This window comes from Phascolarctos cinereus, unplaced genomic scaffold (genome assembly GCF_003287225.1).
Source record: "Phascolarctos cinereus isolate Bilbo 61053 unplaced genomic scaffold, phaCin_HiC Scaffold_4;HRSCAF=312, whole genome shotgun sequence".
Classification (NCBI taxonomy): domain Eukaryota; kingdom Metazoa; phylum Chordata; class Mammalia; order Diprotodontia; family Phascolarctidae; genus Phascolarctos; species Phascolarctos cinereus.
Window position 1 is genome coordinate 661811036 of NW_027555847.1, and position 70895 is coordinate 661881930.

Genomic DNA, 70895 nt, shown 5'->3' on the forward strand with positions numbered 1-70895 from the left:
AGGGAAAGGATAAATAAGGTGATAATAATAATAGCTAGATTTATGTAGCTCCTACTATGTGAGAGATACTGTGCTAAGCTTTTTACAGATAACACGGCATTTTACCCTCACCACAACCCTGGGAGGTAGGTGCTATTATGATCTCCATTTTACAGTTGAGGAAACTGAGGTAAAGTGACTTGCCCAAGATCACCCAGCTAATAAGTGACTGAGGCCCAATTTAAATTCGGGTCTTCTTGATTCCAGGCCCAGTGTTCTATTCACTGCCCCACCTGGGGCTTCAGGTACCCCACAGGTAGGAAAGGGACTTGCCTAAGATCAGAGAGTCAAGAGCCATGATGGAACCTGGATGCTCTGTCCCTATAGCATCTGCCCCCAAACCATGGTCCTTGGATAGGTTTATTCCTGGCCCTTCAAACTCCTTGCTTTCATCTTTGGTACAAAAGAAGGGTGCTGTGGGATAATGGTACTGGATTAGTGGCTGGGTCAGTTCTTACTTCTTCACTCTAATTTCCATCTCTCTGCTGGTGGGAATGGGATTTTTAGGAATGCAGTTATCTGGGCTTGGGCTTTTCCTAACAACAGGGATTGAGGAGCTGGCACACCAGGTGGGAGAAGGATAAAGTGGGAACCCTTTTCACTAAAGCTGTGAGCTTTATGACTGGGTCAAGGACATTAGGGAGTTAATGAATAATCGAAGTTCAGGGAGCTAGGGTGGAGAAGATCCATGTGGCCTTTAGTGTGCTTATAGATGCTGGAGAACTAATTGGAGGAGTCTGGTTGGTTCTGGGGATATGCCTTCCTGGATGAACAATATGGATGTGGGGAGGAAGAGCTCACCCCGAGCAAGGCTCCCTCTTTCTCCTCTTCCCTTTCCACAGGAGACAAGAAGAGCCAACATTTGGAGATAGTGGCCACATTTCTGGATTTGAAATTAAAATCTGGCTCTGGTGTAAGAAAAAAATTCCTAACAATCAGAGCTATAGTGAGGTAGAATGAACGGCACCTAGAATCGGAGACTGGGTATCAGGTGTGCTACAAAGTGAATTCTGGCTTCAGTATGGGTTGAACCAAGATAGCACCTTCAAATTCCAAGATTGTTGGGTTCTGTCACTCCCTGAATGACTTGGATGAGGTCATTCCTCTCTCTGAGTCTCAGTTTCTTCCTTTGTAAAATGAGGGGTTAGGAGAGGAAGGTGGGACTACATGACAGCTAGGTGGTGCAGCAGACAGAGCACTGGGCCTGAAGCTATGTGACTCTGGGCAAGTCACTTAATCTCTGTGTGCCTTGAGTTTCCTCAGCTATAAAATGGGGATCACAATAGCGCTTACTTTCTAAGACTGTTGTGAGGACAAAATGACATATAATATTTGGCAAGCGCTTGGTAAATAGTAGGTGCTAAAATATATATAGATATAGATATAGATATAGATATAGATAGATAGATAGATAGATAGATAGATAGATAGATAGATAGATAGATAGATAGATAGATATCTGTTCCCCTTGCCTTTCCACTATACATTCCTAGGTTCCTCCAGCATTTGGATGCCTATGTTCTAGGTTTTCCCAAACTTCACATGCCCCCACTGCCAGTGTCTTCCTCTCCTCTGGGAGGTGAAGGGTGGAGCCTACTCTAGGGGAGGCTCCACAGAGCTGGGGCAGGCTGGATCCAAAGAGATAAGCACCATTTAGGTTGGCCCAGAGCCCCAGCAATTGGGAATTGAGAAGTGAGTGGGGAAGAGTGGAGGAAGGCCGAGTTAAGATGAACTGAAATCTGATCAAGCTCGGAGGAGATGAGTGTTGCAAGAGGGAGCCCCCATGGGCAAGTGTTGGCATTATTTTCCCATACGCAGGTGGGGACAGTACACATTGAACCAGCCTGAATTATCTACAGGTTGGCCTTTCCCACTACTTTCCAGAGGATGGCATTTGCTTATTGACAGGAATGTGTCCATGTGGTAGAGGGGTCGAAGACCTCAGATGGACTCTTGTACAGTGTCCTCGAGACTGAACCCTGCACCTTGCCTCCCTGGCTCCTGCTTTGGTCCCTCACTGGTCCATTCCTGCCCTTGGGCATGAGGTCTTTCAGTTGTCCCCCCCCCTCCCCTTCCCCAAGACCCTTTCCTCCTATTCATTAATTCCTAATATTGGAAAATCCCTGCAAAAGTCTGACCTTCATCCCTCTCTTCCTGATTCTGATTCTAGTCCTACCAGTGAGTAGCCAAGGACCCCAGGGACAATCAGAAAACATAAGTTCAAATCTCAGCATTTCCTATGTGATTTTGGGCAAATCCCTTCCTGTCTCTTGGCTTCAGTTTATCCAATCTATAAAATGAGTGGGGTGTAAATTCTCTCTACCAGTTTAAGGTTGGAACCATAGCCAGCGACTGCATGGTTCCTCCACATTGAATTTTCTGGCGTCCCAATTTATAACTGTCACACTCATGGCAGCCATAGCTCAGGGGCAGTAGGATTAGCCATGGAGGGATTGAAACCCAGAGAAGACAAAGGAAGAATGGAGGAGGGGCTCTTTGGGAGTTGGTTTTTTTTCCCTGCTGTTTCTCTTCCCCAGAGTAAACTCTCCTCCCTCATTCCCTCACCCCTCTCCCCGAATTCTTGAAGGTCGCGAGAGTGTTCCTGGTGATACAAGGAACCCTGGGCTTAGGAATCAGATCTGATTTGCCAAAGGACTTCAAGCAAGTGCCTTCATCGCTCTGGGTCCCAGTTTTCCAATATGCTAAATGATCTCTAAGTGCCCCCCACCCCCGGCTCTAATGGTCAGCTGGAGCTCTGAGTTCGCTTTCCCCTGAAAGGCACCATGTTGCAATACCTGGAGAGGGGAGCTGGAGGTCAGACCTGTTTTCTCCTAATCTTGCCATTCTGCTGCCAGCCTGAATCAGTGCCAAGAAAGGGGTGGGGCCTACCGGGAAACTAAGCCAGAATTTCCCTGGAAAAGGGGGGCAGGGGGGTTGGGATGGTGAGTGGTGCATAGGGGGCAGGGCTGGGGTTTTTGGTTCTGGGAACTGGGACCCACCTGGGTGGTTGCTGTGTGGCCCCGGGGAAATGAATTACTCTGTCTGAGCATTACGTATTGCCCACTACCTGCTCCAAGGGTTGAAGAAGTTTGTACCAAACAGGTGCAATGAGGATGGAAATATTGGGGAGGGAGGAGCTGCTGCGTGCTCCAATTAATTCCATGCTATTCCATTCAACAGCCATGTATTAAGCATCTTCTATGAGGCAAGCACTAGGCTAGTCGCCCAGGATACAAAAACTATACAGTCCCTGACCTCAGGGAGCTTACACTTGTGGGATAGGGGGTGAGTAGAGAACAACATGTAAACAGATACATAAATGCAAAATGTGCATTTATTTATCTCTGAGCTGGGAGGCTCAGGATAGGACTTGGGTGGAAACCATTTGAGTTGAGCCTTGAAGGAAACAAGTTACCATGAACTGCAAGCAAGGCTTCCCCCTATCTCCCAGCCCCCCATCTCCATCCCAAGTGAAAACAAGACCTGGGGTTGTGGAGGGAGACTTGGGGACACAAGGCATCTGTCCCAGCATCTTAACGTAGCCACAGGGAATAGAGTCATCGGCTCTAGGTGACTCCAGGGCATGGAATCTCAGAAGGCTGACATGTGTCCGGCATGCCAGGGACCCTCTTCCTTCTCTTCTCCCTTACAATATTTTTTTCCATTCCAGGGGCCTTGAAGAGAATTTTTGCTGGTGATTGGGTAGAGGTAAATGACTAGGTAGTGCAGTGGATAGAGCACCGGCCCTGGAGTCAGGAGGATGTAAGTTCAAATTCAGCCTCAGGCACCTACTGGCTGTGTGACCCTGGGCAAGTCACTTAACCCTGATTGCGGGTGGGGGGGGGCTCCAGAGAGAGGAGACCAAGCAGGAAAGTCAACAAGGAAATGAAGCTGTAGAGAAGGTGGTGTGGCACCAGCAGCACTTTTTTGCTGCCTCTTTTAACCTAGAATTAGATTATGATTCAGAATCCCAGCCACGCCCTAAGTAAGTATTCTTGAGGTTACAACCTGAAGGATCCTTAGGGATCATTTTATCTAAATTCCTAATTTTAAAGTCTCCTTACTTTAGAGGAGGGGTAAATGAAGGCCCAAGATGGCTGTGACTTAACCAAGGCTAAGTGCAGTAGTAAGAGTCAAAGCCCTGACGTGAATGGGGTTCTCAGGCTTGTGTCTGGCCTCATTCCACTGCAGCAAGGCCACTGGGAATATACAGTGGGGAAAAGCTGGGTTAGCAGTGCTGTCCTAGGTCCAGATTTAACTGACTCTGTGCTACTGGGCCAGTAATTTCCTTCCTTTCCTTGGCTGTTCCTTTTCTGATCTGTAAAATAGGCCTACTAATAGAGTCAGATGGATGTATTAATACAGACTTGTAGACTTCTTAACACACTTGTGTGGGCTCATTAATGTAGATGTGTAGGGATATTAAGACAGATGTATGGGATTATTAAGGCAGATGTTCAGGCCAGTTCAAACCCTGCCCTCCACGCAGGGCCCTTGAACCCCTCAGAAGAGTTAAAACCCAGACAAATGAAGAAGGAAACAAAGAGTTCCGGCCCTCCCCTTGGTTCGACCGGGACTATCCCAGATTGAGAAATCTCCAGGCCCGCCCCTGCCAGGGGAGGGCTTGGGGGGGCAGTCTCTGAGCCCCAGGATAAGAAGCCACCTCCAGGGTTCTGCTCATGCTTTCCCCTCTCCCTCTTCCCCAGCTTATCCTGTCTGTCCTGCTTTCTCGATTCCAGTCCAGAGCCATGGGACCACTAGCTGTCCTGCTGGCTCTGAGCTGGGTGACCCTGGCTCAAGGGGATCCATTGTAAGTAGTGGGGAACCCTCCTCCCAATTTCCTCCCCTGGGGTGGCCCTAGGGAACCTGAGAGATAGTTGTGAAATTGAGGAATGCTATTGGAGTGGGGAACCGGCAACCTGAAGGCCACATTCGACCCTCTAAGTCCTCCAGTGCCTGCCCTTTGACTGAATCCAAACTTCATTGTTCTGTGGAATTTGGATTCAGTCAAAGGGTTGCATTTGAGGACCTAGAGGGCCACAGGCTCCCCATCCTTAGATTAGAGGTTCTTTACCTTTTTTGTCATGGACTCATTTGGAATTAACGTGAAGCCTATAGATCCCTTCTCAGAATAATGTTTTTAAGTGCAAAGATTAAATACATTGGATTATAAAGAAAACCAATTATATTGCAATGTAGTTGTCAAGATACTTTAAAAAATAAGTTCAGGGAATCCAGGTTAAGAATTCCTGGGCCTTAAAGGATGGAAGACATGTAACATCTATGGAATTTGGGCAACCATGGACATGATGACTGAGCCTAGAATTCTAGAGACAGTTGGAGGGTCCAGGAGACATCTGTGGGACCCAGATGTCTATGGGATTTGGGGATATCCATAGGATGCAGGTTATATCTGTAGGAGTTGGGGGGATACCTGTGGGATCCAGGTATTATTTGCCCTGGGTCAGAAAGAAGTAAAGAGATCTGGGTGACATTTCTGGCCAAGCTCAGTTGCCAGCTAAGGAATCTAGATAGTCTTGGATATGGAATATGGGTAGAATCAGGTTTTGGTGCAGCTGGCTCTGGGGAAGAGGAAGGGGCTGAGAGGGTGGCATCCGACTGTACCAGGATCCCAGGGACAGAGGACAGAGCAGAGTAGTACCAAGAACATAGATCTTAGAGCCAAATGTTAATGAGGTCTCCGCAGCTTTCTGTAGGAGAGCTTTCAGCTACTGCCTTCTTGGGTGGGACTGCCTCAGCTCTGAAGGGGTAGGGGCCCAGTGGGTGCTGGCTGTCTAGGACTAGCAGTGACTTCTTCTTTCACCTACCCAACCCCCATCAGCTACATCCTGCTCACTCCCAATGTCTTGAGACTGGAAAGTGAGGAGCAGCTGGTCCTGGAGGCCCATGGGGCGGCAGGTGACGTGCCTGTTGAGGTCTCCATCCACGACTTCCCTCAAAAGAAGCAAGTCCTTTATTTGGAGAAGACCACACTTAACAATGCCAATAATTACCTGAGCACCATCACTATTAAGGTGGGTATGGGGCTCCCTATGAGCAATCTTGACCCTCTGGTCAGTCTGTCCAGCTATCTTATTCCTGTATATGAAGTCTATATAAAGTCTGCTCTGACTGCCCCAGACATCACCCACTATCAGAATGATAAAATTTCCAAGTTAGAAGGGGTCTTACAGATCATCTAGGCCAAGCCCCTCCTTACAGGGCAGCTAGGTGTTATAGTGGATAGAGTCCTGGACTTGCAGTCAGGAAGACCTGACTGCTGTGTGATCACTGGGCAAGGCACTTCATCTCAGTTTCTTCACCTGTAAAATGGAAATAATATTAATACCAGCCTCGTGAGGCTGTTGTGAGTTCCAGTGAGATACCATGCAAAAAGGCTTTGCAAACCTTAAAGTGCAATACTAAGCAGTTTTACAGATGAGGAAACTGAGGCCAAAGAATGCTCTGCTCAAGTGCATGCAGGTATTAAGGGGTCAGAGATGAAACTTTAGTCTAAACTTTTGATATAAAGTTCAGCTACTGTTTCTGCTATACCATTCTCTCCCCCCGGACTCCCAGTGCTTTTCAACCCCAGTCAGAATGCCTTTAAGCCAGCGATGCCAAGCTCATCCAGTCTGCAGATGCCACAAAGCTAAGAGGGACAGCTAATACATTGGATGGCACTTAGGCTCTGAAGATCTCTTGGCAGGCTGGATTATTGGACCGAGTCCAACGGAAAGGAAATTTATTAGGAATAAATGTGAAGTCTTGCGCTTGGGTTAAAAAAAACAAAACAAACAAAAACCCCCAGTTCAGCATGAAAGAGGCATGGCTAGCAAGCAGTTTCTCTCCAAAAGATCTCAGAGATGGAAGGGGCCTCCTCCCTCTACCTGAACCAGAGTCCCTTCTCCACCCCAGCTGACAAATGGTCATTCATTCAGAGCCTTGTCTTAGATCTCCAGTGAGGGGGAGCCCACCTCCTGCCAAGGAAGCCCAATATTTTGGGATAGAGGGCCAGGCCTGGAGGCTGAAGACCCAGCTTCCTCAGTTCAAATCTGGCCCCGGACACTTAACTAGCTTTGTGACCCTAGGCAAGTCACTTCACCCTAAACCAGCTCTGAGTATTTATACCTTGGGTTTTGGGGCTTGGTTTATTGGGGGGTTTTTTTGGTTGTCAGGACTTAAGAAAGTGGGATAGCTAGGTGGTTCAGTGGACAGAGTCAGACATGACTGAAACAACTGAACAACAGTTTTCATTATCCTGTTTGCCTTTTTCTGAATGTTCTCCAGCTTCTTAAAGTCTTTCTAAAACGTGGGGCTCAGAACTTAAATACAATATGCCACATGTGGTCTCTAACCAGGGCAGAGGAGAGCAGGGCAGACCCCTCCCTGATCTTGGACACTCAACTTCTCAGTACAGCCAAAGGTTACTTTTCTAGCTGCCATAATCACACTGTTTACTCAGACTTTGCTTTCGGTCCACTAAAGCTCCCAGATTTTTCCGGGCAAACTCGGTTACCCTGTGCAAGTGGAAGACTCTACATTTGAATTTAATTGGTCTAGACCAGGGGTTCGGAACCTGTGGCCTCAAGGCCATATGTAGTTCTCTGGGTCCTCAAGTGCATCCCTTTGACTGAATCCAAACTTTGTTCTGTGAGGTTCGGATTTGGTCAGAAGCCTCACTTGAGGACCTAGAGGGCCACGTGAGGCCATGAGGCCTCAGGTTCCCCACCCCTGGTGTAGATGGGTGGTTTCTTCAGTATGGGCAACTTAGGTGAGAAAACTTCCTCTATCAGCTTGTTCCTTCTACTCACTTGTAACTTAAAGAGTTTTAAAGAATTTTAAATTATATTTAATTTTAAAAGAAATTTAGAGAATTAAAGATTTGCCAAAAGTTATGAAGAGGTTAAGGGACTTGGAGGTAAGTGTTTGACAATCCCCCGAAATATAAGTAGGACACACTTCTAAGTTTAATCTGAATTATTAATATATTCTCCATCACTTTTAAGTTTTTGCGTCGTTGAGTCATTTCAGTCACATCTGACTCTTTGTGACTCCATTTGGGGTTTTCTTGGCAAAGATACTGGAGTGGTTTGCCATTTCCTTCTCCAGCCCATTTTACAGATGAGGCAAGAAACTGAGGCAAATAGGGTTGAGTGACTTGCCCAGGGTCACACAGTTAAGTAAGTGTCTGAAGCTGGATTTGAACTCAGGAAGATGAGTCTTCCTAACCTCAGGCCTGGTGCTCTATCCACTGAACCACTTAGCTGCCCCCACTTTCTTAAGTTCTGACAACCAAAAGAAAAACAAAACAAAATCCAATAAACCAAGCCCTGAAACACAAGGTATAAATACTAGGAGCTGGCTTCAGCACACACCTGGATTTGCCCCAAGTCACACAGCTAATATGTCTCAGAGACAGAATTTGAATCTAGACCTTCCTGACTTTTCTCTGCTGTCTATAGCACAATATCTATCTAAGACTTTACATTTATTCCTGTTAGACTTCATCTAATTAGAGTTAGCCCAGTGTTTGTGCCAGTCGAGATCTTCTTGATTTCTGACTGTGTCATTCAGAGTCAATATTCAATCTGGAAAGTATCCCGAGGAAGGCATTCAGGGCAATGAAGAAGAGCCTGGTACTCAGGCCACATCCACTGATGCCCAGGAACTGGAGATTTTTTTAGCCTAGAGAAGAAAAGACAGGGTGTAAAAAATGACTGTCTTCAAGGGCTTGTTATCTAGAAGAGGGCTTATGCTTTTTCAGCTTGGCCTCAGGAGACATAAGGGCAAAACACTTTCACCTATTTGGACCTCAGTTTCTCTATCTGTAATAGGTTACACTAGATGACTTCTAAGGTCATCTCCATCTCTAGACTTACAGTCCTATGGTTAATGATACTTGTTCTATCTATATTACATAGAGATGTTGTCAGGGAAAATGCCCTGTAAATTCAGTTCAGTTCAATAGACACATTGTGCTGTAAATTCTAAAGTCCTATAGAAAAGAGCTATAATCATACTTATATTAATGATTATTAATGACAATCGTTAATACTCATCTCAGCCATAATAATTTATTTCTGCCCCATGGGCTTCCCACAACTCTGGTGATCTGAACCTCTCCCCAGCAGACACCCAAGCAGAGATGGATCTGCTCCTTTCCAGGCCCCCCCCCAGTATGGTTGAGCCTGGGGCTACGAACTCAGGAGATCTCAGGAAAGATCTGTGGCCTGGAGTTCCTTCCCAGATCCAGAAGGGAGGCTGATATCCCTGCAAATTTCAAGAATCAGGGAGGAGAGGGCTCATGCTTTTTCAGCTTTCTCCTGGAGGAGAAAGAGCTTGAGCTGAGCTCAGAGAGTGTCCTGGGGTGGAGGTGGGAGGGATGGGGGGGTGGAGGGGTGGGGGTTGGGGGATGAAACTAGGGAAGAGGGTATGCAGGCTGGTGGATGGATCACTAAGGGCTACTGCCCCAACCCCACTCCCTTCCAGATCCCAGCCCAGAACTTCCAGAATAAGAAAGATCACAAGTTCGTCAGTATTGTGGCCAAGTTTGCCCAGGAAAAACTAGAGAAAGTGGTGCTGGTGACTCTTCACAGTGGCTACCTATTTATTCAGACAGACAAAACCATCTACACACCTGGTTCCACAGGTGAGCTCCCACCTAGTTAGGCTCAGGTGGGAACACCTGAGCTAGAGCTCAGGCTCTGGCTGTGGGCTCCCAGACAGGTGATGCTGGTATGTGGTAGGGGTGGAAGGGAGGTGGGGAGGGGAAAACAGACAGACCACAGACAGCCAGGCTCATGAGGCTCTCTTCCCTTCCCCTTCCCAGTTCTGTACCGGATTTTCACCGTGGGCCACAAGCTTCAGCCTCTGGCCAAAACTCTGACTGTCAACATCGAGGTAATGGGGCCCAGGACACATACACACACACACACACACACACACACACACGTACACAAACACAGCCCTTCATGGGCACCCAGGCACACATAGACATAGACATAGACATGTGCGTATGTATGTATGTATACAGAGGCACACATATGCAAACACAGCCCTTCATGGACACACCCAGGCACACATAGACACAGATACACATACATGTATATATGTATACACACATATATGTGTATATATACACACCCATAAGACATCCCTGCCACAGTTCTTGGACAGCCACAGACACATGGGCACACACAGACTTATTCACACCTAGGTGGAGAGGGGGTCTGGAGCTCAGGGCTGAAGGGGTCAGCTGGATCCCCTCTTAACCTAAACTCTTTGCCCACAGACTCCTGATGGTATCATCATCAAGAAGGACTCACGGTCCTCTCAGAACAGCAATGGCATACTGAGCTTGTCCTGGAGTATTCCTGAACTTGTCAGGTAGGTGACCTGACCCAAGTCCTGCGGGTGGTATGTGTGTGCTGGGGGCCCAATTTACACTCTCAACCTTCATCCTTGCTTGAACTCAGCTCTTTGAGTGTGTGTGTGTGTGTGTGTGTGTGTGTGTGTGTGTGTGTGTGTTCCTTTCTTGGGGGACAAGCCCCAGAGGGAAGCCTTTTAGGGGGACATGGGTACCTTTTGTCCTGGTGAATCTCTCTGGGCCCTGATTTGGGTCTGTTCCATTTCCACCCGACCTACTCCTGAGATGCTTCAGTTTGGGGGGGGGGGGCGGGGAGAGGGATTAAAAAAATCCTGGACACAGACTCAGGGCATCTAGGTTGGAGTCCTGACTATGCTACTAACTTGCTTTGTGACTTTGGAGAAGTCACTAGATCTGTCTAGGCCTCTGTTCCTTCATATTAAAATGAAGGAGTTTGTACTAGATTTCTGAAGTCCCCTCCAGACCCTAAGATCATCTTCCAACAGTGGGGGCCCCCTACGGCAGACCACCCTCACCTCCCAGGCCAGGCTGCTCTCAGTCTTATCTCTGTCTCCTTCCCCTTTCCAGCCTGGGCCAGTGGAAAATCATCACTTATTATGATGACTCTCCCCATAAAAACTTCTCTGCTGACTTTGAAGTGAAGGAGTATGGTAAGGAGGGTGGGGGTGTTAAAGATGGAGATATGATTTCCCACCAGTACGCCTCCCCTTCAGTGTCCCCCAGGAAAGTTCCTCAGGTCCTTCTGGATGTCCCCCAGTTTTAACCCTCAGTATTCCTATCAGGTTAAGACCAGTCAGAATGCCTTCCTATTGCCTCCCAGCTCCCCAGACCAGACTTCTTAAAGCATCCCCTTCACTGTCTTTTTCCTCAGGTCTCTCAAATCTTCCCCAATGTTCACCCCCAGCCCCCATTTCTCCCTGGTCTTAAATCCTTCAGAATTCCACCCCCTTCTCATTGTCTTATCCCTGACACAGACCTTTCAGAGGGTCTCCTTCAGTGCATCCCATGACCCCTAAGAATTTTCCCCAATCTCCCCTATCTCAGACTTGGATCTTTCAGAATGAATGAATGAAAATAAGCATTTTTAAAGCACCTACTAAGTATCAAACACTGAACTAATCATTGGGAATGCAAACAGAAGAACAAGTCAGTCCGTGCCCTCAGGGAGCTCTCATTCTAATGGGGTTAGGGGAAGACAAATACGGGTAGGAAGGCTCTGTTGCAGAGCAAGATAGAAAGGCCCCCTGGTCTCTGGGTACAACAGCAAAATGACTCCCAGACTCTTCCTTCCAAACTCAGCCCTCTTAGAATATCACCTTATATTTCTCCACTCAGACTCTTACCCCTGAGAATGCCCCCCATGATCTTCCCACTTAGACCCAGACCCTTCAGAATGTCTTTCTCCAAGGATCTATGGTCCTTATAATGCTCCCAGTGTCCCACTGCCCCCCAGACAGAGCCTTCAGAACATACTTCAATATATGCTCATTTAGACCTAGACCCCTCAGAACATCCCCAGTGCCTCCTTCTATGCCCAGACCCCCAAGAATGGCCCCAGTGTCTCCTCCCAGACCCAGAGCCTTCAGAATAGCTCCCAGTGTCTCTCCACCTGGACTCAGACAACTCAGAGCATGGTTTCTTTATCCAGTGCTGCCAAGCTTTGAGGTAAAGCTGCACCCAGAGGAAAAATTCTTCTACATCGACAATCATGAAGGTCTGAGAGTCTCTATCACAGCCAGGTAAGGGCTTATGTAGGATTTAGGGATTGAGGGAAAGGGGCAATGAGGTATGCCAAAAGAAGACTTGGGGGAGGGGGGATGTGGTTGGCCATGCTAGGAGAAGGACTGCGTGCTCAGCATGTAGCACAGCAGAATGCAGTTTGACAAATATTGATTAAGCACCTACTTTGTGCAAGGCTCTGGGCTGTGGAATGGCAAAGTTTCTGTCCTGAAGGAGCTCAGTGATCTCTGGTGAGAATATGACATGTGAACAAATAATTATAATAGGGGTTGCAAGAGAGACCAGAAAAGAAAGACAACATTTGTAGAGGGAGTTTGGGAAGAGTGGGGAAGGGAGCCAGGGAAGGCTTTAGGTAAGAGGAAGTACCTGAGATGAGCCTTGAAGGAAAGGAAAATCCTCAACCACACAAAATGTAAGGCAAGATTGGGAGGAGGACCTATGTGGTTTGTCCAGAACTAGAGTGCATGAAGAGCAAGCAGCTGGTGATGGGGTTGGAAAGGTTGGTTGGAGCCAGGTTGTGGAACAGCCTTGAGTCACAGTGTAAGGTGTCTATTCTGTATGTAGCACAGACCCTCTTGGAGGTATTTGAGGAGGGGAGTGTCACGGTCATAGCAGTGCATTAAGAAGATGACCCAGGTATTGGTATGAAGAAAGGGAAGGGGAGAGACTAGAGACAGAGTGACTCCTTAATTATTATGATCCAGATGAAAAGAGGGCGGTGGCAATGGGAGGGGATAGGAGGAGTGGGATGTGAGAGATGTGCGGTAGAATAAGACTTGACAGATGATTGGTTGTGGTAGAGGAGGAAGAGGAAGAGCCAAAAGTGACTCCCAAGGTTCTAGCTTGGGTGAGCTACCATCCGTAGAAATAAGGAAGGTGGGTAAAGGAGCTGGTTCAGGGAAAGATGATGAGTTTAGTTTGAGACATGCTGAGTTTGAGGTCGGTGGGACAGCCTGGTAGAGATATCCTGCAAGAAGTTGGTAATATGGGACCAGAGCTCAGGGGACAGAGGTCGGGAATGGAGAAAATGATTCGGGAGTCACCTACATAAACCTTCACAAGGAAGAGAGGAGGACTTCAGATGGAACCCTGCACTGGGGAATACTTGTGTTAAATAGGCAAGAGGAGGATTGAAGAGACAATGAAACAGACAACAAAGGAATGGTCAGAGAGGTAGGAAGAGAAGCATGTGAATGCTAAGTTATGGAAACCAGGGCACAGGAGGATCTTGGGAGGGCTCAGGATAATTCTGGGTTATCAGGGTTCATCCGCCAGATACCAGGTGGTACTTTCTGAGTCAGAAGGAAGATGGGGAATCCTGCCTAGAAGCAGTGGGAAGGATGAAGTGATCAAAACCCTTCCCCTTTCCCTGTGCAGGTTCCTGTATGGAAGGATGGTGGATGGCACTGCCTTTGCCATCTTCGGAGTCCTGGATGAAGGAACTAAGCGGAGCATCCCTGAATCCCTCACCCGAGTTATAGTATGTGATCTGCCAAACCCAGGTCCTCATCCCTTTACTGTGTTCTTTCACCCACACTGAGCCACAGTTCCATCACTGAACTGCCAACCCCTTCGTTGAGTTTTGATTTCCTTTCTGGGCTCCAGTTCCTCTAAGCACCCCATATTCTCCTTGATCACCCCATCCTCTCTATACTATGCCCCTCTCTGAATTATGATCTAACCAGTGTCACCTATACCCGCACAGAACCAGCATCCCTTTCATTGGTCTTCTGTTCTCTTCATGGAGCCCTCACCTCTTCACCCTGTCCCCTTTACCCTCCTTGTGCCCAAGCCTGCCTCCTTTTGAGTTTCTCTGCTCTTCATTAAGCCTGAGCATTTCTCACTGGGCTATACCACACACAGATTGAAGATGGCAGTGGAGAGGTTACTCTAACCCGAGATGCTCTGGTCAAACAGTTCCCAGGCCAAAACCTGGTGGGAAAGTCCTTGTATGTGTCAGTCACAGTTATCCTGGAGTCTGGTGAGTGAGGGGGAGATTGCGTGTATGTGTGTGTGTGTGTGTGTGTGTGTGTGTGTGTGTGTGTGTGTGTGTGTGTGGACTCTAGGCCCCCTCCTTCTTTCCTTCTGGTCTCACCTCTCCTTTTCCTCTGCAGGGAGTGACATGGTTGAGGCTGAATACACTGGGATCCCTATTGTGACATCTCCTTACCAAATTCACTTCACCAAGACTCCTAAGCACTTCAAACCAGCCATGCCTTTTGATCTCACGGTGAGACCACTAGAATGCACAGGCCCTCCTTCTCTATAGGGAACGTTTTTTCATTTCCCTCCTAGGTCACCTGTCCCAGGGTGGGGAGGAAGTACTTCCTTCAGGTCTAGCCTCACTGCCTTCCACTGCAGTTATAGTCAGAGCTACTTTTCTTGGACTAGAGGAGGGGATGGCCCAGAGGGCCCAGATGACCCCAGAGGGTCATTCACAATTATTCTCTGTTCTGTAACCTTTCTAGGTTTTTGTGACTAATCCAGATGGATCCCCAGCCTCTCACATTCCGGTGGTGGTCCCAAACTTTGATGTCCGGTCTATGACTCAAGAAGATGGTCTGGTCAAGTTGAGAATCAACACACCCAATAACCGTGGTCCTTTGAACATCAGAGTAAGTGATCTTGAGAACTCACATAGTGCTCGGATTCGGTCTTCGGCACTGTGGGGGTTCTGTCATTTGGATAATCAGAGTGTCTCCTTGACATAGTCACAGTTTTGTTGTTTAAACAGTTGAAGTTTTTTATCTTTTGCCTGAAATAATAGGCTTCTGTTACTTGTCTAATGGGAGTTTTCTCATATGGAAACAAGGTTTGTGGTTTGGAGACAAGAGGGGTCTATACATGTTTTTTTCAAAATTTTTATGGATGTCGTTTGTTTTTACATCTTCTACATTGGCCACTGCATCCCTCTCCCCACTCCCTCTCAAAGAGCCAGCTTTCAGAATAAGGAATTTTAAAAAAGAAAAAAAAGGAAAACCTTCAGCAAAGCTAACCAACATAGTTAAAAAAAAAAGTCAATGTTACGTGCAGTGTTCTGCACCCCTGGTAATTCACTGCTGCAAAGAAGCAGGGAGAAGTGTCTTCTCATATCTCTCTTGGTCATTATAATTTCACAGCACTCATTTTCAATTGTTTTGTTGTTATGTCCATTTAGGTTGTTATAGTCATTGTAGATATTTTACTGATTCTGATTATTTCTCTTCGCATCAGATGTCTTCCCAAGCTTTTCTCTATTCATCCTATTCATCCTTTCTTATAGCCCAGCAATATTCTATTAGGTTTGTGTGTCACAATTTATTTATAGGCTTTGAATAGTTGCATTCATAGTTATGATTGTAAACTGTGCTTCCTATTCTTTTACAATTATTGTTCTGGGGTTTTTTTGCCCTGTCCCCTCTTTAAGAGTCTGTTTTGCATCTGACTATTGATTATCTTAATGTAGCCTCTCTCTTATTATCCATTCCCTCCATTACCTTTCTTTTAATCTCATTCACTTCTACTTTTTCTCTGTTGTGTAGGATGTTGTATAAGAAAAGGTCTGGGGTGGTGGGATATACTTCAAAATGGTAAGAGAAGAGGAAAGTCTGTGTAGAAGAGACATACATACACAGAGACAGAGGCAGAGAGAGACACAGAGAAAGCCAGAGAAGGGGTGGGGAGAGAGGGGAGGAGAAAAGCGAAAGGGGAAGAAAAAGAGAAAGGGAGGGGAGAAGACACAGAAAGAGACAGAGAGAGAAATACAGAGACTTTGAATCAATATGCTTTGAAATCCAGTTCTTTACTACCTTGATAAATGCTGCTATAAATACTTTGGTGTATTTTGGTTTTTCTTTTTGTCATTGACTTCCTTGGTGTATAGTCCTAGCAATGGGATCTCTGGGTCAAAGGCCACGGACATTTAAGTCACTTTCTGCACAATTCCAAAGTACTTTCCAGAATGATCATACTGTCACAGTTCCATTAATGCATTGGTATATCCATCTTTCCATAACCCTTCCAATATTGACCATTTCTATTTGTAGTCATCTTTACCACTTTGCTGGGTGGAAGGTGAAAACTCGGAGGATTTTGATTTTTCATTTCTTATTATTAGTGATTTGAACCATTCTGTCATATGGCTGCTAATAGTTTGCAGAAAACTCTGTGTTCATATCCTTTGACAATTTCTCTTTTGGGGAATGGCTTTCAGTCTGACATATTTCTGTAAGTTGTCTATATAGGTTTTCAACGTCTACCTATTTTACAGGTGGAGAAACCCAGACCATTATAACCTTCCTGTTGCTACTTTGTCTTAGTGGTAAATAAGGAATACTGCATAGTCCTTTCTCTCCCTCCCTCCCTACTCCCTCCCACTCCTCCAGTAATGCTACTGGCAGTTTTCCAGACAGCAAAAGCTGATTCCTCTCCTTCCACACCCCCCACCTCTCTCTCTCTCTTTCCCTCCACCTCTCTCCATCTCTTTTTCTCTCTCTTCACCTGTCTCCCTCTTTCTCTCTCTTTTTCCTTCTTTCTCCCTCCATCTTTCCCCTGTTTCTGTCTCTCTCCCCTCCTCTTTCTGCCTATCTCTGTGCCTCTGTATCTCTCTCTCTCTCTCCTCTCTCTCTCTCTCTCTCTCTCTCTCTCTGCCTCTGTCTTTTCCCATTCTCCCTTCCCTTTCTCTTTTTCTTCCCCTTTCACTCTTCTCTCTCCCTCTCTCCCCACCCCTTCTCTGGCTTTCTCTGTATGTGTTTCTGACTCTGCCTCTGTGTATGTATGTCTGGACAAGTCCCAGTCTTCTGTGGGCTTCCTGGATGGTGCTGACCAGAAGTTATCCTGTCCTTTCTCCTTACTATAAGTGATCTGGTGCTGAGAAAATTCATTTGCACATGCAAAGCAAATATGTGCTGTGGACTAAAGTTTTACTTCTTTCCTACCCTTAGGTGAGGACAGACAAGGAAGGACTCTCTGTGGATCGCCAGGCATCCCAGCAAATGGTAGCTCAACCCTACCAGACCGTAGCCGGCTCCAACAATTACCTGCACCTGTCGGTGCCCTCAGTGGAACTCAAGGTTGGAGATAACCTGAACGTCAACTTCCACTTGAGAACAGACGGGCCCAACGTGAACCAGCAAATCAATTACTTCACCTATGTGGTATATCCCCAGTGCAATTCTTGATCCCTCTCTTCTTTTTCCTCTCCCCATCTCCCAAGTCCCCCTTGCTCTGATTCTTCTTGCTTCCCCCATCTCTACCCTCCAAACCCTCAGATCCTTTCCCCTCCTTCCAGCTTCCGTCTCCATGATCCCTCTTGAGACCCCTTCATCCCTAATGAAAGGTGGTGTGGTATAATTGATTGGGGGCTGAGCTTGAAGTCAGGAAGTCCTGGATTCAAATCCCATCTCTTACACTTAGTTGCTTTGTAAACTTTGAATTACTATATAAAGTTACTATTATTATTATTATTGTTGTTGTTGTTGTTGTTGTTTTGTTGTTGTTGTTGTTTTTATATCCCTGTTTGTCCACCAGATCCTTCTTTCCTTGGTCCCCTTCTCCCATTCTATTTGTCCAGACTCTCCTCTTTTAATCACTCTCTCTTCCTAGTTCTCATTGGGTCCTTCTCCCTCAATCTCCTTTGATTTCCCTCTCCCACATTCTCTTCCCTCTATGTTCCCCACCCTTGTTCCCTTTTGCTCCTCCCAAAACTCCCCAGTCTCCTGTCCCTGTGAAAGGTCAGCTGGCCCTACCCCTCTATAATCTGTGTCCTCCCCAGATCATGAACAAGGGGCTGGTGTTGAAGGCTGGGCGTCAGCCGCGGCAGCAGGGCCAGGATGTGGTGGTGCTCTCACTACCCCTCACACCTGACTACATCCCCTCCTTCCGAGTGGTGGCCTATTACCATCTGACTCTTAATGGCCAGAAGGAGTTGGTGGCTGACTCTGTATGGGTGGATGTCAAGGACACTTGCATGGGCAAGGTGAGCCTCTTCCCCTTACCCTTATGCTAGCCTTGGCTTCTTAGCATTGTGTCTATCTTTGTTTCTATTCAAGAGTTCTAGAGCTGGTGATTTTCCCATCTCTAGAGGTATTTAAGGAATAACTAAATGACCTCTTACTGAGGACTTTATAGAGATCATTCTTGATCAGGTATGGGCTTCTTCCATAAAATAAGGGCATTTTATGGGTGGTCTCTAAGTTCCTCCCAGCTTGGGTAGCCGTGGTTGAATTAGATGGTTTCTGAAATGCCTTCCAAATGTGAGATTCTGTGATTCTTCCTCTGTGAGCCTCTATCTCTCTCTGTCTGTCTCTCTGTCTCTCTGTCTCTCTCTCTCTCTCTGTCCCCTTCTCTGCATCTGTGTGTGTCTTTACCTCTCTCAATACATCTCTGTGCTTTTTGCTGCCTATCTGTGTCTTATATATGTGTCATTTCTTTTGTTTCTTTTTCTGTCTTATTTGTGCTTCTGTTTTTTCTGTCTCAATTCGGTTCAATAAACATTGATTTAGTACTTACTGGACTTGGAGTTAGAGGGCCTCTTTTCAAATTCTGATTCTTTTCCTTACAACCTTTTTGCCCTTAGGCAAGTCAATGAACCCCACTAGGCCTCAGTTTTCTCAGCTAAAAAATGAATGGGTTAGACTAAATGGTTTCGGGGGCTCCTTATATCTTTACACTTTTGCTCTTACTATCCTACTATGTGTCAGGCCCTGTTCTGAAAGCAGGAAATAAGAACTAAAATAGAATATTGTTCTTGCTTTCAAAGAGTTCCTTTTCTACATGGAGGGTAGAATTCCTGCACAGATAGGTATAATAAAAGGTGGGTGTAAGTGGGGCAAAGGAGAGATTGGTCAAAGCACTATAGGAACATTTGAAGAAAATGTGCCTTTCCATGTTTTTCTTTCTCAAAGTCTCTTTTTCTGTCTCTTTATGTCAGTCTCCTTCTCTGTTTTTGCCTCTACTTCTTCGTCTGTCTTTTTCTCATCTCTGTCTATCCAATCTTGACTCTCTTTGTTTTTCATCTTTGTCCTCATCTGTCCCCCAGTCTCTCCATTTGTTTTCTCTGTTTTTCTCTCTCCTGCTACATGCGTCTTAGCTCTATTCTTGTCTGTTTATCCTTTTGTTCTCTCTCTACATCTTTCCCTCTTTCAATAGTGATGTCTGCCTTGGTTTCTACTCAAAAGTTGAATGGGCCACCTCTAGAACTTGGTGAACTCCCCATCTCCAGAGGTCTCGGAGGACCAGACTGTTGTTACTCCACCTCCTCCTCGGTTCTCTGCTAAAAGGGAGGGAACTGGACATGTCCATTTCCAAACCTCCAAGCATGACTGAATTTCCTCTCTGCCTCTTAGCTGGTGGTGAAAGGAGCGGGAAATGCAGAGAGAACACACCTGCCTGGAAAACAGGCCACCCTGAAGATTGAGGGTGACGCTGGAGCCCTCGTGGGGCTCGTGGCTGTGGACAAAGGGGTGTTTGTTCTGAATAAGAAGAACAAACTGACCCAGAGCAAGGTGGGTCTGGGACTGTGGCAGAAACATCCCCTCACTGACGCCCTCCATCTCCAACTGAACCCCCCTCCATCGCCCTCCCTGAACCTATTCCATCTTCCTCACTGAATCCCCTCCATCCCTCCAAGTTCCCTTCATCCCCCTCACTAAGCCTACTTGGTACAGTAGATAGAACACTAGGCCTGGAATGAGAAAGACCCCAAGTTAAAATCTGGCTTCATATACTTCCTAGCTATTTGACCCTGGGCAAGTCACTTAACTTTTGTTTGCCTCAGCTTCTTCAGCTATAAAATGGGGATAATAGTAGCATCTACCTCCTAGAGTTGTGAGAATCAATTGGAATATTTGTAAAGTGCTTAGTTAGAAGAGTACCTGGCCCACAGTAGATGCCATATAAATGCTACAATTATTATTATTATTATTGTTATTGTTATTGTTATTACTATTATCATCCTCTCTGAACCCACTCCATCCCTCACAGAGCTTCCTTCCCCCACTCACTGAATCTTTTCCCCTCTTATTGACTTGCCATGCCCCTCAGTGATTCCCAGCCCCTCACTCAGCTCCTGCCTGGACTTCTCTGTGCCTCCAGGTCTGGGACACAGTGGAGAAAGGAGATATTGGCTGCACTCCAGGCAGTGGACAGGACTATGCTGGAGTGTTCACAGATGCCGGGCTTGCTCTACAGACCAACAAGAAACTTCAGACAGCCCAGCGGTCTGGTGAGGCTTAGGGGAGGAAGGAGGGCTTGAGAGAGTCAAAGATGTGGACAAGATGTCCATAGGGCTCGTCCGGGAGGGCAGTCACACAGAAAGGTCCTTTCAGGACCTGATACTGCCTGGTGAGAGATGAGGATCCAACCAAACCCACACAGATTATCATGTATTCTCCCTCTTGTCTTATCTGTCCTCCACTTGCAGACCCCGAGTGCCCGAAGCTAGCCAAGCGTCGTCGGCGCCGCTCTGTCCAGCTCATGGAGATAAGGAATGACAAAGGTGAGGGAATAGGGCCCATCAGGCCAACATTGCCAGCAGGAAGACCCCTCCTGGGCCCCACACTAGTCCTCAATGGAAGGGAAACTCAGACCGGATCTTGCCTGGTTTCTGGGATGGCCCTAAAAGACACTGAGGGTACTGGGGTGGGCCTCTTGCAGCTGGCCAGTATAAGGATAAAGACTTGAGGACTTGCTGTGAGGATGGCATGCAACTGAACCCCATGGGCTACTCGTGCGAAAGGAGGGCAAAGTACGTTTTAGAGAAAGAGGAATGTGTCAAAGCCTTCCTGGACTGCTGTAACTACATCACCAAGGTTCGTCTGGAGAAACATAGAGACAACGTCCTCAACCTGTCCCGAAGTAAGTGTCCCTATGCCTGGGGAGGGCCACATGGAAGTGATTCTGGGAATTATAAGAACAACTGTTAGAGATATAGGGTTAAGGGACATGGGCTCTTGGAGGAGATAGAGCTTCGGTCTAAGGGAAGACGTGGCCCCAGGGCCCCAGATTGAGGGGGAGACAGCCCCAGGGGAGGGCCAGGTCCAGGCTCCCAGCCTGAGTGGGGAGGTTTGGGTAGGCAATAGGTCAGGGGCCCAGGGTGAAGAAGAGGCTGCTGCTCTGACCCCATCACCCCTCCTGTCCCGCCTCCCCAGGTGAACTAGATGAGGATTTTATGCCAGAGGAAGACATCATCTCCAGAAGCCAGTTCCCAGAGAGCTGGATGTGGACTGTGGAGCCACTAGTAGAGAAGCCTGACAAGTATGGGTAAGGCTGAGACCCCCTGTGATGATCCTGGCCTCCAGCCCCCTTTCCACAATCCCCAAATAGTCATTCTGATCTCATTTCATCTCCTTCTGGTGAGATGATGCCAACGTCCTTCCCTCAGTCTTAAGGCCTCCAGCCTGCCACGGAGACAGGCACCCCCTCCCCCAAGTCCTTCTCTCTCACTTCTCCCTCTTTTCCTCCCTCCCAGAATCTCTACAAAGTCCTACACTGTGTTCCTCAAAGACTCCATCACAACCTGGGAGGTTCTGGCCATCAGTTTGTCAAACACCAAAGGTGAGGCTAGGACTGAGAGAGAAAAGATGATAGCGGGATTCGGGGGTGGGGGAGGGAGAGAAAGGGATGTGGAGCAAGGGCTGGAGACAGCAGCATCCTTCTCTCTGCTTTGATACGTGAGAGGCCCTCCCCTCCCAAGCCCCTTACCCCTGCCTCTGGTGGAGAGGGAGGTGCCACATACAATTTTCTCTTTGGGGAAAAGGAGCTGGATTTAAAGTTAAAAAGCCTAAATTTGAATCCTGACTTCCCATTTTATGACTCTGGGTAAGTTCCTTCCACTCTCTGGATCTTCATTTCCTCATCTGTCCAATGAAGGTCCCATCAATCCTCCACTGTTAGAGCATAGGTTTAATTCAGTGCTTAATAAGCACCTAATGTGTACGAGTTTAATCATCATCTCCAGGACGATGAGCCCCACAACTATAGATATAGCCTCAGTCTCTCCTCTGAGTCCGCGGCTCCCATCACCTATCAGTGATTCCTGGATATCCCGGAAATACGTCAAACTAAATATGTCCAACACTAAGCCTGTTATCTTCCCTCTACACCTAGCCCTCTTCTAAGCCTTCCTATTTCGGTGGAAGCCACCATCCTCCGAGCGTCTCAGGTTCCTAATCCCAGCATTATCCTGGAATCTTCACTCTCTTACCTGATCACTTCCTAAATCTTGTTATTTTTCACCTTCCTGGCTCTCATATCTGACCCCTTCTCTCCACTCATACAGCTGCCATTTTAGTTCTGATCCTCATCACCTGTCACTTAGTTCATTGCATCAGCGTCTTCATGGGGCTCCCTGCCTCTAGTCTCTCCCTACATACCATTGCTACCAAAGGGATAGTCCTTAAGCACACATCTCCCTGTGTGACTTCCCTTCCTCAACCCACTCCAGTGGGTTCCTTTTACTTTGAGGATAAAATACAACTTCTGCGGTTTAGTTGTTAAAATCTTATGTCCTCAATTTATCTTTCCAAACCCATTGGATATTACTTGCCTTCCTGCACAATGCAATCCAACCCAGCTGCTTACTTATGCTACATTGCCCATTTCTCTATTTTTGTGCTAGCTGACCTCTGGCCTAAAATTTGCTTCCTTCTCACCTCTACCTCCTGGAGTCCTTTTCTTCCTTCAAGATGCAGTTCAAACACTGTCTCCTGCAGGAAGCCTTTCCTGATCCCTCAAATGCTAATGCCTCCTTCCCAAACTACCTTGTATCTAACTACACTGAAAAAAACGTTTATTATTCACTTTATATTTATTCTGTATATATATATATATATGAATATACATATACATTGTCATGGAGAAGACATATATATAAATACTTTATACATATAAGCATACATATGAATATATACATACACACACATTATATATACACACACACACACACACACACAACACACACACATATACTATGTGTATTCAGTCATTTCAGTTATGTCTGACTCTTCATGACCCGATTTGAGGTTTTCTTGGCAAAGATATTGGGGTGGTTTGCCATTTCGTTCTCCAGCTCATTTTTACAAATGAGGAAACTGAGGCAAACAGGGTTAGGTGACTTGCTGAAGGTCACAGTTAGTAAGTGTCCAAGGCCAGATTTGAATTCAGGAAGATGAGTCTTTCTGACTCCAAGTGTGACCCTCTATCTACCTAGTGGTCTCACACATATATGATATATGTGCGTATATATATATGTATACACACACATTAATACATACAAATATGCATTCATGCATACATACACCCTTATATTACAATACAAAGTCCTTGGGAATAGGGATTGTATGTGTAAGTATGTGTGTGTCTCTATATATGCATATACACATACATATACACACACATGAGTGCATGTATGCGAGTGTACAAACACATGTGTATATAAATGTATACATATATAGTTAATGTGTAACTATACATGTATAGTGTGTACAACATATAATGCAACACATTATGTATATACATATAATGTATATACATATAATGAATGTGTATATGTATGCATATCTATAATACATACATATGTACATACAACTATAAAATCCTTGGGGTTAGGGATTGTACATGTATGTACATACATACACGTGTGTATGTACATATGTGGGCACACATATATGTGTACAAATACACATGTATATAAATGTATGCATATAGTAAATGTGAACATACTATAGATTCATAATACTTATATGGTAAGTGTGTATAGTATATATACATACAATGCATGTGTGTATATACATATAATAAAAGTGTAGACATGTGCATATCTGTACATGCACACATATATACATACGACAAAGTCCTTGGGAATAGGGATTGTTTCATTCTTGGCACTTGTATCCCCAGTGCCCAACACAATGCTTGGCCTATAGCAGGTGCTTAATAAATACTTATTGATGATGGATGGATTGATTCAAGGACTTAGGGTGAGCTATCGGCTGAGGTGACACTGGCATCCAGGCCTTTGACTCTTGGACCAGGGCTCCCCCACCTCCAGCTGCCTGTTTATTCTCTGCTCCTGTTCCCTGCTTGGGCAGGGATCTGTGTGGCTGACCCATATGAGATCACCGTGATGCAAGACTTTTTCATCGACCTTCGTCTGCCCTACTCTGTGGTACGCAACGAACAGGTGGAGATTCGAGCTATTCTCTACAACTATGGGGAGAACCCATTCAAGGTGAGGGGCCCTGGATCACCCTGCCCAGACTCCCCCTGCCCAGGCTCGCTGCTCACCCTGTCCCCACCCCGGACCCCACCGCTGCCTATTCTCTTCTCCCAAGTTGGAGGGAGAAGAATGTGAGCTTCTTCCATGGATGACTCATTCAATGAGACTTCACGGAGCCCTGCCCACTGCTTTCCCTACCCCATCATTTCCTAACAAAGTGTGCCAGACTTTTCAGGGAGGGGAAGGTGTAGGGGTGGAGATAGGAGGAAAAAACACATACAACATCACCGAATAGCAACAAAGGACTGAGAATATCAGAGGGATTTGGGGAAAACAGAATAGATACTGAGGACTGGTTGAAAGAACTGGGGGTGCTTAACCTAGGAAAGAAAAGCCTTAGGGAGGAGCCGATCACTAGCTACCTCCAAGAATCTGAAGGACAGTTGCTTGGAAGGCTTGGACTTATTCTAGTTGATCCCATAGGCAAAACTAGGATTGATGATAACAATTCAGTCATTTTTTAGTAGTGTCCAACTCTTTATGACCCCATTTGGGGTTTTCTTGGCAAAGACACTGGAGTGGTTTGCCATTTCCTTCTTCAGCTCATTTTACACATGAAGAAACTGAGGCAAACAGGATTAAGTGACTTGCACAAGGTCACATAGCTAGCAAGTGTCTGAGGCAAGATATGAACTTAAGTTTTCCTGACTGTGTCCAGGGCTCTATTCTATGTGTCACATGGTCCTGAATGGAACTTGCAAAGGTGTGGATTTGGGCTTGATGTAAGGTCAAACGTCCTAGCATTTAGAGTTGCTCCCAAGTGGAATCTTAATGGGGAGTAAGTTTTCCCTCAGTCAGTCAGTGCCAGCTTAATAAATGGAAAGCTGTTGAGGTTTAGGGGTGCTGGGACCCCAAAATCACTACATGCGGGTCCTGCCCAAATGAATTAGACCCAAGCTTTCTTTCAGCCAAAGACAAGGTTTATTGGAACATCAGTGGAGTGAGTGCGATTTAAAGAATCCACTACATCGGCCCAACTCTTAAGGCATCTAATCATCTGTATTGTATTGTAAGGCAAGCGGGCCAAATTTTAAGAATCTGAGCACCTTAATGGAGACAAGATGGGCCTTATATACAGAAAGTCTGTGGGAGGAATCTAAGAGTGGTCAAGTAGTCTGGGGTGACTGGAGGAGGGGTCTAAGGAGGTCCTGGATGGGAGTGGCCAGTAAGCTGGGGTGAACAGAGCTCCAGGGACCTGGACCACGTGGCCAAGGGAGAATGGAGTCTAGATAGGATTAAAGGTGGGAAGTGGCCTGGAGCAATCCAGAGGTAAAGGAACAGAACTGGAAGACTGGACATAGCACAAAGAAAGGCCAGTTAAGTGGATTACAACCTCAGGCAAACCCCAGAGATTTGGGGAGTCCAGGGTTTTTCCTTTATGGAATCCAGATCGCAAAGATATGGTCTTTTCCTTTTAGGGGTTTAGATCCCAACCCCGTCAAAGTCTATTTCATAAATAAATATTTATTAAGTACCTACTATGTGTCTGCCATTGTGGTAAATGCTTCCTGGAGGTCTTTAAGCAAAGGCTTCAGCAAAAATAGCAGGGACAATATGGTGGGGATGATTGTTTAGGTATAGGTTTGGTAGTTGAACTAGGCAGCCTCTGAGCTTCTTTCCAATGCTTAGTTTCTCTGATTCTTTGACCCTGAAGCATTGAATGTCAGAGATAGAAGGAATCTTAGCAATCCTCTATATCTCCTCATTTCACTAAGGAAGAACATGCCTAGGCAGCAGAAGTGGTTTGTCCAAGGTCACACAGGTGGGAAGTAAGCCAGGATTTGAAACCAGGTTCAGAAAACGTTGGGAGCCATGGAGGGTTCTTGAGCAGTGGAGGGGACAGGAAGAAGATCACGTTTTGGAGGGGGTTGTGTCATTCGGAGGCGCCTCTCCCCACCTCACCAGGTACGCGTGGAGCTGCTCCACAACCCTGTCATCTGCAGCGCCGCCACCTCCAAGAAGCGCTACCAGCAGATAGTGAAGATCCCAGCCAAATCTTCTTTAGCTGTGCCCTTTGTCATTGTGCCCCTGAAAATCGGCAACCATGATATAGAAGTCAAGGCTGCTGTCTATAACCAACTTATCAGCGATGGTGTCAAAAAGAAACTGAAGGTCGTGGTAAGTTGTGGGGGAGTTGGCCTTGTCCCCCCTCACCTGCCCACTCCCCTGGAGCCTGCATTAGATGAGCCCCTCTGTTGGAGAAAGCCTTGGGGGACAACACCTCAAGAATCTTAGCTGCTCAAACTGGAGGATCCTATAGCCAAGGGAATTCTACCCTCTCAGGACTTCAGGATCCAAAAACCTCTGATGCTTAGACACTAAGACTCTAGAACCTTAGATTGTGAGAATTTTAGAGTCCAAAAACCTTCAAGTACAAGAACTGTAGGACCCTAGAATCCACTACCCACCCACCCCAAATCCTCTAGAACCAGACTCAATTGTCCTCAGAATGGGAGAGAAAACCCATTCTGGGGATGACAGCTATCTCCTCCCTACTATCCCCTACAAAGCCGGAAGGGATGAAAGTGTCAAAGGCTGTGACCACTCGAACCCTGGACCCAGTGAAACTTGGCCACAGTGAGTTGGGGTATGGGAAGGCAGGTGGGGAAGCCTGAGTGGGACTGCAGGGGGGAGGAGGGTAAGGGAACTGGAGAGAGGACCCTCCATGATCATCCCACCTTCTACCTCCTCGGTCAGATGGGGAACAGAGGGAAGACATTCCTGCAGCAGACATCAATGACATTGTTCCAGGCACAGAGTCAGAAACTAGTATACAATTTCAAGGTAACAGTGTCCAGGGATTCCTCACCTCCCACCTGGGGGAGATATTTCCCTGGCCTCTCTTCCTTTCTTCCTCCCTCCTTCCCTCCCTCCCTTCCCTCTTTCCTTCCTCCCTCCCTCCCTTCCTTCCTCCTTCCTTTCCTCTCATCCTTCCTCCTTCCCTCCTTTCCCTTCTTCCTTCTTCCCTTCCTTCCTTTCTCCCTCCTTTCCCTTTTTCCTTCCTCCTTCTCTTCCTCTCTTCCTTCCTCCCTCCCTCCTTTCCCTTCTTCCTTCCTCCCTTCCTTCCTTTCTTCCTTCTAACTCATGGCTTTAGACATTGGGTTTGGGGGTAAAGGAGAAAGGAGCTCCAGTGGCCAAGGGCCCATCCTTGACGGAGCTTCTGACAGGGCTCAATCCTGTCCGTAGGAACACCTGTGGCCCAGATGGTTGAGGATGCCATAGATGGTAACAAGCTGAAGCACCTGATCGTGACGCCATCAGGCTGTGGAGAGCAGAACATGATTGGAATGACTCCCACTGTTATCGCCGTCCACTATCTTGATGCCACAGATCAGTGGGAAAGGTTTGGGGTGGAAAAGCGGTTGGAAGCCTTAGAGCTTATCAAGAAGGGTGAGGTCCCTTGACTCCCTAATGTGTCCCTAGCCTCTTCCAGAGCTTATTTCCATGATCCCATGGTCCCTTTCTGACCAAACCATACCCACTTGCCCTCCCCACAGGGTATGCTCAACAGCTGGCCTTTAAGAAGTCAGACCACTCCTATGCTGCCTTTAAAAATCGACAATCCAGCACGTGGTAAGCCTGGGATGGACCCCAGGGAAGTGTCTTCCCTCTCTCAGCCCACTGTGGCATTGAAATACAGGTGGGGAGATGCAAGCCCAACTGCTAAAGGTAAGGAGAGCTAGCTAGCATTGTCCAATATAGACAGCACAAGATTTAGAAATTCATAGGCTGTCGAGTGGAAAGGGCCCAAGAGTCCATCCCTCTCATGTTACAAAGAAAGACGCTGAGGCTAGAGGAGGGGAGTGACATAAGGGATTAATAATAACAGCCATATATAATAGCATATAATATAACAGCAATTATAATAATAGCTTTATATGGAACACTTTATATGGACAAAGCATTTGCCTATATCTTTGGGAATTAAATAGTATAACTCTTCATATCTCCATTTTACAAATAAAGAAATTGAGGTCCAGAGAGGTCAAGTGACTTACCCAAGGTTGCAGAGATGGTTTTTGAACCCAGATCCTCCAACCCCAAATCCAGTGAACTTTTCAGTACCTTTATTGTGCCTAAGATTGAAAGCATAGATCTCAACTGAATGTTAGGGCTGGGAGAGTTCTTAGAACAGAATGTCAGAGTTGAAGGGATTTTAGAACACAGGACGTCAGATCTGGGAGGGCTCTTAGGACACAGAATGTCAGAGCTGAGAGAGGCCTTAAATGACAGAATGTCAGAGATACAAGTGTCCTTAGGACATCAAATGTCAGAGCTGGAAGAGACCTTAGAACAGAGAATATTAGAGATGATGGCAGGGACTTTAGAACATAGAATGATAGAATTGAAAGTGCTCTTTGAGATCATCTTTTCCAATGCTTTCATCTTACAGATGAAGAAACTGAGGCTGAGAGGTCACATGATGTGTTCAAAGCCACACAGCCAATAGCAGAACTGGGACCTTAGTCCAGGTCTTTTGACTCCATGTCCAATGTTCTTTCTAGTATACCCTGATGACTGTAGTCAGGAAACCTGGGTTGAAATCCTGACTTCCACTTACTGGCTCTGTGTACCCCTCTGGGTCTCTAGAAGGCAGATCAGATCAGATGAACTCTCTGTGCCTCTGTGAGGAGAAAGTTCACATGGCAAGCTGACGTCATGACCTTGTCTTCCAGGCTGACAGCCTATGTCGTAAAGGTATTCTCCATGGCCACCAACCTCATAGCGATTGATGCCCAGGTCCTCTGTGGTGCTGTCAAATGGCTCATCTTGGAGAGTCAGAGACCAGATGGAATGTTCCAGGAGGATGGTCCAGTGATCCATCAGGAGATGATTGTAAGACCCCCACCTTCCACTTAGAGAGGTTAGAGTGAGAGGGAATATGGTAAGGCAGCAGTGATAGGAAGGTTAGATTCCGGGGCAGGGGGGGAGAGAGAGAGAGAGAGAGAGAGAGAGAGAGAGAGAGAGAGAGAGAGAGAGAGAGAGAGAGAGAGAGAGAGAGAGAGAGAGAGAGAGAGAAACAGAGAGAGAGAGAAGAAATGATAGAAGATAGATATAGATAAAACATAGAGACAGATAATAGATGTAGATAGAGTAGGATAGAAAGAGATAGATAAAGGTAGATAACATTGAGATAGATACTAGATAGATGGATAGATAGATATAAGTGGAACAGATGGACAGATATCTAGATAGATAGCTATACAGGTAGATAGAATAGATAGAGAGACATATAGATGATAGAGTGATAGACCCATAGGTAGGTAGATAGATGGATGAGTAGATAGAGAGATGATAGATAGATGTAGATAGAGTAGGACAGACAGATATATAGAGGTAAATAAAAGAGACAGATATTAGAGATCTATACGTAGATGAATGGGTGGATAGATAGTTGGAGATGATAGATAGCAGTAGCTAGAGAGACAGATAAGTAGGCAGATAAGATAGACATAAAATAGATAGATAGACAGACAGATAGGGCATTTCCTAAAGACTTACCATGTACCAGGCACTGTGTTAAGCACTGGGAATGCAATTAGGAGCAAAAAAAAAACCCAAACAAACAAACAACAAAAAAAAGTTCCTTCCCTCAAGGAGTTTACATTCTAGTCGGGGAAGATGACACATAAAATGGAGCTGAAAAGTGTAGGAGAAGGAAAGCAAGATAGCCTGTGGAGGTCATTCATGGGTTGGTCTGGATTGGAAGTCAGCATGACTGATGTGGGTGCTTCTTCAAATCAGAGGTTCTGGGGAGGAACTCATCAATTGGAGGAGGCGGCCAAAGGGGTTGGAGGCATTAGTAGCATGAAAAGCCTTGCTCTGGGTCATTAGAAAGTAGGGGTGGGGATCCTTAGCTACAGTATACAGTGGCCTGGCTGGCAGAAGGTGGACCTGGTATCATCTCCTCTGATGAGATAGAAGAGTACAACTTACCCCTACCCTGTCAGTCCTCCATTGTCCCCAACTCTTACCCATTAGCATCAGCCTCTGATCTGAGGGAGGACACAGCTTTTGCCCTCAGGAAGTTCCTAGTCTAACAGATCAGAAAGTCTAATCCTGGAAGGACTGAGACTTAAGGCCATGAGATTTTCTAGGAGAAATGGGAGTTTAGAGGCTGAGAAGATTTGAACTCAATGAATAACCTGGCTTTTTCTCCCCTCAGGGTGGCTACAAAGGTGGGGAGGCTGATGTTTCACTCACAGCCTTTGTACTCATAGCTCTGCATGAAGCAAAAGACATCTGTGCAGGCCAAGTCAATGTAAGTGACCCCCCTCCACCAGTCTTTCTGTGTGTCCTAATCCTTTTCCAGTCCCCAATACCCTTGCCTTAGACTCTCCCCAAACCTCCCAGGCCTGAACATCTCTTTAGTCTTATGACCTGTGCCCCAACATTCAAGTTCCCCTTGCTGCCTCAAACCTCCTCTCTGGTCCCTGGGGAATAAAAGATGGCCTTTCCAGGCCAGAGGGCATGCTAGGTGGTCTGTGGTACCTGACAGGGGAGTAGGATATGGCATAAAGTGCCCAACAGTGCTGGCCTGAGCAGGGTCGGGATCTTCTTCCCATAGAATCTGGAAGCAAAAATCAATGAAGCAGGAAACTTCCTGGCCGGCAAATACCAGGGCCTGACTCGGCCCTATACTGTGGCCCTGGCTGGCTATGCCCTGAGCTTGCTGGAGAAGCTTGATGACTCCAAAGTGGAGAAGTTCATGAGGGCAGCCACGAGTGAGTAAATCTCCTTAGTGTGGGGAAAGAGGGTCAAAGAAGGGGACCCAGGGAGTTCCTTAGGCTGGGGAGAGGCAATCAACATGTCTGAGCTCTCTTTCCCCCACAGGTGGCAACAGCTGGCAGGAGAAAGGCCAGAAGCTGTACAATGTGGAGGCCACATCCTATGCCCTTCTGGCCCTACTGAAACTGAAAGACTTTGACACAGTCCCTGCTGTAGTTCGATGGCTCAATGAGCAGAGATACTATGGAGGTGGTTATGGGTCCACCCAGGTAAGTGGGGTCCAGGCCTGGTAGGCAAGGGACACACACACATACACACACACACACACACACACACACACACACACACACCTCCAGTGGCCTTCCTAGAGGAAATATCCCTGCTGTCTGTATAGAAGGGACAGGGCAACACTACCCTGACTCCCCTTTTGTCCTGATTCTTAAATAGCATTGCTTGTGGCCACCATCCCATCCACTGAGAGGTCAGCCCCTTCTCTCTGACTGTCTAAGCATCAAAAGTGGAACCTTAGAGAACTGCATAATAGAGAAGACAGAAAAATCATAATATAAGCATGGACCTTGGACTTGTGGTTTTTCAATTGGTGTAGAGAACTCCCAGTGAGAAAACTCCCTCTTACCAATACAGATTGATACCTGGTCTACAATTTATAGTCTCTTTAATTAATCATTAGTGTTATTATTACTTGTAATCCCATCTGCAGTTATTCCTGTTTCTGATATTATCATTAATAGAGAACCAAACAGTTTGAAGTATCAGATAGAATTATGTAACTCTAAGCCCTCAATTTACTTTAGCATACATTTATTAGGCACTTAATATGTGCTTGTGCCAGGTACTGCCCCACACAACATGAATGTAAGAGCTGAAGCTTCAGCATATAGAATGTCTGAGGTCCTTAGAGCACAGAATGTCAGAGCTGGGGAGGTTCTTAGAACAAGGAATATCGGAACTGGGGAGGTCCTTGGGGCACAGAATGTCAGAGCTGGGGAGGTTCTTAGAACAAGGAAAGTCAGAGAAGAATGTTAGAGCTGGGGAGGTCCTTGGGGCAATAGAACGTCAGAGCTGGGGAGGTCTTTGGGGCATGGAATGTCAGTGCTGGGAGGGACTTTTTTTTTTTTTGGTCTAGCTCTATGATTCTACAGGTATAAGGAACTCCTTTTGTGGAATTCCCACCACCAATGCTAATCACAAATTCATCTGTAATTTATAGTCTTGGAGATTTGCCTAGGAGTCAGTCAATAAACATTAATTAAGTGCCTACTGTGTGCCAGGTGCTATGCTAAACACTGGGGATACAAAGAAACACAAAAGGCAGTTTCTGCTTTCAAGGAGCTCACAGTCTGTTGGTGGAGATACAACATGTAAATAACTCTGCAAACAAGCTACATATGTGATACATTTGTTGTTGTTCAATTGTGCTGACTCTACATGACCCCACCGACAAAAGTCCATGAGGTTTTCTTGGCAAAGCTACTAGAGTGGTTTGCCATTTCCTTCTCCAGTGTGTCCCCATTTTACATGAGGAACTGAGGCAAATAGGGGTCAAGTGACTTGCTCAGAGTCATACAGCTAGTGAGTGAGATTTTCCTGTTCAGATCTTCCTGACTCCAGGCATGGTGCTCTATCCGCTATGTCACTTAGCTGCCCCATGGGATATATTGGAGATAATCAGTCGCGGGAAAGGAATAGACTTAAAGCACATCAGAAAAATCTTCCTATAGAAGGTGGGATTTTAGATGGGACTTGAAGGAAGCCAGGAGGTGGAGATGGGGAGACAGAATGTTCCAGGCATGGGGGAAAATCAGGGGGAAAGCCTGGAGTTGGGGGATGGATTGTCTTTGTTAGTGGAAGAGCAAGGAGGCCTGTGTCATCAAAAAGTGGAAGGTGGGGAGGGCAGATGGAGAGTAAGGAATAAGAAGACAGGAAGGTGATGGAGGTGGGAAGCTGGTAATAAAGGACTTCGAAAACCACACAGAGAATTTTGTATTTGCTCTTGGAGATCATTGGGGTACCACTGGAGTGAGAGGCTAAGTGCCTTCCCTGTAATCGCACAGTGTATGTCAGAGGCAGGACTCAAACCCAGGACTTCCTTATTTCTATCTACTCTGGTATTCGACTTCTCAGAGGAGACATTAGAACACAGACTACAGAATGTCAAAACTCAGAGATTACCTACCACTTTCTTTTACAGATTGGTAAACTAAGGCCTGGAAAGGGGAATCACACAGGGAATTATCAAATTAGTGGCACAACCAAGCCAGGACCAGGTCACTTGACTCCCAGTCTGAGAGTCCTACATATTGTCCTGGGGCTGCTTTGGTAGTGGTGGGGTTAACCCCAGGTATTTTCCTCCTTCCCCTCCCGGCCTCTGAGCTCCCTTTCCCCTACAGAGAGGAATGCACAGCTTTTACTGCTGGCCTTGGAAAGAGGGGTAGGGAACAGCTGGGGCTTCTTCAACAGGGCAGGGCAGGGCAGGGCAATGGATTGAGAAGGGAGATGTTGGGATCGCCCTCAGCCCTGCACTTTGTCTTAGCTTTTGACACACAGCCAGGATGGGGCAGGACTCTTAGGCAACTTTGATTTCTTTTTTTTTTTAAGCTTTAAATGGTGTCTTCCAGCTTTTAAATTTTTTATTTATTTTTATCTTTTTAATTAATTAATTAATTTTTAGTTTTCAACATTCACTTCTATAAGATGTTGAGTTCTAAATTTTCTCCCTTTCCCTCCCCTCCCCTCTCCCTGAGACAACCTGATGTAGGCTCTACATATACATTCCTATTAAACATATTTTCACATTAGTCATGTTGTAAAGAAGAATTAGAACCGATAGGAGGAACCACAAGAAAGAAGAAACAAAACAGAGAGAGGGAGAGAGAGGGAGAGAGAGAGAGAGAGAGAGAGAGAGAGAGAGAGAGAGAGAGAGAGAGAGAGAGAGAGAGAAAGTGCACGCAAATAGTTTGCTTTGATCTGCATTCAGACTCCAAAGTTCCTTCTCTGGACACGGACAGCATTTTCCATCATGAGCCTTTTGGAGTTGTCTTAGATCCTTGCATTGCTGAGAAGAGCCAAGTCTATCAAAGGCAGCTTTGATTTCTCCTCAAGTGGGTTCTAAGTATTCTTTTCTTTTCTTTCTTTTGTTCTAAATATTCTTGCTGGTGTTCTAGGCTCCAGGGTCATATTTTGTGTTTCTTCTCTTGCTAGATTCTAGGATACTTTGGTGATATTATTTTTGGCTTTGTTGCAATTCTTTCTCAGTCTGTGGGGTGATTTGGTTTCATTTTTAGTTTTGGTTTTTGGTTTCTAGTGCTTTTTTAGGCTCTGGCAGAACTGTTCACTCCCTTCATAGGTTCTAAGCCTTCTTGACAGAATTCTGGGCTTCAAGGTGACCACTCTCTGGGTGTATTCTATGTCCTCTTGATGATGTTCTAGGATCTCATACAATTCTCTTTCCCTTGAGGGGATTCTAGGTCAGATTGGTTGTTTGTATTTCCAGCTCTGTTGTGGCCCTCTCTCGTTCATCTATGGGCAGGTTCTAAGCAAGGCAAATGTTTAACGACCAGCTCTCCAGGGCAGAAAATGCACACATGACACACTTAAATGTAATCTGCATTATTAGCCATTTCTCCATGACTTTCCTATGTCTGGACAATCCACAAAACAATAAATCAAGCCCCGATTTGTAGCATTTGCTGGTTTCTGAGGTATAAATGTTTATAATGAAAATTTAACAATCTGCCTTCAACAGCCAGTGTGAGCTGGCTCCAGCATTCCCCCTGGTTCTAGGTCACCTTAGCTGCATTAAGAAGCACAGCTTCCAGGAATATGTACAGGAAGTGATGGTAGCACTGTTTTTAGCCCTGGTCACATCAGAGCTGGAGTACTGTGTTGAGTACTACACACCACATTTTAGGATTACTGCGTTGGAGAGTATCCAAAGGAAGGTAACCAAGATGGTGAAGGGCCTCAAGCACAGATGGTTTGAGGATCTGTTGGAGGAATTGAGAGTGTTTAACATGAAGAAGCGAAGACTCGGGGGAAACACGATATCTATCTTTGAGCACTTGGAGATCTCTAATCTGGAAAAGGAATTCGATGGGGTCTGTTTGGCCCCTGAGGGCTAGACTAGAAGCAATGGGTAGAAGCTAAAAAGAGGCCAATTTAGGCTCGACATTGGGAACAATTTCCATAGTGCTCTCTCTAAGTGGAATGGGCTGCCTTGGGAGGTAAGGACCTCCTCCTCCTTGCAGGTCTTCAAGCAAAGGCTGGCTGACCAGTTATTGGATGTGTAGTCTTGGGATTTCTTTTTCAGACATCAGTTAGGCAAATGGCTAATTCTGACAGAAGATTCTATGCTGCTCGATTACTTTCATGGTGCTCTAGGCTCTGACACAGCCTCATTGTCACGGGTTCTAGGCTGTCTTATTGATATTCTCAGATGTCTTGTGACCCTCTCTTTTTTTTCTGGTTGGGTTCTAGGTCACCTCAGTGGTATTCTGGCCCCTGGTTTGACTCTGACTCTTTTCCCTTTGGGTGGGTTCTAGGTTACCTCTGTTGTGTTCTGGGCTTTCCAGGCTCTCTTGTGACTTCCTCTTTTTTGCCTCCCTGATTTGTGTTCTAGGCTACCTTCATGGTATTCCAGGCTCTGGCCCAGTACCAGCAGGATGTGCCAGATCACCAAGAACTAGACCTGGATATTTCTGTTCACTTGCCCAGCAGGAGCTCAGCTTTTACCCACCGCATCAGTTATGACTCTGCCAGCTTGTTGAGGTCAACTGAGGTAAGGCACTCCCTGTCTGCACCCCACTCACTGCAGCCACTGGGCCCCAGATAAAGGGGAATGCCATGCTTAGTTCCAGCCTACTGCGGCAGGGTCCCCTTTCTTCTTGCTCTGGGAGAAGGACATGGTGAGGGAAAGAGAATCACAGTGAAAGGAACCACAGGAACTGTCAGTGCTGGAAAGCCTAGGAGGATGCTGGCCTAATGAATGGCTGCCTGTCACCTCCTCCCAAGCCTCTGTAAAATGAAGAAAGATCCTAACCATAGGGAGAGGCTTCACCTTTACTATCTCTTCTTTTTTTCTCTTTCTCTTCTCTTCTAGCTCTTTACCTTCTTTCATTCTCTATCTCTTCTTCCTTCTTTATCCTTTTCTCCCTTCTTATGTTCCTACTCCTTTCTCTTCTTCCTCCCCACTCCTTTTCTCTCCTCTCCTCCCTTCCTTTCCTTTCCTCTCCTTTCCTCCCTTTCCCTCCCCTCTTCTCTCCTCCCCTTTCCTCTCCCCTCCCTTCTCCTCTCCTCTCTTCTCTCCTCCCTTCAGTTCTTCTCCTCTCTTCTCCTCCCCTTCCCCTCCCTTCCCCTCTCCTCCTCTCTCTGTCTCACATTCTTTCCATCTTCCCACAATCATGGAAACATGACCTCCTCCAGAAGATACTGCATCCCTGGCCACCCTGGCCAGTTCTGGCCATACTTTTGCCTATTCCCACCCTAGCACCTTGGGTCAAAATGAGGAGTAGGTATGCTCCTAGCTTATCACTGCCACCTCCAGACTGTCCCCTACCACCACCATTCAGCAGCCTCTCCTCTTTGAAGACTTCCATACCTTATTAAGATCCTGGTGGCAATGATCTTTAGGCCTCCAGGTCATTCTGAGCCCTTCCTAAAGATGTTCTAGTCTTCTTCTCTACCCTAACCCTTGCTCTTGCCCTAGGGGGCTTCAGGATACACACTGACATCCCTTTGAACACCCTTGCTTCCTCATTTGTGTGCCTCCTCCACTCTCATTATGTGCACTTTCACTCCACCTCAGCCAGACACAGGAATGTTTATACCCTCCATCTCATCATCCCCCCAAAGTGTTCTACCTTCATGATCCAGAACTCTAAGATTCCTCCCTGACCATGACTTCTTATCTGCCCATCTTTCCCTGTCAGATATCTCCCAAACCTATTCTCTGTTCCTGCTGCAACCTTCAATCCAGGGACAGGAAACCTGTGGCCTTCTAGGTCCTTAAGTGTGGCTTTTTGACTCAGTCAAGACCACACGTGGCCTTAAGGCAGCAGGTTCCCCACTCCTGCTCCAGTCACTCCATTCCTTTCCGATTGCCCAGGCTCTAGGTTCTGGTCTCACTGCCACACTTTGAAATCTTTCCCATACACTTTACTATATGGTCAACTTTACACTGCCCTCTCCCCTTAAATCCCTTGTCCATGTCCTGTGGCTACTCACTACATTCCAAATCCAACCCTCTATTATTGCTGCCATTAGCCTTCTCCACTTCTACTCTTAAGCTGCTGAATCTGCTAGAACCCACAACTATGCTGACTTGCTCATGACAAAGTCATGTTATCCAATCACAGTTGGGTCCTCATTGACACACACCAAACCTTTTACTGACTCTCTACTGTGCTCCTCATAGCATTTGTTCCAAACCTTCTCTTCCTTCCTTCCTCTCCCTCTTGCTTCATGTTCTACCAGAAAAAAAATTATTTCTCTCCAATTCTGTGCCTCAGATTACCTCAACATCATCCCCCCATCTTGTCATTCTTTGCGATGATCTCTGAAGAAGAAATAGTAAGGTTCCTTTCCAAGACCGACCCTTCTCCTTGGGTTCTACATCCCATCCTCTCCCAAGCTCCTTTGAGAATTTGCCTCTTTGATCATCTCCCACCCCTCCTTATCCACTGGCTCTATTCCTGCTGCCTGTAAGCATGCTCAGACCTTCCCCCTCAACTTTCTAAAGCCTCCATGTGATCCTAACGTCCCCTTAAGTGTTATTCTTATTTCTCTCATCCATTTTATGGCCGTACTCCTAGAAAAAAGCTTTCTATACTTGTTACCTCTACTTCCTCACATTGCATTTGATTCTCAACCTGAAATCTGTTTTTTTGCCCCAACTCAATTGAAACGATCGCTCTAAGGTCACCAGAGACCTCTCTATTGCTAAATCCAATGGACTTTTCTCAGTCCTATTTTTTTACCTGTCTGTAGCCTTTGACGCTGCTGGCCACCCCCTTCTCCTGAGTACTCTCTCCCCTGGATTTCCATGACACTGGCCTGTCATGGCTTTCTTCTTACCTGTCTCCTTTGCAGAATCATTATCTGTGTTGTTCTACCCCCATGTATGGCTGTGTCCCAGGGCTCTGTGCTAGGTCCTTTCCTCTTTTCTATGTTGTGGTGATCTCATCACTTCCCACAATTTCAATGATTAGCTCTACATGAATGGCACCCAGATCTACAGATCCAGCCTATCTCCCTACTGAACTTCTAGGTCATATCACCAACTGCCTAGTGGATCTCTCCACCTGCATATTCCATGGACTGCTCAAGCTCAACATCTCTAAAATGGAACTAATGAGCTTTCTCCCTGACCTTCCCCTTCCTTCTAACTTCCCTGTTTCTCTGGAGGACGCCATCCTCCTTCCAGTAACCCAGGTTCTCAGCCTCTTTGTCATTCTGGTCTCTTCCTTCTCTCTGAATTCCTATATCCAGTTGGTTGCCAAGTCTAATTGATTCTCCTACATCAATACCTTTACCATTTGTCTCCTCTCCCCTCACACCGATAGCACCTCATCTCAGGCCTTTGCCACCTTTAACCTGGGACTATTGCTGGAGTCCCTTGAATAGTCTCCCTGTCTCTGTTCTCTCCCCTCTGCAACCCATCCTCCACACAACTGCCAAACTGATATTCCTAAAATGCAGGTCTGATCACGATTCATTCGTGACTCTCACTTGCCTTCCTTAACCCCTCTCAATTCCAGTGCCTTCCCTGTTAATTACTTGCTATTCATCCTGTATAGCTTGCTTTGTATACATCTGTTTACATGTTATTTTCCCTATTAGACTGTAAGCTTCTTGAGGGCAGGGACTATCTTTTTGTATACCCAGAGTTTAGCACAGTGCCTGGTGTGTAGTAGGTGCTTAATGAATGTTTATTGATTTATTGATTAGCTCTCGCCTCCTCCAAGAGGCCTTTCCCAATTCACCTGTTTGTTAGTTCTTCCCCACCCCCTTTCCCAAAATTAATTTGTATTTATTTTGGATACTTTTCATATTTAGCTGTATACGTGTTGATTTCCCCCAATATCAGTTCCCAAGGGCAGGGATTATCTTATTTCAATCCTTGTATCCCCAATGCCTAGCAAAATGCCCAGCACATAGTGTTTAATAATTGCACATTGAACTGAATTCTCCTTCTTATAGACCAAGATAAACGAAGACTTTACTGTAAAGGTCAAAGGAAAAGGACAAGGCACACTTTCGGTGAGAAGGCTCCATCCCCTGACCTAAGCCCAGCCTGAGCTCCCACTCCTAGCCTCTCCCTGACCTTTAACTTTACCCAAGCCTGGGCTCTAATCCCAGCCCCAGTTCTGACCCTCCAATCCTCTTACCTGAAGAATTTTACCTCTTCCTGCTCTGGTCTACTCTGACCTTCCCTCTCCCATTCACAGGTTGTGACAGTGTATAATGCGAAGTTAAAAGATAGTATAGCCTGTAAGATGTTTGACCTGAGGGTGTCCACTCGACCAGTCCCACCAAATGGTAAAGTGCCCTGTTCTTCTTCCTAGGCCCAGAATTCTAATCTCTTTCCTTTCCTTGCTCCCAAATCCTGGCTCTGATCCTTTTCTCCAGCTCTTGTCCCAATTCTGATGCCCCCTCACCTTATACCCTTTTCCCACTGGAATGGGGACCCAGACCAGGAGTTCTTACCCTCATGTATTCTCTCTCATCTGTTTTCAGAAAGGGTGCCTGAGGATGCCAAGGGCAGCGTGTTCCTTGATATCTGCACTAAGTAAGTGGACACCAGCAGTCCCAGGAGAGTGAAAGTCACTGGGAATCATCTCCTCTCCCTTGTCTAGAGGAAGGGCCCAGAATGGGTTGTAGGTCACTCCTGTTACCAATGTTCCCTCTCCTCCCTTCTGCCCTCTTCAGCCTTCCCCTGTTCCCTTCTCCCTACGTCTTTCAGGGAAGAGGATTTTGGAAGTCTAACCTGACTCCAGCAGCTGCCCACAATAGCTGTAGGCCAAAACCCCAATCGTAGACTAACCCTCAGGCCCTGCTGCCCCTGCTCTGATCCCCCGGGGCCCTTTTGGTGCTGCCCCATCCAGGTACCAAGGACAAACTGATGCTACTATGTCGATTCTGGATATCTCTATGATGACTGGCTTTTCTCCAGACACAAAAGATCTCAATTTGGTAAGAAAATGGGACAGGTGAAACAGAGCTGGGGAAGAGTCAAGTACTGGGATGGCTGGGGGGAAGGACTGGAGCCCTGAGAAGCGTTCCGGGATCTTATGGTATCTTTGCCTCCCATCCCTTTCCACCCACAAGCTGGCCAAGGGCAAGGACAGATACATCTCTAAATATGAGCTGGGCCAGATGTCCGAAAAGAGCACTCTTATAATTTACCTGGACAAGGTGAGCAGTGAACAAACTCCTTGCCCCTTACATTCCAATTTTCCATCCCCGGTCCAGATTCTGTCCACTATCCCTCCTTTCTTCCTCTCTTTCTTCCTCTCTCCCTCTTTCTCTCTCTCCCTCCCTTTCTTTCTTTCCCTATCCCTCCCCCTCCTCTTTCTCTCCCCCTCCCTCTCTCCTTCCCTCTTTCTCTCTTTCTTTCCCTTTGTCCCTTCCCCCTCCTCTTTCTCTCTCCCCCCTCTACCTCCCTCTTTCTCTCTCCCTCCCTCCCTCTTTCTTTCCCTCTGTCCCTCCCCCTTCTCTTTCTCTCCCCCCTCCCTCTTTCTCTCTCCTTCCCTCTCTCTCCCTTCCTCCTTCTAACCCCTCTTTTTGACCCATCTCTATACTACTCTCAATCTCTTTGTTATTCCTTACTATTACTTTCCTTCTCTTCTCTCCCTCCCTTTCTTCCTTATGATTTGTCTTTGTCTCCTTTTGACCTCTCCTTATTCTACATGAACGCCCATTCCTCCTGTTCCCTCCTCCTCGCAGATTTCCAACCAGGAAGAGGAGTGCTTAAGCTTCAAGATCCACCAATACTTTGAAGTGGGACTCATCCAGCCTGGGGCCGTCAAGGTCTACTCTTACTACAATTTGGGTTAGCGAGTCCTCTATCTTGGGGGCTAGGGAAGGGAAAATGGGAACAGGAAGCAAGATCTTGAGGACCTCCTATTCTGAATGATGGTGTTCTGAGAGTCTGGGAGCACATCTGAGTGTTGAAGATCTGAGAGTCTGGAGTTTGGGGCCCAAGGGTCTGAGGTTGGAGGCCTGAGGGTCTTACTCTCAGTCCATGTCCCTGAGCTTCTGGGTCTCAGGGCTGAAGCCTCTGGTCTCTCTTTCTCATTCCCCATCTCCCCTCCCCAGAGGAAAGTTGCACCAAGTTCTACCATACGACTAAAGAAGGTGGTTTGCTCAACAAGATCTGTCACAAAGAAGTGTGCCGCTGTGCTGAGGGTGAGTGCTAAGCCAGCTGAGGGCTGCTGGAGGTGGCCTGGCTTGGGGATCTGAGCCCTCTCCTGGCCAGCGCTGAACCTGTCTCCTTCTCTCCCTCCTCCCTGCAGAAAACTGCTTCTTACATAGAGAGGAGAATCTCTCAAGGCAACAGAGAACTGAAGAGGCCTGTGAGCCTGGAGTGGACTACGGTGGGTGTAATTAGGTGGTTGATCCTATGAATTCCTGTGTCCTTCTGGGTCACTGTGTCTGATTGTGCATGTCTCTCTGTACCCACGTATGTGTACGTGGAGCACCTATCTGTGTGTGTCTGTGCTTCTGCCTCACCTTGACCCCTCTGGTCTCTGTCCTCAGTATATAAGGTCAAGGTGAACAAGATCAAGCAGTCCGACAGCTTTGATGAATACCAGATGCTCATCAAACAGGTCATTAAATCTGGTGAGTGGCCCCATCCATGCCCCATGCTCAGACCCTCGCACCTTTTCCTGTGACTCCCCCCTCCCAAGGCTATAACCTCTCATTCCTCACGTTGTGTTCCTCACCCTGCCCCCCAGGCTCAGATGAGAATCCTCAAGACAAGATTCGCACATTCATCAGCCATGTGAAGTGCCGGGATGCCCTACTGCTAAAGGAGGGCAAGGATTACCTGATCTGGGGCATCTCCTCTGACCTATGGAAAATGAACTCAGAGTAAGAACCCGGGTCCATCCATTTCCCCCAGCCCAAGCTCTTCTCTCCATCTTCCTGGTTATTCTGTTCATCACTCCCTGTTCCATCTGGTTCACCAGATTTCATATCATCCTATCTATCCGCCTCTAGAACCCTGGTCATTCCATCCATCCCCCTTCCTGGTTTAGGGCAACCTTATTTTCCTCTTCCCCGCTCCCCTCCATTACTCCATCCCCTCCCTGGTCCCGGAGCTAGGGATGCCCCTCTCCCCCTAAGCGTATCTCTCCGTGCCCCCAGGCTTAATTACATCATTGGCAAGGACACTTGGGTGGAGCACTGGCCACCAGAAGATGAGTGCCAGGATGCAGAGAACCAGAAACAGTGTGAGGATTTGGAGGTCTTTGCGGACAGCATGATCTCCTTCGGCTGCCCCAACTAACACCATCCATGGACCCAAATGATGACCCATCCCCGGCCTCGGCCAGGTCCCACCTTATTTCTGAACAAAGACTCTTTTTCAAGAATTTAATGGACTCACCTAGTGTGGTGCTTGGAGATCCTTGGGGATCCTAGGGGGTAGGGGTGGAGGAGAGGCCATGTGTGGAGATAGCCTCGGAGGTGGAGGCAGGGAGGTAGTCAGATTCAAATCCCAAGTGTGGCCTTGGGCATGTCCCTTCTTCCCCACTCTCATCTTCAGCTCCCTGATCTATAGAAATGAGGGTAATAATCTCTGTTTGAATGGTGAATAATAATCAGAGAATCCCAAAGTGCTGTTGCAATGTGGGGTGTTGGGATTATCATTATTAAAAAGGCCAAATACTCATTTACATCTCGATGTGTTGGTTTGGTTTGGGGACTAGGCCTCATCCTTCTATTCTGGTCCTGGAGAATTGTCGTGTCAGAACTAGAAGGTCCCTAAGAGAATAACTGGTCCCATTTTACAGATTGGAAAACTGAGGCCTTGAGAGGGAGAAAGGGCTTGTTCAAGTAACGGGTTACAAAGGGTACAGTGAGAATGTGAACCCTTTTCTCATCCCTCATCCCCCACTTTTCCTGGCTGGGTATCTGACTCAAAGGAGGTAGGGAGGGCTGGCCTGGAGATGATGCAGGCAGGGGAAGAGGAAGCATAGAAACAAGAGGATGACTACTCAGAGTAGAATAACTCAGCACCCACCCACCCCTTCTCCCTAGCAAGACCTTCAGACTTCCTCAGCAGCAATTGCCAGGCCCTCAGTGCAGCAGGTGATTAATAAATGTTTCCTGAAAAGACACATATCGCAAAGAAGACCCTCTGAGGAGGGATGGGGTGTGGACTGGTGGGAGATAGGGCAGTTGGACCCCTCCGGAATCCAGGGCCCCAGCCAGATAGTCCAGGAAACACCTTTGGTTTGGGGGTTTTGTGATTTGGGGGTTCAACTCTGGCCTTGGGCCAGGGGTGGAAGGAGTATGGGGCTGAACACAGACATTCTAAAGTCCCTGGCAGACTTAAGAGGGACAATAACCCCCATAACACACAACCCCAACCCTAAGGCCTTCAGAGCTCTAGGCATTGGACCCTTAGATCTCCCTTCATGTTATCGCTCAGTTATTTTTCAGTCATGTCTAACTGTTCAAGACCCCATTTTGGGATACTGGAGTGGTCTGCCATTTTCTTCTCCAGCTCATTTTACAGAAGAGGAAACTGAGACAAACAGGGTTGAGTGACTTGCCCAGGGTCACGCAGCTAAGGAAGTGTCTGAGGCCAGATTTTAAACGCAGGAAGATGAGTCTTCCTGACTCCAGGCCTGGTGCTCCATCCACAGCATTCCCTAGCTGTCCTACTTCCCCCGTACATTGCTTCCAAACCAAGATGGGAAATGCATACTTGGCGGTCATCGGTAAAGCCTATGTATTCAACCCTCATTTCCCACCTGACTCTTTCATGTGTGCATCCGCTCTTCCCCTGCCCCACACCTGCCACATTCACAAATACTCATATACACATACACCACAAGGGGCAGCTAGGTGGCGCAGTGGATAGAGTGCCAGCCCTGAAGTCAGGAAGACCTGAGTTCAAATTCAACCTCAGACCAAACGCCTGACATTTACCAGCAGTGTGACCCTGGGCAAGTCACTTAATCCCGATTGCCAAAAAAAAAAAAAAAAGGCAACAACATAAACACCATACGTGAAAAGGCCCATGTCTGACCCATGGGAATTGGTAATGAAGCCTATATTCTATCACTACTTCTCAATCCTCCATCCAACTCAGATCCCTCTTATCCTGGTCTCTAAAGATCCTGGGTATGGAGGGGGCGGGGGATGGTCGTAGGATCATAGACTTAAGGTTAGAAGATCTTAGAGATCATTTAATACAACTTATTTAACAGATGAAGAAACTAAGGCCCTTGGGGGACGATAATTTACCCAAGGTCACACAGCTAATAAGTATCTGAGGCAGGAATAAGCCCAGGTCTCCCTGACTCCAGGCATTGCTGCCTGAGGACTCTTGGGTCCCTTTCATCTCTAAAGTCCTATGCCCTGATTCCATTTCCCATTTAGACTATCTTTGTTAGTCCGCTTCCTCCTCAGAATTACTGCTTGAGGAGCCCCACTACCTGGCTTCCTTTGGGCCCCCTTTGTGGGGGTCCCTTGGGCCCCCAGGGCACACATGCTTTAATAGCTTTCCCAGAGGGGGTCACCCAGGTTCCATATGGTCTTGGAAAATCAGAAAGTGTGAGTATATCAGCCTTACCCGCCCACCAGCCACTGGGGCAGGAAGGGGGCGGCCGGGGGGGAATGGGGCGGGGCAGAGTGGCTTCAAGAGGCTCTTGGGGTGAAGGCTGGGACCAGAGCAGCCACGGTTTGCCTGCCCACCTGTCAGGGAGGCCTAGCCGGAGCACATGTGGTAAGCAGCTGGTTTCCTCTTGAAAATCTATAGCCCCAGGGTCGTGCCAGTGCATTCATCAGACAGCCAACAGGATACCCACACCATAACCATCAGAGGCTTCCTCTGAGACGCACAGCAGGTACTTCGCAGGCCCTTACCTACTTGGGCACTGGAGCTGGCCACAAGAGCTGGCCCTTTCCTGAGCTGGAGGCCAAATAAGTTTCCTAAGAATTGAGCCCAGGCAGCTTCCTGGGCATTAAGTCTGGGTAACAAAACTGGAGACTTACTCAGTAGCTGTGGTTCCAGAGGGGCAGAAGAGCCATGGGAGATCGGGTGATTCAACCGTCAGTATTCATTGTGGATGGACAGAGAGATGTGCCCTTCCCCCAGCGGAGAGGGAGCAGGCAACGGACATGCCAGAGAGTGCAGCTGGGCCTGGGGCTCCTACTGCTGCTGGCATTGGCTGGTGTAGCTATTGAAGGCTATTTCCTATGGAGCTTCCACTGGGACCTGGTGGCCCTCAGCCTTCGGCTACCGGTGAGTGAGCAATCTCAGTTTGTGTGCCGGTGTGTATATTTGTGTGAGCCAATGTGTGTTTATGTGAACATGTATGTGTCTCTGTGTGGACACAAGGCACGCATATGTCTCTATATACATGCCCCTGTGCGTGTGTATGTGAGTGTGTGTGCGTGTGAGTGTGTGTGTGTGCGTGTGAGTGTGCGTGTGTGTGCGTGCCCTCGCATGCCTGCTGCCACTTGCCTGGTGATTTCCATAGTCACACTGCATTTCTATTTTTCAGAGAGAGGAGGGCTCCTTGGAGAAGCTGGTTCAGGGTAAGTTTAAAGGAAGGGACAGGGATAGAAGGGCCAGCGCTGCCCAGGGGGAGGGGTCACCCAGGCTCTTCATCCAAGTGTCAGCCTGTCTTTCGTCATGCCCCAGGCTGGTTCTCAGGCTGCAGTCTTCCCGCCCCTATCCTCCCCCCTCCCAACTTGACTTCTGTCTCTTTTCTCCCTCCCCCACCCCCGCTTCCAGCTTCCCTTCTGCATCTGTGCTCCTCCTTCCTCCCCCCTCCAAGCCTAGGAACACTGTTGCCCAATGAAGCTTGCATAACCCAGGGTTATGAGTGTGTGTTGGGGTTGGAGGTGTGGGGAGGGTGGGGAGGGGAGTAAACAGATAATATACCTCATTCCTACTCAGAGCTGAGGTCCAGGAGTTGAATTTAGGGTCCAATGACCTGGGTTCAAATCTCTGCTCTTACCACCTGTGTGGTCATGGGCAAGTCAGTCTCACCTCCTCGGGTCTCAGTTTCCCTCATCTGTAAAACGTGGACTTTGAGATCTTGTCCAGTTCTAAAGGTAGGATCCTATGATCCGCTGACCTCAGGATCTGGAGTTGGTTGTGACCCCAGAAGGGAAGGGATTAGGAGAAATATCCCACAGCTCTCTAAGGAAGGCCTGAGCGACAGAGGAGCAGGCCCAGAGGCAGCCCCTTTAACTTTTGACCTTTATTTCTTCCTAGAGCAGAGATCCTGTCAGGACAAGCCAGCAGCTCACCTCACAGGTAAGGAGCTGGGGGCAGAAAGGGCAGAAAGGGTGGGGAAGTGGTCATAGCTGGCCTACACTGGGTGTGGGACTAAGTAGGAGCCCCCAGAGGTTCCTAGGCTCACATACTTGCTCCAGAAATTCCAAGGACCATAGGAAAGAGATAGGGAGATGGAGCAATCCCAACAAAGCACATGAATGGATACATCCCCTAGGCAGGCCCATAAGCAGGACAGTGTAGGGGGAAAGAAAAACTGGATCTGGAGTCAGAGACCTTGGACAAGTCATTTCCCTTCCTCTAGGCCCCAGTTTCCTCAACTGTAAAATAGAGAGTTGGATTAGTTGACCTCTAAAGTCTTTTCTACCTTGGGATTTTGTGATCCTATAGATAACCCTTTGAGATGAAATGTGTCATTAATAGCAGGGCCAATAACAAGGGGTCAGCCTTATTGTCAGAAAAGTCAGGGTTCAAGACCTACCTCTAAGGTATGCTAGCTGTGTGACCATCAGTAAGTCACTTAACTGCTGGGTACCCAACAAATTCCAGATTATATCAATTACAGATAATTTCCACACCAGGAATTTCCTACACTGATGAAATCAGATGTCTAGCCGAAAACCAACCACCCAACCTCCAAACTTCCCCCAAACGTCCCACAATCCCTTATTCCTTCTTGGTACTTTCTATTTTTCTAGATTTCTTCCCCTTCCCTAATATCGTAGAATCTCGGTATTGCCAATGACTCTGGTCCAAATCCCTCATTTTACAGTAAGACCCAGATCTGTGGAATGATTTACTTGAGGTCTCTGACTCCAAATCCAGGCAGAGGCAGAGAGAGGGGCTGGAACTCAGCTCTTCTGAATCTTCAGACTGCAAATCACAGCCTCTTTCCACTAAGGGATATTGAATCCTCCTACCTAAGAGGCCTAGGTAACCTGCCCTACTTGCCAGGGAAATATAACATCTCCCTCCTTCCCCCACTACGCATACACTTACACTCTATGTATGTTCATCATCATCTCTCTCTCTCTCTCTCTCTCTCTCTCTCTCTCTCTCTCTCTCTCTCTCTCTCTCTCTCTCCCCCTCTCTCTCTCTCCCTCTCTCCTTTTCTTTCTCTCTTCTCTCTCCAGGGGCCAACTCAAGTCTGGCAGTGAGGGGTGGACCACTGCTCTGGGAGGCCCACCTGGGCCTAGCTTTCCTTCGAGACCTGGACTACCGAGCAGGGTCCCTGGTGTGCACCCGACCTGGCTACTATTACATCTATTCCAAGGTGCAGCTTGGAGGTATTGGATGCCCAGAAGGGTCAGTGACTGGTGGACCTGTTACCCATGGGCTCTACAAGCGCACAGCCCGATACCCTGAAGAGCTGGAGCTGTTGGTCAGCCGTAGGTCCTCCTGTGGCTGGGCAGGGACCTCGGCCAAGGTCTGGTGGGACAGCAGTTTCCTGGGTGGCATAGTCCACCTTGAGGCTGGCGAGGAAGTCTTTGTCCGAGTGCCAGAGCAGAGACTGGTCAGGGTCAAGGATGGGACCCGCTCCTATTTTGGGGCCTTCATGGTTTAAGCTGCCTCAGTTTTTTCATCTACAAAACAAGGGATTTGGATTAGATAATCTCTATGCTTTCTTCCAACTCTCAATCCGATGGTCCTGTGATCCTAGCTGTGTGACCTTGGGCAAGTCACTGCCCCTCTGGGCCTCCATTTCTTCCATCTGTAAAATGGAAGGATTATACTACATGATCTGTAAGGTTCCTTCACAGCTCTTAATTTTGTGAACTCTATCTGATGGCCTGGTCCGGGCAGGTACCTTGGAGGATACAGAGAGTGCTTCCAAGACTAGACAGAGTTAGTAGATGGAAGTCAGAGCAGATGGGAAGACAAAGGACTGGTCTGTCCGTCCAGGGCCCCAGCAATAGCCCCAGGGCTAGCTAAGGAACCTGGAACTGATGTTGAATTTCCTGACATTCAGGATAGGGTTTGGGGGACTCTTGGGGTATTTATCGTGGGGTTAGGGGGAAACAGGTGAGGGGACCCTGTCCAAAGCTTGAGACTCACCTACTGCAATCTCCACAAACACAGTATGACACACATACAGTCATATATAGGTAGATATATACATTCATATATATGTGTGTTTGCATATATATATATCTGTGCATGTGTATACACACACACACACACACACACAGAGTCACATCAGGGACATCAGAGACATGACACAAAAATACACACAAGGAAATAGTCCCACAATGACATGCACATTTTTACACAGCTCTGACCCAAAGTCACATACCTCTTATAGCTGTGCACGAATAAAACTTTACAAAAGTCACAGTCATACCTCTCTTACACAATCACAGTCACACATGAATATACCCCAAGTCACACAATTCTGTCTCTCTGTGTCTCTTTCTCTTTCCTCTTTTTCTTCTCTGTCTGTCTCTGTCTGTGTCTTTCTGTCTCTATCTCTGTCTGTCTGTCTATCTCTCTCTCTCTCTCTCTCTCTCTCTCTCTCTCTCTCTCTCTCTCTCTCTCTCTCTCTCTCTCTCTCTCTCTCTCTCTCTCTCTCTCTCTCACACACACACACACACACGCCCTGCAGCAAAGTGGGGTCTGGGTAGAGAGTGAAAATCTCAAGCCCAGGGCCCCCACCCTGATCCTGGACCTGTCAACTCTGAAATAAAAAGCAAAATGTTTAACTGGACATGGACACCTACCTTTGGTTTGTGTGAGAGAATGAGGGGAACCAGCTGGAAGGGGGTAGATAGATACTGGGGATCTTAGTGGAGGAGTCAGATTAGAACCTCCATGGTTGAAGTGACCCTTTGGAAGGAGAAGGAGGGTTAAATGAGACGGGAATAGCTTTTCCTGGGAAACAAGAGGTGTCTCTGTCCCACGTTGGCAGTTGGAAGGACTGAGGAGGACACAAGGACCTAGACAAGGCCTTTGTTCTCTGATGCATCTTGACATAGAGGCAGAAAAACAGGATGACCTGGTCATGTGGGTGGAGATAGAGGATACCCCCCTTTTACAGATGAGAATGTTGAGAACCAAAGAGAGAAGAGGACTTTCTCAAAGTCACAAAATGAGGCAGTCACAGAACTGGGACTTCTCTGGTTTCCCTTGAGGTGAGGGTGCCCACCCCAGTTCTCAGGGCATTCCCCTGTGGTATGTGCAGGCCTTGTTCCTACCCAAACCATATCCTTGCCCAAGAAGTCCCTTGTCAGCCACGGTGGGGATGTGGAGCGCAGGGCACGTGGAACTCTCTTATGAGCAGCTAGATGAAAGATCATTGAGGGTGTTCCACCCACAGAGCCCAGCACAGTGCCTGGCACACAGGAGGCACTCAGTAAATGTTTCATAGATAGGCACTGAACTGCAGTTGCGGAGAAATAAAATGTGAAATGTCCAAATGATCATTTATTATGAACATAGGGCTGCAGGGATCTCTTCTTCATTCTCATCTCTTAGCTCAGGCAAGAGCTTTAAACCCTAGAAGGGAGTTTAATGATCCTAGAACAAATTAAATGAATCAGTGATTCTACAATGGCAATGCTTTATCTGGAAGTCCGAACTTGAACTAGTTTTACCTTCTCCCTAGGCCTTAAGTCTTCCCATAGGTAAAATGAAGGGTTTTAACGAGATCATTCTGTGTTCTAAGGCCCCTCCGATTCTGTGTCCTGTCTAATTCAATTTAACAAAGGCTTCAAGAGCACTTAGTCACTAGGTTGGATTTAGGGGATCCAAAGAAAGAAATTTAAATAGCTCCTGCCTCCAAGGGGCTTTTGGTTTACTGATGGGTAGGACGGGGAGTCAGATAAGCAAATACCGGGTAATTTGAGGCGGGAAAGGGAACCCCAGGTTGCGGCCATCAGGGAAGGAGAGCTGGCCCGCCTGAGCTGAGCCTTGAAGAAAGACCAAGATCACAAGACATGAAGGGGAAGAAAGAAGTTTGTTCCAGGTAGGAAGATGGCTCCATCATATGGAGGCAGAAGGTGGAAGGTAAAGGCTGGGGAGCAAAGGGTAAACCAGTCTGGCCAGAGAGGACAGTGAAAAGTAATGAATGTAAGCTGGCTAGAAAGGTAGGTTGGAGTCCCTTCCAGGCCCTATTACATCATTTGAACCTCCACTCCGGAGGGAGAGTGGGCAAGCATTACTCTACCCATTTTACAGATGGAGAAAGTGAGATGTGGAAGGGGAAATGACTTTCTGAAGCTATAGTGAGTCAGCATCTGAGTCAAGGCTAAAACCCAAGTTCCCAGACTCCACAGCCCCACATTCTTTCCGATGGAGGAGAGGTATGTGGGAAGTGCAGAATGACTCTAGACTCCTGGGTCTTGTCCCCCTCCTTTATTTCCTTCTCCTCTGCCTCCTCCCTCCCCCATCTCCCCATTTCTGTGGTGGGGAGGATGGTCTGTCTATTTATAAAGCCTCAGCCACCAAGTAGGAGCGTGTGCAGGAAACTTCCGCTGATGCTACTGGGAGGAGACCACTCGCCGCGGACCTGTTCCCCAGCCCCAGACTACTGAGTTGTTTGAAAAAAAAGGAAAAAAAAAACTCTCTTGGCCTTCTGGGGGAGGAGGCTACCCCACCCTAGGGCTGAGAGGTCATAGAATGGGCATGTGCCCCAGAGGCTCAGACCCCCCTTCTCCCCCAACCCCGCCATACAGGGGCCACACAGAGGAAGTGGGTGGTGTGGCAAGACCCTGGACGAGAGGATGGCTTGAAGGGAGGCATCTCAGGACACCGTCCCCTGCCACTCTCTTCACACTTCAATCTTTACCAATGACCTAGTTTGGGGTTTTGTTCTGTTTTTTTTCAAATTTCTCAGAAGTTTATCTCCCCATTTCCGGTACTTGTCAACTCCACTACTGACCTCCTCCCCCCCCACTACTCTTTGGGAGGGAAAGACCTCACCTGCCATCTGTCTCCTAGTACCTTCCAGTTAGCCACTTCCCAGGATTCAGGATCTCAGAGGAACTGGGCTAGAAGGGAACCCCTGAATTCTGGCCTCCCTAGGCCCTCCAGAATGAGTCCCTCCTCTGGTAACCCACATCTGCTGGCCCTTGCATAAGCAAAGGAGATAGCTATCCTGAGATTCTCCCAGGAAGATTCAAGGCTTGTTCCTGAGACCTGACCCTCGTTTTCCTTAATGTGGGCCCTGATGTATAGGAGACAGCTTAGGGTTAAGGGGCTAGGCAGGCTGGGAAGAGAGAGCAGCTCATACTCAAAAAGTCCTCAGTACTTCTGGTCTTCTGAGTACAATCTCTCCCTGAGTAAGCAAAGACCTTCCCACCTTCCCATTGGTTCACCCCTATCTCCTTCCTTGAGGCCAGCACCAGATAAAAGGGGTAAGGAAAGGACCTCTTAGAACTTGGGGACAAAGTCCCAGTCCCCTCCCCCAATTCCAGATCTTTGCTACAGTCCAGAAGGCCCCACCTGTATCCTCTTTCACCCACTGAGACCAGATACAAGAGGCTTAAACTCTGGTCCCACCTATCTAGGCCTTTCTCCTCCAGGCCAACTCAGTGAGTGTGGGGTTGTGACTTGGGGTGAGGGAAGGTTGGGGGTGCTGGAGGGTAGAAAACCCCAGACACCCCAGCTCCCAAGACCTGTTTCCAAACTTAGTCTGGTTGGCTCTAAGAAGCTCATTTGGGAGCCAAAACTTCATATTCTCTCCACCATACCCCCATTTCCTCATAACTTGGTATTAATCCCTGTAGTCAGATCAATACCAATTGTGAGAGGCATACACAGTCTGTCAGAGATGGAAGGTCCCTTAAAAAATAAAACTCACTATGTCAGCATGGGAAAGGACCTTAGTACATTGAAATTAGAGTACCAGCCCTGGAGAGGGTCTGTTAACAGTGGAGCCCTGAATGGTTTGGTTACCTGGGTGTCCATTATCACCCTGTGAACCTCTTTTGGGGGTTTCCTTGTGATGAGTGTGTCCCTAAGGAAAATCGTATTTAGTGAGCTCTGAAGCGAGTTGTCCAAGGTCTACTGGTACCCAATATATCAAAGTCTGCCATACTGCAATATTAGCTGTTCCTGGCCCAGTTTGGTCTGGAGAGGGGGTGCCTTATGATCAGAGGTTGTGGGAATCACATACTCCCCTACATCCTGCTTTTTTAAAAAGCCTTTTTCTCCCTATCTGGCCCACGTTGGACATGCAGGGACTGCTTTCAGGATTGATCCCACTACTGATCATCACAGAAGCTTTGAGCTGCTCCATTCATACCCTCATTGGATAGCCTAGTGGTCCCCCTCCTCCTGAGAGTTTGTCAAATCCTTGCTCCTACAGACACTTACTCTGCATTACCCGCTACAGGTTAAAACTCTCATGCTCAATGGGATCAGCCTCAGGCTCCCCAAAAGAACAAATTAGAGGTGTGCACCACCGTGCCTAGCCAATAGATACATACCTCAGAGGAACACCAAAAAGTCAGGACTGAAAGGAATCTCAAAACAGTGACCCACAGGATGTTGAAGCTTAATGGGAACCTTAGTAAATAAAACATAGAACTAGAAACCAGACTCAGGCCAGACTGCAGAGCAGTCCCCTAGAGGGGATGGGCAGGGGGGGTGCAGAGGACCACCACAGCCTGCCCCTAGCCCTCTGACCCTCTCCCCCAGCCACCTCAGATGTGGAGCAGACCCAGATTAGCCAGATCTCTCTGCATCATTCTTTGGAAACTGAGGGCTTCTCTACTCATCTGCTACCCACCACTACCTGTGGCTTCTCCATCCCTGTACTTATCAGTCACCCACCATTTCAGAGAAAATTGTCTCCTGCCCTCTCCTCCCATCCTCTCATCCCCACTTACAAGGGCCCTCTCAGAGGCAATTAGGTGGTGTAGTGAATGAGAGTTCTGGGCCTGGAGTCAGAAAGACCTGAGTTCAAACTTGAACTCAGACACTTACTAGCTAGGTGGTCCTAGGCAAGTCACTTAACCTCTGTGCACCTCAGTTTCCCCAGGTGTAAAATGGGGATAATAACAACACCACCTTCTAGAGTTGTCGTGAGGGTGAAATGAGGTAATTTTTGTGAAGCATTTTGCACAGTGCCCGGCATATAATAAGTGCTTAATAAATACTTATTTCCTTCCTTCTCTCTGGTCTGCATGGCCTATGTGGTACCCAGATATTCCTCTATGGAATATTGCCTCAGAGTAACCCACTCAGGGCCATAATTCACCATTTTTTTAATTCATTCATCAGGCCACACTAGACTATTGAACCCCAACTATTTCCCCAATTGCCTCCCAATTACCCTCCCTTCTCTTCAGGTGCCGCCCCAGGGTTTCCAAACTGCATTAGCCCATAGATCTTCTTGCAGAGGGAACAAAGAGGAAAGGGTATGATTCTGGGACCCAGCTCTGGGCCTCAGGAAAGCCAAGGAAGGCACAAAGAGGGAGTTCTGTCCTCCCACTCCTGGCTTACTCATCCTGCCGACAGGCCCTCATGACATTTTACCTGGACTAGTGTGAATGGGCCTCCTTGCCTCCAGTCTCTTCCACCCTCCACAAATCTGTCAAAGCAATGTTTCTAGGGTACAGGCCTGCCCATCTCACTCCTTTGCTCAAAATCCATCAGAATTTCCCTGTTGCCCATGTGATCAAATGTGAACTCCTGAGGCTGGCTTTGAAGATGCTCTGCAGTCCGACTCCCATGGGGCTTTCCAGCTTAATTCCACACCATCCCCCTTCACAGCTCTATATTCTAGTGCTCTTGGATGAGAAGCCGTCTCCCAAGCTCAGCATTCTGTCTCCTACCTTCTTGTCTGGGCTGCACACACATCTTCCTCAGACCAACCAACTTAATAGTAAGCATCGTGATTGTTGCGATTATTTTTGCGGGTCTGACCATATCATCCTTCTCTTCTAAATTCCAGTGTCTCCTTGTCACCTCCAGAATCCAATTCAAAGTCCTCTGTTTGGTGCCCAAGGCCCTTCATAACCTAACACCCCACCCAACCCCACCCCCACCTTTCTAGTCTTCTTTCATTTTACTCCCCACCATGGACTCATTGACCCAGTGGCCCTGGCCTCCTGGTTCTTCCACAAACAAGACACTCCATCTCTCCACTCCCAGCCTTTGCCCCAGCTGTTCCCCAACCTGGAATGCTGTCCCTCCTCATCTCTACCTCCTGGCTTCTTTAGCTTCCTTTAGCTTTCATCTTCTACAACCCCTTATAATGCCAGTGCCTTCCCTTTCTTAATGATTTCCTGTTTACTCTGTATATGGCAAGTTTACACATACTTATTTGCTTGTTCCCACCATTAGACGGTGAGTTGCTTGAGGGCAGGGATTGTCTTTTGTCTCTTTTTGCATCCCTAGTGCTTGGCATAGCACTCTGCCCATTTGTTGTTCAGTCATTTAGTTGTGACCTACTCTTCATGACCCCATTTGGGGTTTTCTTGGCAAAGATACCAGAGTGGTTTGCCATTTCCTTCTCCAGCTCATTTTATAGATGAGAAAACAGGGTTAAGTGACTTGTCCAGAGTCAAACAGCTAATAAATGGTTGGCACATAGTAGGTACCTAAAAAATGTTTCTTGACTGATTTATTTTGGCTCACCCCACCCCCACTCCATGGAATAATTCCTTGTTAATTTCTCTCCCCTCTATACTCCTTGGTTTTCCTTTCTTTCTTTCTTTCTTTCTTTCTTTCTTTCTTTCTTTTTCTTTCTTTCTTCCTTTCTTTCTTCCTTTCTTTCTTTCCTTCTTTCTTTCCTTCTTTCTTCTTTCTTTCTTTCTTTCTTCTTCTTTCTTTCTTTCTTTCTTTCTTCTTTCTTCTTTCTTTCTTTCTTTCTTTCTTTCTTTCTTTCTTTCTTCTTCCTTCCTTCCTTCCTTCCTTCTTCCTTCTTCTTTCTTTTTCTTTCTTTCTTTCTTTCTTCTTTCTTCTTTCTTTCTTAGTGGCAATTGGGGTTAAGTGACTTGCCCAGGGTCACACAGCTAGTGAGTGACAAGTATGTGGTCTGAGGCTGGATTTAAACTCAGGTCCTCCTGACTCCAAGCCCAGTGCTCTATCTACTGTGCCGCTTAACTGCCCCCTCCACTCTACACTCAATGAATTCAGGCAGGCAGTATGTAAGTTGCCACAACTTGTTTTTTTAGATAGTTTTTCTTTTAAAGTTCTAAATGTTTTCTAATTGATATTTTTTAACATCATCTAAATTTCCTAATGTATTCCCCTTTCTCCTCCAGAAAACCATCTCTTAAAACAAAAAATGGAAAAGGAAAAACAAAACAAAAACAAGTTTAGCAAAACTAATCAACACATCAACAGTCTGATATTATCTTCATTGCTCCATACTGGTGGCTGGCCACTTCTACAAAGAAGGGAGGGAGGTGCCTCTCATAACTCTTCTTTGGGTTCAAGTCTGGTCATTATAATTCACAGCATTCAGTTTTGTGATTTTTCTTTCTACTATATTGTTATAGTCATTGTATATATATATATATTTTTTCCCCTTTTTCTGCTTACTTTTTTGCATTAGTTGTTACCAGTCCTCCTTCCCATCCTTCGCTGCATTCATTATACTCATCATTTCTTACAGTACGGTAGAATTCCATAACCCTCATGTACTGCAACTTGTTTATCCAGTAGGTAATCTACTTAGTTTCCATTTCTTTGCTACCATAAAAACTGTTTCTATAAATATTTTGGTAAATATAAGGTTTTTTTACATATACACACATACACAGCTACCTGACGGTGCATTAGTCTGCCCATGTTATAGCAATTTAATATGAGTAAAAATAGAAGTGAAAGTAAACTCTGCCTGCATCTGCAAATATCTCGAGCTGAGATAAGCATCTCTATTTCTTTCTTTCTTGCACCCTGCATCAGTTCTTTGATACTGGGGATTTCCCCTCTACTCCCAAACCTCATGGAGTATGGGGGAAGGGGAAAGATACAGGCAGTATTCCCCAAAGACAAAGAGGGTAGAGGAAAGACTCTTGCGACTCATTCAGTCTTATCCCAACAGATTGCTAGGTCAGATGCAGCATAGCCATTCAGGGTTCTCAATAAGGTTTGATGGTTAGTCATAAGGCACATCTTTTTTTCTCTTGAGACTGGGCTCTGGCCCTAGATGGTACTACTAACTTTTCCTCTGATTGCCCCTGATGTCAGCTCTTCTATGCCCATAAATATCTATGGAAGTAGAGTCACAAAAACCTTCCTTTTTCAATATTCTCCATCTTAGCAGGCGGTGGGGAGAGATTAGCCTGATCCCTCACCCCAAAGCAGTCCTTTTTAGAAATATTCCAGAATCCACATAGCCCTTTTTGTCTTACTTAATCACTTTGGCCCTTGGGAGACCCAGAGAGGCAGACAATAAAACAAAATTCTCCCAGGTATCATTCTTCTCATTTAGAGGCAGTTGGTGGATATAGTACTAGGTGTGGAGTCAGGAAGATCTGAGTTCAAATCTAGCCTCAGGCATTTACTAGCTATGTGATCCTAGGCAAGTCACTTAACTTTTGTTTGCCGTTGTTTCCTCAACTGTAAAATGGGGATAATAAGAGAATTTTTCTCCCAGAGTTAATATGAGGATCAGCTGATATCATCTTTATAAAAGCACTTTGTATAGTGCCTGACACATAGTATGTACTATATAGGGGAAAGGGGGAATGGAAAGGATTAAACATCTATATGATGCCTGTATGAATATATATAAATACATATTGCCTTCTTTCCCTTTGCACCCCTGCTCAAGTTAGAGATGTTACAGTTCCTGCAAAATTACTCAAGGCATACTTGAACATCTGCAGACAGACATTGCAAACATTCTGATAAGCCTCAAAGTCAATGCAACTAGGGCTATTACCCTATATTTATATAACATTTGGTTTAGCATTACATGAAGAAAGCATAGTACAATATAAAGGATCGGTTTGTAGAGGTACTTCAGTGACTAAATATTGAAATTATATGAAGAATTTATAACAGGCACGTATATGATGTGCATGTGATATCTTCTTCACGTGTGATATGTATATTAAGTTGTACTGATACATGAATACCATTCATACAAAAGCAAATAAAACAAAATCAGGCAGCAGCAAAACAACAGCTTGGTAAAGAAGGCACACAAAAAAAAATTCTGAAGAAAATAACACCTTAAAAAACAGAATAGGCTAAATGGTAAAAGAAGCACAAAAGTCCAATGAAGAGAAGAAGGTCTTAAAAAGCAGAAGTGGTCAAATGGAAAAAGATATATATGTATGTATATATTAATATAGCTGATAGGCACTTGTAGTGATTATACCTACATGTCATTAGCATATAAGAAAATAAAAATAAAATAGTGATAAAAATAGTAAAGGAAAGTGATTGAACATGCAGGTATAATTACTATAGATAGGTAGCTATAGACAGCTTTGATTATTTCATCTGAAAACTGACTTCGTATCTTTTGATCATTTATCAATTGGGAAATGGCTCTTATTTTTATAAATTTGATTTAGTTCTCTACATGTTTGAGAAATGAGGCCTGTATCAAAGAAACTTGCTTTAAAATGTTTTCCCAGTTACTACTGCTAACTGTATTTCCCTCCATCCTATTCCCCCCACCCCCATTTACTCTATTCTCTCTCTCCTTTCACCCTGTCCCTCCTCAAAAGTGTTTTGCTTCTGACTACCCCTTCCCCCAATCTGCCCTTCCTTCTATCACTTCCCACCCCTTCTCTTATCCCCTTCCCCTCCTACTTTCCTGTAGGGTAAGATAGATTTCTATATCCAATTGAGTGTGTAGATTATTCCCTCTCTGAGCCAATTCTGATGAGAGTAAAGTTCACTCACACCCCCTTACCTCTGCCATCTTCCTCTCCACTGTAAAAGCTTTTTCTTGCCTCTTTTTATGTGAGATAATTTACCCCATTCTACCTTTCCATTTCCCTTTCTCCCAGTACATTCCTCTCTTACCCCTTAATTTTATTTTTTTAGATATCATCCCTTCATATCCAACTCACTCCCATGCCTTCTGTCTATATATATGCCTAGCTGCCCTAATAAATAAGAAAGTTCTTATGAGTTACAAGTATCATCTTTCTATGTAGGAATGGAAACAGTTTAACCTTATTAAATCTCTTATGATTTCCCTTTTTATGCTTCTCTTGAGTCTTGTATTTGAAAATCAATTTTTCTATTCAGTTCTCATCTTTCCATCAAGAATGATGATGAAAAGAATCTTTGATTCTCTATTTCATCAAATGTCCATTTTTCCCTGAAGGATTATACTCAGTTTTGCTGGGTAGGTGATTCTTGGTTATAATCCTAGCTCCTTTGCCCTCCAGAATATCATATTCCAAGCCCTCCAATCCTTTAATATAGAAGTTGCTAAATCTTGTGTTATACTGACTGTGGCTCCATGATATTCGAATTGTTTCTTTCTGACTTCTGGCAATATTTGCTTCTTGACCTGGGAGCTCTGGAATTTGGCTATAATATTCCTGGCAGTTTTCATTTTGGAATCTCTTTCAGGAAATGATCGGTGGATTCTTTCAATTTCTATTTTAATTTCTGGTTCTAGAATATTAGGGCAGTTGTCCTTGATAATTTCTTGAAAGACAGTGTCTAGGGTTTGTTTTTTTTTTAAATCATGGCTTTCAGGTAGTACAATAATTTTTAAATTACTTCTCCAGGATCTATTTTTCCACGTTACTTGTGTTTCTAATGAGATATTTCACACTGTTTTCTATTTTTTCATTCTTTTGGTTTTGTTTTATTGTTTCCTGATTTCTTATAAAGTCATTACCTTCCATTTGCTCAATTCTAATTTTTAAGAAATTATTTTCTTTAGTGATATTTTGTATCTCCTTTTCCATTTGGCCAATTCTACTTTTTAAGGAGTTTTTTTCATCAATGAATTTTTGTGCCTCTTTTTCCATTTGTCCAGTTTTGCTTTTTAAGGCATCCTTCTCCTCATTAGCTTTTTATACCTCTTTTACCATTTGGTCTAGTCTGTTTTTTAAGGTGTTATTTCCTTCAGTATTTTTTCTGTCTCCTTTACCAAGCTGTTGACTCATTTTTCATGATTTTCTTGCATCCCTCTCATTTATCTTCCCAATTTTTCCTCTACCTCTCTTACTTGATTTTCAAAATTCTTTTTGAGCTCTTCCATGGCCTGAGACAAATTCATATTTTTCTTGGAGGCTCTGGAGGAGCTTTGACTTTGTTATCTTTTTCTGAGTGGGTGTTTTGATCTTCCTCGTCACCATAGTAACTTTCTATGGTCAGAATTTTTTTGTTGTTGTTTGCTCATTTTCTCAGCCTGTTACTTGATTTTTAACTCTTTGTTAAAGTAGGGCTCTGCTTCCAGAGTAGAGGGCACACTGGTCCAAGCTTCAGGGGTTTTGTGCAGCTCTTTTCAGAGATTCTTCTAGGGACCTGTAAGTTTTCAGTTCTTCCAAGGTAGTATGATCTAAGGAGAGGTGTTTACTGCTCTCCTGGCCTGTGCTGTGGTCTGTGAGAGACCACAAACACTCTTTTCTGCCCTGGAACTGTGAGGAGGGTTCCCATTCCACTTAAACCACAAGCTGGCTATGCTAGTGCTCCTCCTCAACCTGAGACTGCCACCCAAGACTAGGACTTGGATCTGAGTCTGGGCAAAGCAACAGAGTCCTGCCTCAGTATTAGCAAAAAGACCCCTGTAATCTCCTTCTGACCAACTGTTTGACCCCCTTACCGTCTGTGGACTGAGAGATCTGGAAGCAGCCACTGCCACTGATGTTGCCACTGCTGATTCAGTCACTCACAAGCCCTGCTCCTGGTTTGCTGGGGTCCATCTGGCACTGGACTGTGCTGCACTGCACTCCTTTCTCACCCTGTTGCAGTAGACCTTTCCTGCTGACCTTCCAAGTTGTCTTGGGCTGGAAAATTGTTTCACTCCATCTTTTTGTGGGTTCTGCTGCTCTAGAATTTGTTTAGAATCATTATTTAAAGGTATTTGGAGAGGTTTGGGGTAGAGCCCAGGTGAGTAGCTGCCTTTACTCTGCCATCTTGGCTCAACCTCTCTTTTTCCTTGATTCTTAAATTATCCTTCCTTTATCTGTATTCCTGGCCATTTGTTTCTCACATGAGATATCTTTCCATTAAGGCTTATCATTGTTTAAACTCCTCCTCCTCTTCAGAAGGAGATTGAGCAATGAGTTCCCAAGAACTGTCTCCTACTTAGGTAATCAAGAATAATTTTTAAGTGATCAACTGGCCCTGGCAAGTCTGTCTCTTCTCTTCTCTTCTCTTCTCTTCTCTTCTCTTCTCTTCTCTTCTCTTCTCTTCTCTTCTCTTCTCTTCTCTTCTCTTCTCTCTCTCTCTCTCTCTCTCTCTCTCTCTCTCTCTCTCTCTCTCTCTCACACACACACACACATGAGACTGGGTGCTAGTTCCCTTCATGTATTTGAAGCCTTCAATTTTCCTAAAACTCTCTCAGCTCCCATCAATGCTTTTTAAAATGTCCTTATTTTCACAGTCAGCATTAACTCCTAGAATGAAAATCTCTTTTTGTATCTCTATATTTTTGTAACTTCTACTCATCACTCCTGGTTCTGTCCTCTGGAGCCAAACAGAACAAGTTTCATCCTTTTTCTAAGTGACATCCCTCCAAATATTTGAAGATAATCTATCTTGTTCTCCCTGAGTTTTCTCCAACCTAAATGTCCCAAGAGCCTTAAACATATTCTCACATGCCATGGACTCAAGACCCTTTACTATCCTGGGCACTTTCCTCTAGATGCTCTCCAGCTTCTCAATATCCTTCTTAAACTGTGGTGCCCAGAACTGAACAGAATATCCAGCTGAGCCTGGAAACAATAGAGTACAGGGAATAGGACTTATTTCTGGAAGCCATAGCTTTCTTTTTTTGGCTTCCACATTGCTGTATGTTGACTCATACTGATTTGATTATCTACTACCTAGATCTCTGTCAAACTTCTGTCTCCTCCATTCTGTACTTGTAAATTTGGGTTTTGAACTGCAATGTAAGACTGTACATTTATATCTATTGATTTTCATCTTATTACATTCAGGAAGTGCCCTAACCTTTGAAGATCTCCTTGAATCCAAAGCATAATCCAGTGTATTGGCCATTTTCACCAGTTTTGTCAGACTGCAAATTTAATGATTCCATTGATGTCTTTATCTAAGTCCTTGATAAAAATGTTAAACAGCATAGGAGCAAGCACAGATTCCCTGGAGCATAACACTGGAGACCTCTTTCCACATTGACATATTCTTTGCATCTGACTGTTGAATTGCTTGAATCCATCTAACTAGATTATTATCTTGTTCATATCTTTCCATCTTTTTGACAATAATGGCTAATATTTACCTAGCACTTTCTATGTGCCAGGCACTGTGCTAAGTGCTTATAATTATTATCTCATATAAGCTATACAATCCTGGGTGGTAGGTGCTATTATTATCCATATTCTGATGTGGAAACTTCATTCAGATGAGGAAAATAAGGCAAACAGAAGCTAAGTGACTTGTCCGGGTCACATAGCTAGCAAGTGTCTGAAGTGAGATTTGAACTCAGGTCTTCCTGACTTCTAACCTGAGGCTTTATCCACTCTGCTGCCCCATTGCTCTAACAAGAAGAATATGAGATACTTTATCATGTGCTTTGCTCAAATCTAGATGTATCATGTCTACAACATTCCCCTCAGTCACCCTGTCAAAAAAGGAATTAAGTTTTGACAGGAATGACCTGTTCTAGATGAAGTCAGGCTGACTGCTTCTTTGTAATTACCACTTCCTTCCCTTTCCAGATCTTCACTAACCATCTCTTTTATGATCCATTTAAAATTTTCCCCCTAAATCAAAGCCAAGCTCAGTGGTCTGTAGTCTGTACACCTTCCTCTTTGAAAATGGGATCATTTGTCCTACTTCAATTTTGTGGGCCCTCTCCTGTCTTCCATGATCCTTCAACTATTATTGAAAGCATCTTAGCAAGCACATCTGCCAGTCTGTTCAGGACCTAAGGATGTAGTTCATCTCTTGAATTCATCAAAGCCAAATAGGTCTTTTTTACTATTTCCTTATTTATCTTCGCCATTTTTGTTCCATCATTTCCACAGCATGCTTCAGTTTCCAATATTCACATCTAAGGAGTGACCATGAGGAATAATAAAAATTAATATTAAAATATCAATTGTTTCAAGTCTCTTGGCTCATCCTCCACTGCCTGGAACCTTCTCTCTCTTAATTTCTCACCTCTCTGCATGCAATGAATTCAAGTAGGCGACACACAGGTAACTGTAGTTTTATATGGGCAAAAAAGTCACAGAAAAATGATGTTGTCTCCTACTCCCTGTAGTTATGCTGCTAGTTACTCTAGCATCGTCTTTCTTCCATCCCCCGCTGGTTCTTCTGTGATGGGGATTTCCCGTGCATTCTTGTGGCTCATGGAGTGTGAGGAAGAGGGAGGATGTGGGCAGTATTCTCCACTAACAAAGATGGGGGAGGAGTGAGACCTGTCACCAGTCACTCAATCTATTGTCGTTTGTCCTTCATTCTCGAAGAGGACCATGACATCAGGAAGGTGATGCCATGACTTGCAAGTGAATTGGATTTAAGTGAGGGAGAGCTGTGCAAAGTCACCAGCCATCTGGGTCCAGTGGCAAGATATAAATCAGGATGACTGGAGATGGTCCTAGATGCAGAAGGAGACCTGGGCCTTTTTAAGCTAAGGTCTTTTACAGGTTTCAGTTTCACTGAGGCAAGCTAGCCTTAATCACTGAATAGGTGTTGCCTCAGTCAAACTGAGACACCCAATCAGTGCCTAACCAAAACCTAGGTGGGGACACTACACGACTGTTCATGGTCATCCACAGGTTCTGAGTGACAGCTCATTGTGGTAGAATATTTTTTTTCTCTTTTAAATCTGAGTTCTGCCCTCTGTGGTCCTGCTAACATCCTCTCCTGTGGGCTGCCTTCATATCAGCTCATCTCTGCTGATGGCTATAAAGTCATAGCCATCCTCCTTTTATGATGTCTTCCATCATAGGTAGTATAGGTTGGATAGCAGTTAACATGACCCTCACTTTACTATAGTAGAAATGACCTAGAATCTACCTATCTTACTTTGCTCCTTTCTCACAATCACTCAGACTTTTAGGAGATGCAACGATGCAGAGACAATGAAGCATAATTCTCCCAGGTAACATACAAACCAAAGATAGGATTGAGAGAAAGGGAAGAGATAGAATAAGAGCCTTGTGTAGCCCTTTCATAGGGACCTCAGTCTTCTAGCCTGCACAGAGGTCTGGAACAGGTGATTGCCAATCACTCAGTGTTGTCCTGGTGTGATGGTGGCTCATGCCTGTAATTCCTGATATTAGGGGAGTCTGAGGCTGGTTGATCACTTGAGTTCAAGAGTTCTGAGATGCAATAGAGTTAAAAGCTATTTGGGTGTCCACACTAAGTCTGGCACCAACATTGTGAACTCCTAGAATCAAGGTGCCAATAGGCTGCCTAAAGAGGCTTTAACAGGCCCAGGATGGAAATGGAGTGGATCAGAGCTTCCATACTAATCAGACCTATGAATGCCCACTGCATTTCTAGCTTGGGTGAAATAGGGAAACCCAGTCTCAAAAATAAATACGTAATAGTACTGGACTACTGGGTGTAATGTCTTCATACACCACTAGATGGTGACCCAAGCTCAAATTTCTCTATCTTATATCCACACAAGTGGAATGAGCAGCTAGTTTTCATTTCTAAGGAATTCACTCATTGTCAATCTAATGTACTCAAGCTAAACACATCCCTCATCTTGGCATATATGTGCATGTGTATGTATGTGTATGTATATGCATGTATGTATATACACATATATATTTAACTATTTTTACAGACACTTATCTCTCTACAATTTGTTTAGCCTTTCTCCAATAGGTGGGCACCTTCTTTAGTTTCCAGAAAAAAAAAAAAGAACTGTCCAAAATTTTTTTGTACATATTGGTTTTTTCCTCTTTCTTTAATCTCTTGTGGGGTATGTGCCTAGTAGAAGTATAGTTGGGTCAAAAGATTACACAGATGAACAACTCTGAAGATATAGTTCTAAATTGCTTTCCAGAATAGGTGAATCCACAGCCCCACCACCAATGCTTTAACATGTGCGTTTCCCCACAGCCTTTCCAATATTTGCCTTTTTGGGGTCATTTTTACTAATCTGATGGATGGGAGGTAGATCCTCAGAGTTGCTTTAATTTGCATTTCTCTGATTATTAGTGACTTGGAGCATTTTTTTTCATATGGTTACTGACAGCTTCTAATTCTTTCTTTGAAAACTGCCTGCTCATATCCTTTGACCATTTAGTCAGTCAATAAACATTTATTAAATGTCTGCTAGGTTTCAGGCACTGTGCTAAAGGCTAGGAATACAAAGAAAGGTAAAAGGCAGTTCCTTCTGTCAAGGAGCTGACAGTCTAATGGGTGAGAGACGGCATGTGAGTAGCTATATAAAAACAAGCTATATGCAAGGTAAATAGAAAATAATCAACAGAGGGAAGTCACTAGGATTAAGGGGAATTGGGAAAGGCCTCCTTTAGAAGGTGAGATTTTAGCTGGGACTGAAAGAAAAAAAGGGAAGTCAGGAGGTAGAGATGGGGAGGGAGGGCAATCCAGGTATAGGGCACAGCTAGTGAAAATGCTTGGAGTCAGGAAGTAGAGTATCTTCCTTAAAAAGTAGCAAGGAGCCCGGCGTCATTGGATCACAAAGTATGTGGAGAAAAGGGTATAAGTTATAAGACTAGAAAGGTGGAGAATGCAGGTCATTAAAGGCTTTGAATGCCCAACAGAGAATTTTATATTTGATCCTGGAGGTAATGGGGGTAACTGGAGTTTATTTAACCAGGGGTAGGTGACATGGTAAGAGTTATGCTTTAGGAAGATCACTTTGAGAGCTAAGAGTAAGATGGACTAATGAGGGGAGACCTGAAAAAGGGAGACCAATTAGCAAGTTATTGCAACAGTGTAGATGTGAGGAGGGGAGGGCCTGTATCAGATTGGTGACAGTGTCAGAGGAAAGGAGTGGGGTGTGTATACAGGAGATGTTACAAAAGGTCTGAAGTTGATTTGACAAAAACTGCTGGGAAAACTGGAAAATAGTACAGCAGAAACTAGGCATGGACCAACATCTTACACCATATACCAAAATAAAGTCAAAATGGGTACACGATTTAAATATAAAGGCTGATACTATTAGCAAACGGGGAGAGCAAAGAATAGTTTACTTGTCAGATTTATGGAGAATGGAAAAATTTATGACCAAACAAGAGATAGAGAACATTATGAAATGCAAAGTGGATAATTTTGATTATATTAAATTGAAAAGTTTTTGCTCATTTCTAAAATATATAGAGAACTGAGTCAAATTTATAAGAATACAAGTCATTCCCCAATTGATAAATGGTCCAAGGATACAAACAGGCAGTTTTCCGCGGAAGAAATTAAAGCTATCTATAGTTACATGAAAAAAATGCTCTAAATCACTATTGATTACAAAAATGCAGATCCAAATGACTGTTCGGTACCAGAGCATGCCTATCAGATTGGCCAACATGACAAAACAGGAAAACAATAAATGTTGGAGAAGATATGGGAAAATTGGAACACTAACGCATTATTGGTGGAGTTGCAAATTGATCTAACCATTCTGAAGAGCAATTTGGAACTATGCCCAAAGGGCTATAAAAATGTGCGTACCCTTTGACCCAGTAATACCACTTCTAGGTCTGTATCCCAAAGAGATCATACAAATGGGAAAAAGGACCCACATGTACAAAAATATTTGTAGTAGCTCTTTTTGGGGTGGCAAAGAATTGGAAATTGAGAGGATGCCTATCAATTGGGGAATGGCCGAATAAGTGGTGGTCTATAAATGGGATGGAATACTATTTTGCTATAAGAAATGATGAGCAGGCAGACTTCAGAAAAACCTGGAAAGACCTTATATGAACTGATGCTGAGTGAAGTGAGCTGAACCAGGAGAACATTGTACACAGTAACAGCCACTTTGTGCGCTGACTAGCTTTGATAGACTTAGCCCTTCTCAGCAATGCAAGGATCTAAGACAACTCCAATAGACTCATGATTAAAAATGCTATCCACATCCAGAAAAAGAACTATGGAGTCTGAATGCAGACTGAAGCATATTATTTGCTCTCTCTGTCTCTGTCTCTCTTTTTCTTTTTTGTTTGTTTCCTCTTTCTAGTGGTTTTTCCCATTGGTTCTAATTCTTCTTTACAATGTAACTAATGTGAAAATAGGTTTAATATGAATGTGTATGTAGAGCCTATATCAGATTGCACACTATCTTGGGGAGGGGGGAGGGAAGAGATGGGGAGAAAATTAAGAACTCAAAATGTTAGGGAAGTGAATGTTGAAAACTAAAAATAAATACATAAATATTTTTTTTAAAAAACAAAAGGTCTGGGGGCAGCTAGGTGGCACAGTGGATAGAGCACAGGCCCTGAAATCAGGAGGACCTGAGTTCAAATTTGACCTCACACCAAACACTTGACACTTACTAGCTGTGTGACCCTGGGCAAGTCACTTAACCCCAATTATGTAAAAATAAAAAATTAAAAAAGGTCTAAAGTTGGAAGGCTTCAGTAACAGACAGGATATAGGAGGTGAAAGGGAGGAGTTAAGGATGATGATTGCAAGTTTGGGGATGGTTCTTAATCTTCTGAATTTTAATCAGTAACATATATCTTAGATATGAGATCTTGATGAGAAAAACTACAAAACTTTTTCCCAGTTACATATTTCCCTTCTCATTTTGACTTCATTAGATTTATTTGTGCAGAAACTTCCACATTACATAACTGAAGTTATTTATTTATTTTCTGTGCTCCTCTCTTGTTGGTTTATTTGTGAATTCTTCCTCTATCTATAGATCTTCAGAGTAATGTCTTCCTTACTTCTCTAACTTGTCTGTGGTTTCACCTTTTATGTCTGTCATATATTCATTTGGAATTAATGTTGGTATCTAGTGTGAGATGTTGGTCCATACTCAATTTCTGCCAAACTGCTTTCCAGTTTTCCCAGCTGTTTTTTGTCAGACTGCAAGCCCTTACCCCAGTAATTGGGTCTTTGGGTTCAAAGAATATCATTTGTTCTACTGTGTTTGCTTGGTTCTATGTGTTATAAACCTAATCTGTTCTACCAGTCGCCCTTTCTTTTTAAACCACTACCAAATTCTTTTAATAATTACCACTCTTTAATATAATATAATAATATATTATTAATTATTAATATACTATTAACTAATCATTAATATTAATAATATTAACTAAAAAACCATAATATTAATTAAATGTTATTTATCATTTTAAAAGATTATTTTATTTATAATTATACATATTGTGATTTTCTTATTATAAACATAGCCACGAATATTATTATTTATAATTAATTATTAAAATTATTTAGATAGGAATTGAGTGATAAAACAAAATATTAATAAATAACAATTAATAATTAATATCAACTAATGGTATAGTGTGCTGTTGACATATTTTTAATAATATAATAAATCAATTTGAGATCTGGTACTGATATATTTTGTTTTGTGCCACTTTTCTTCCATCATTACTCTTGAGATCCTTAACCTTTATGAATTTCATTATTATGTTTTCTGGCTCTATAAAATAATTTTTTGGTAGTTTCATTGGCACATGGACTGAATAAGTAAATTAATTTGGATAGTATTTGTCATTTTATTATATTGGCTTGACCTCATCACTGCTTTCACATCTTTCTATCTGGGTTTTTATCTAACAGTGTGATCTAATGACACCATAATTCATCACTAACTTGGATTGCATTCCCATGACCCCACAAGATTACTCATTCATAGGTAGATTAAATGAAACTTTTACTATAGGAAAAGTATAATTAGTAATGACAGCTTTAAAACACAACTGATGGACAACGCATCACTCTTAGTAGTAACTGAAACCTCAGTTTCCCCCACCCTGTCTTCTGTACATGTTGTTCCCCAGTTAGTCCCATAGACTTTATTTGTAGATGACCCCCTAAATATTTTGGTCTTAAAAATAAACAATGTACGGTAGTCTCTGCACTAGTATACCACATTCATGCTGTCTAGTTGGACCTTTAAGGAATGTCAGTTACCTCATTCAAAGGCTTTTCAGAATCCTTCTAGCTGATGTCTAGATGAGGGCCTTCTGGGCACTCATAAGCTGGTCACTGGAAGACCTAAAGTCAGGTCTCATCTTGTCACCTCCCCCTTTAGGGCTCCAGATAGATTATCTGTTGTCTTCTGGAGTCTATTCCATGCTTTGGTCCTGCCACTAGGCTTGGGGTGGGGGTTCCCACTCAAATTGAAAGGCTAATTAACTCTTCCTTCTAAGTACATATTGAAAGCTCAGACTACTGGAAAAGTGAGACAGGCCTCTTAGAGAAAAAGAGCATATCTCATAAGTACAGGGACAGAGAGATGGAAATTGCTAGGACATATTTTAAAGAGTCCCTCCATCCTATGACTCTTGCGCAATGTCTGTTACTCTGTATACTATAATCTCCTGAGACTACTCAGCCCCACACTTCTTATCTCTTTGGCATATCACTATGGTGCAAGAAATAAATAATGGGCATGGGACAAGGAATAAAGATGGGCATCTGCTTCTTGTGAAGAGCTAGACGATAGGTGCTACAAATAAAACCATATAATTTTAGAGCTAGAAGGGATCTTATTAAAAACATAAAATCTGGAACACATCCTCAAGTATGAAGTGTCAGAACTGGATGGGACCTCATAATACAGAATATCAGAATTGAGTGAGACATTAGAACATAGACTCTAAGCACTGGAAGGGAACTTAGAACATAGAAATGCAAAATGTTAAAACTAGAAAGGACCACAAAAAAAAAGCTGATTGGGATTTTCTTCCACTAACCTCTTCTTTTGACTGATGGGGGAAACATGAGCAGTAAAGGAACCATTAGATGAGGGAGATTGAAGTTTAGAGAGTGGGAATGATAGGGAGACCATTCTGCTGAAAAGACTAGGGGAGGGGCGGAGGCGGGGAGGGGGGATGTAACCAAAGGTGCATGTAGAAGGGTTGGCTTTGGCAAGGGTAAGGATTATCTCTCCATCACAGGTTGGAATAAAGGAGGAGATAATGGAAAAGATGTCAGAGGGACATGAGATGAAGAGAAGGGGAGAGGAGGAAGCACCCGATGGAGGTAGAGAATAGAACACAAACTTTGAGAGCTGAAAGGACCCTTCTAATGTCAGCACTGGAAGAGAACTTAGAAAATGGAGCATTAAATGCTGTAAGGTCCCTAGAATATGGAACACGGAATGAGAATTTTCAACTCTCCACTCCTCGTAAATCATACTTCTTTGTTCTTATAGGGAAAGGAGGAGACTGATGAAATCAGAGGCCTTTGTAAAGAATTACTAGAGTGTTCTCTGAAAATTCTCTCACCAAGATGAAGCTAACCTTGCCTCACTGGGTCGTTAACAGCATCTCTACCCCTGTGAGTGAGCACAGGTAAAACGGGTGCTTAGCGAATGCCTTAGGGTCTAGAGATTAGCCTTCTCGGTTGCTAATTTAATAAGCTTTCACCTCATTTGGGTTTTTGGTGTCCTAGATGACTGAAACAGCAGAAATTGCTTTATCTTTCATGCATAATTCATATTTTGGAGAGTTTTGAGGGGTCATGAGGATTGAAGAAATGTCTAGTACTCCCTTCGTTGGTCATGTGACCCGGAACTCTCTGGTCCAAGGACACTTATCATCTTATATTTTAGCTACTGGTCCTCAGGAAAAACCCATGCCCCGCCCCCTCCTTCTTATGGACTTCCCATACAGTCATCCTCCTCCCAGAGTGAAGCCTGAAGCCCAAGAGCGAGTCAGCTGCTTGATATTTCCATGAACACCTCAGGCTGCCTATATGGTCAGATGTCCATGTTGGCTTTCTTTTCTTTTTTCTTTTTTTTTTTTTTGTCATGGCTATGACTCAGTAGGATCAAGCAGTAAAGAACAGCAAACTCCTGAAAGAAGAAACCCCCACAAAGCACAAGAGGACTCTTTAAAAGTCCTGCCAGGAAGTGAAATTGAGAATAACTGACAGCTGCCCCTCCGCCAACCCTTTTTTTCCCTTTTAAAAGTATACTTTCTTTTTCTGGAAACTGGGACTGGGGGGGTGGGTTGGGGGGAAAGAGGCGGGGCGATGAAGGGAATGGCCATGACGTA

General features: G+C 45.3%; 2 protein-coding genes across 2 annotated transcripts; both read left to right on the plus strand.

The window, feature by feature from the left end:
* The first annotated feature begins 4705 nt into the window (after nucleotides 1-4705).
* Nucleotides 4706-43072, plus strand: C3 (complement C3). Its single transcript, XM_020971319.2, has 41 exons — nucleotides 4706-4849; nucleotides 5882-6074; nucleotides 9532-9691; nucleotides 9872-9942; nucleotides 10334-10428; nucleotides 10997-11079; nucleotides 12078-12168; nucleotides 13547-13649; nucleotides 14033-14150; nucleotides 14284-14399; nucleotides 14638-14784; nucleotides 17092-17304; nucleotides 17922-18125; nucleotides 19495-19653; nucleotides 20243-20372; nucleotides 20571-20645; nucleotides 20804-21004; nucleotides 21298-21409; nucleotides 21618-21703; nucleotides 24238-24377; nucleotides 26331-26543; nucleotides 26936-27002; nucleotides 27123-27209; nucleotides 27612-27815; nucleotides 27923-27998; nucleotides 29102-29261; nucleotides 30592-30687; nucleotides 30994-31150; nucleotides 31260-31423; nucleotides 35794-35952; nucleotides 39372-39431; nucleotides 39620-39710; nucleotides 39909-39960; nucleotides 40277-40364; nucleotides 40500-40586; nucleotides 41118-41223; nucleotides 41490-41579; nucleotides 41687-41767; nucleotides 41931-42014; nucleotides 42131-42266; nucleotides 42543-43072. The coding sequence occupies exons 1-41, from the start codon at nucleotides 4719-4721 to the stop codon at nucleotides 42682-42684; spliced, it is 5028 nt and encodes a 1675-aa protein (XP_020826978.1). The 5' UTR covers nucleotides 4706-4718; the 3' UTR covers nucleotides 42685-43072.
* A 1960-nt stretch (nucleotides 43073-45032) lies between these two features.
* On the plus strand, nucleotides 45033-50200 carry TNFSF14 (TNF superfamily member 14). The gene is made up of 4 exons (XM_020971469.2): nucleotides 45033-45651; nucleotides 45914-45947; nucleotides 46633-46674; nucleotides 47787-50200. The coding sequence occupies exons 1-4, from the start codon at nucleotides 45436-45438 to the stop codon at nucleotides 48215-48217; spliced, it is 723 nt and encodes a 240-aa protein (XP_020827128.1). The 5' UTR covers nucleotides 45033-45435; the 3' UTR covers nucleotides 48218-50200.
* The last annotated feature ends 20695 nt before the right edge of the window (nucleotides 50201-70895 follow it).

Bases quoted from the DNA above. Each gene is read 5' to 3' on its own strand.
- C3 (XM_020971319.2), top strand. From the start codon at position 4,719: ATGCTTTCCCCTCTCCCTCTTCCCCAGCTTATCCTGTCTGTCCTGCTT. The intron at 13,650-14,032 runs GTATGTGATCTG...TACCACACACAG, and splicing joins AATCCCTCACCCGAGTTATA to ATTGAAGATGGCAGTGGAGA. The intron at 14,785-17,091 runs GTAAGTGATCTT...TCCTACCCTTAG, and splicing joins GTGGTCCTTTGAACATCAGA to GTGAGGACAGACAAGGAAGG.
- TNFSF14 (XM_020971469.2), top strand. From the start codon at position 45,436: ATGGGAGATCGGGTGATTCAACCGTCAGTATTCATTGTGGATGGACAG. The intron at 45,948-46,632 runs GTAAGTTTAAAG...ATTTCTTCCTAG, and splicing joins CTTGGAGAAGCTGGTTCAGG to AGCAGAGATCCTGTCAGGAC. The intron at 46,675-47,786 runs GTAAGGAGCTGG...TTCTCTCTCCAG, and splicing joins GCCAGCAGCTCACCTCACAG to GGGCCAACTCAAGTCTGGCA.